Here is a 68351-nt window from a genome sequence, read left to right on the forward strand (position 1 = left end):
GTAGCTCTGTTAGGGATTTTTCGGGTCTTCCGTTGAAGCATTGGATTGACATTGGTGCGGGGTGATTGACGACGATCTCAGGTCTTCTTTCGTAACTTTACCCTCTCCTCTCTCTCTCTCTCTCTCTGAAATCAGATCTTCTATTGCTTACTTCTATTAAGATGTTTCTTTGATCTCCGATCTCAGATCTCAGATCTCAGAAAAAACTGCTCCAATCTCAATTTTTTCTATTTGCCTCTTTGGTTCTTTTAAGCAAAGCTATAAATGAGTAATCTCTGTAGTTGTTTAGCTCTGCTGCCCTTGCTCTGTTCAATGTTTTTTGCATTAACTGAACCCTTGCACTTAGACACATTAGTGTATGCTGTAGTCCTTGTTTCATTTCAGTCTCAGGTCATCAACATCAAACATGTAGTGCAGTTCATTATTTGATTAACATGTCCTTGCACTTAGATTTGATTAACATGTTGTAGTCCTTGTTTCATTTCATTCCTTCTGCTTTTTTTAGGTTGGCTGTCTTGGGCTTCCTTTTGTTTATATTTATTTTTGAACAATTTTAGTGGAATGGCTGCTGTTAGGTCATGGGGATGTTGGTTTTGTTTTGGCCATAAATCAATTACAGAGAAAAATAAAAAATGTATGTGAATTCAACAAATGATGTCGTTACATGTATCATGATTAATTCTCGAACCACCTAAGAATTTTCTATCTGCCTATATCAAAATCTCCTCCTCCTTTTTTAACCATGCTATATATGCTTTATTGAATAAACTTCCATTAGTTTTTGTTTCGAATGCGACCGAAAGAAAGTGAAGAGGTTTCAAAGAGTATTTGCGGTCCAATCACCTTGAATGTAGAAAATTAGTTGACTCAGCTCAAAACAGATTAGTTAGAATGAAATTGATTATGTATGGTCGTGGTTTATATGTAAAAGTAGATTTTTTCTTTGGGAAAAATTCACCACTTTTTTGTTATTTTGATGTGTGTATTGGACACTGGTTGAGCTATTTCTTTGATTTTGGACTTGCTTCTTAGGCACTTGGAATCATTTTGTTTTGCAGTTTGGGAACTAGTTTATAAGGCAATAACTGAACTATGTTTGCTTTGTTTTGCTTACTTTTATTTGGTTCTCTTTATTTCTCAAGCAAAAGGAAGTAACTCAAGTAGTGTAAAGGTGTTATTCAAATTATGTGTATTTTTTCTTCTGAAGTTGATATATTTTGCTACTCAATTTTGTCATGAGTTGTTGAAATATGAGTGATTATGTTGCAGTTTGTGTAGTATGTTCTGATGGTGAGTTGGTCATGATAGGTTTTGGCATGCCTTCGCTCGCTTATCCGAAAATGCACTTATCAAAACTTTGCCAGATGGTGATGGTGTATGTGGTATATGGCAATTTTAAGATAAGATATAATTTGGAAGGTAGCTACATAGATATTTATTTGACAAAACAGAGAGAGATCGATGGATGAAATAGAGTTAAATTAGTGTGAGTTTCCTTTTCCTAATTCCCAGAAAATAGAGGATTTATTGTGCAAATAGTTAGTGTATGTGAGTTTTCTGTTTTGATGGAATAATTTCATATTAATAGTTTCAGATTCAGTTTTATATCCTTTTTTTGTGCTCATAATTATATTTTTTTTGTAGGGATTGGATCAAGAGAGTGAGATTCTATCACCAAGAGAGTTAGGAAGTAGGTCTTCTGGAGCGAGCAACAAAGAAGCATGATCTTGTATGATAAAGATTTTATGTATTAAGTATTATAGATATATGTTAAGACAAATTATTGAAAAATATTATCTTTGATACTTTGTTTTTGGATTATGATTTTTTATTTTTGGAGACTGTGTATGAATTAAAAATCTTGTTATGATGTTTGATTTAAGGTCATGCTTTTTGGTTATTATGAGATTTTAAAGTTTGAGTTCTAAAAATGTCACTTTAAATACATAGTTTCAATCTTATTTTAAAAAGTATAAAATTGCAATTAGGTAAAAATGACGGCTAAAAATGCCATTTTAGACAAAAATGGTGCCATTATATCCTAGTAAAAACGGTAGTTAAAAAAATGCCATTTTAAACGAAAAGGATGCCATTAAACCCTGGTAAAAACGGCATTTAGAAATACCATTTTAAACGAAAAGGATGCCATTAAATACAGGTAAAAACGGCGGTTAGAAATGCCATTTTAAACGACAAGGATGCCATTAAACCCAGGTAAAAACAGCAGTTAGAAATGCCATTTTAAACGAGAAGGATGCCATTAAACACAGGTAAAAATGGCGGTTACAAACCGTCATTTTAAACAACAACAAACCGCCGCTTTATTTGGTTAAAATGGCGGTTAAAACCGCCATTATTACCGTAAAAAAACCGTCGTATTATCCACTGGTTATTACGGTGGTTTTCAGAAAACTGCCGTAATAACCAGAATGGCGCTCAAAATACCAGCGTTTCTTGGAAGCGACGTGTTTGGTCATAATGGCGGTTATAAACGCCGTAATTCCCATAAAAACTGCCATTTTAACCTTTTTTTGTAGTAATGTTTTGTAAATGCAACTAAATAATAATATATAATGATAATATAGTAATAATAATAATAATAACAATAATAATAATAATGATGATGATAATAATATAATAATAATAATACAATAATAATAATAACAATAATAATGATAAATTGATAACTAGTGATTTATAAGTAATTTTTTGTTTCAAATTATTTTAAGGTTAAATATATGAGTTACTAATATAAATGAAATTAGTAACTTAAGGATGAAAGATATACGATGAAGTATTAGCAAAATTAAGCTCACCGAAGAGTACTGATATTTGCTCATATCGGTGGATATCGAACTCGATAATAATATTATTAACTAAATGCTATCTTTAAATTAAAAATATCAATTACTCAAGTTAAAATATACATATAATTTTTATTACTTATAAATTACTAGAATTATAGTTTTAATTATGTAAAATATTTCATCATAAAAAAATATATAAGAATATGAATTTGATTAAATTCAAATAGTTATAAAATTAATTTAATTACTGATAATAAATTAATTTCTAAAGATAAAAGACTCCAATATATAAAAATAAATTTTAACTTATTAATATTTATATTTTTAAAATTGTGGGTAGTTATACTTGTAGTATTTTTTTGTTGTTTAGATTTGTAACATGGTTTATTACTTTTTAAGAGAAATTTTTGTATCAATATTTTGAGTTTAATAAAATATCTCATTTTGTAGTAATTAATTTAAATATATTTATATTATGCATAATAATTATTGTTGGCTAAAATATATATTGGATTCTAGAAAAAAGATAGTTCGTTACCTTTAAGAAAATGAGTATAATATAACTAAAAAAAGTCTTAAGATTTTAGCGGCAATAGTAAAGGCAACTAAAAGTGAATAATATTATAATTTTAGAATTATTTATTGTGGCCATATAAATTGCCGGTAAAATAGGTTTTGCGGTAATAATAATGGCCATTAAAAGTGAATAACATTGTAATCTTAGAATTACTTTTGGTGACCATATAAATTGCCAAGAAAATGACCGCTAAAAGTTATATACTTTTTGTGGATGATGAGCGGATAATTTATACGCTTTTTGGCATTGTTTTTAGGTAGTTTTTAGTAGGATCTAGCTACTTTTAGGGATGTTTTCATTAGTTTTTATGCTAAATTCACATTTCTGGACTTTACTATGAGTTTGTGTGTTTTTCTATAATTTCTGGTATTTTCTGGCTGAAATTGAGGGACCAGAGCAAAACTCTGATAAGAAGGCTGACAAAGGATTGCTGATCCTGTTGGATTCTGACCTCCCTGCACTCGAAATGGATTTTCTGGAGCTACAGAACTCCAAATTGTGTGCTCTCAACGGCGTTGGAAATTCGACATCCAGAGCTTTCCAGCAATATATAATAGTCCATACTTTATTCGAGATTAGACGACATAAACTGGCGCTCAACGCCAGTTCCATGCTGCATTCTGGAGTGAAATGCCAGAAACACGTCACGAACCAGAGTTGAACGCCAAAAACATGTTACAACTTGGCGTTCAACTCCAAAATAAGCCTCTGCACGTGTAAAGCTCAAGCTCAGCCTAAGCACACACCAAGTGGGCCCCGGAAGTGGATTTCTGTATCAATTACTTACTTTTGATCACGTTCGGGGGCTGGCCATTCGGCCATGACTGGACCTTCATCACTTATGTATTTTTAACGGTGGAGTTTCTACATACCATAGATTAAGGGTGTGGAGCTCTGCTGTACCTCAAATTTCAATGCAATTACTACTATTTTCTATTCAATTCCGCTTGTTCTTATTCTAAGATATTCGTTGCACTTCAACATGTTGAATGTGATGATCCGTGACACTCATCATCATTCTCACCTATGAACGTGTGACTGACAACCATTTCCGTTCTACTTTAGACCGGGCGCATATCTCTTGGATTCCTTAATCAGAATCTTCGTGGTATAAGCTAGATTGATGGCGGCATTCATGAGAATCCGAAAAGTCTAAACCTTGTCTGTGGTATTCCGAGTAGGATTCAGGGATTGAATGACTGTGACGAGCTTCAAACTCGTGATTGTTGGGCGTGATGACAAACGCAAAAGAATCAAGGGATTCTATTCCAACATGATCGAGAACTGACAGATGATTAGCCGTGCCGTGACAGAGCATTTGGACCTTTTCCACTGAGAGGATGCGATGTTGCCATTGACAACGGTGATGCCCTACATACAGCTTGCCATGCAAAGGAATAAGAATGATTGAAGGAAGACAGTAGGAAAGCAGAGATCCAACAGGGACAAGCACCTCCACACACTTATCTGAAATTCCCACCATTGAATTACATGAGTAACTCTATCTTTATTTTCTGTTTTATTTATTATTCGAAAACTCCATAACATTTACTATCCATCTAACTGAGATTTACAAGATGACCATAGCTTGCTTCATACCAACAATCTCCGTGGGATCGATCCTTACTCACGTAAGGTATTACTTGGACGACCCAGTGCACTTGCTGGTTAGTTGTGCGGAGTTGTAACTAAGTGTGATTCACGTTTAAGAGCGCTACCAAGTTTTTGGTGCCATTGTTGATGATCACAATTTCGTGCACCAAGTTTTTGGCGCCGTTGCCGGGGATTGTTCGAGTTTGGATAACTGACGGTTCATCTTGTTGCTCAGATTAGGTAATTTTCTTTTCAAAAAGTTTTCAAAAATATTTTTCAAAATTTTTCCCTTTGTTTTTGAAAATTATTCCAAAATTTTTAAGAATGAATTCTAGAGTTTCATGGTAACATGTTGAAGCCTGACTGGCTGTAAAGCCATATCCAAATCCTTTTGGATTGAGGCTTCCACTTGTCAACATAACGGGTATGTATATGGAGTTGGATGAAATATCAGCTGTTGCATGCCTGATTTATATCTTCTAAAGCTGGCTGGCTATTAAGCCATGCCCAACCCTTGGATTGGAGCTTTAGACTAACATTGAATGATTCTTGGAATTCTTATTAAAAATTTTGAATCTCTTAATTTCTTTTCCTATATGTTTTTCAAAAATAATAAAATAAAATACAAATAAATAAATAAATAAATAAAATTATGAAAAAAAAATATTTTTGTGTTTCTTGTTTGAGTCTTGTATCATGTTTTAAGTTTGGTGTCAATTGCATATTCATATTATTCTTGCATTTTTCGAAAAAATTCATGCATTCATAGTGTTCTTCATGATCTTCAAGTGATTCTTGGTAAGTCTACTTGTTTGATCTTGATGTTTCCTTGTTTTGTGTTCTTTGTTGTTTTTCATATGCATTTATGCATTCATATTGTCTAAGCATTAAAGATTTCTAAGTTTGGTGTCTTGCATGTTTTCTTTGCATAAAAAATTTTTCAAAAATATGTTCTTGATGTTCATCATGATCTTCATAGTGTTCTTGGTGTTCATCTTGACATTCATAGTGTTCTTGCATGCATTCTTTGTTTTGATCCATAAAGAAAAGAGAAAACCATAAAAATGACGTTTTTATTTTTTCTCTCTCATCATTAAAATTCAAAAATAAAAAAATATCTTTTCCTTTTCTCTCTCAACATTTCGAAAATTTGGGTTGACTTAGTCAAAAAATTTTAAAATTAGTTGTTTCTTGTAAGTCAAGTCAAATTTTCAAATTCTAAAAATCTTATCTTATTAAAACTTTTTCAAAAATCAAATCTTTTTCATTTTTTATTTAATTTTTTAAAATTTAATGTTTTAAAATATTTTTCAAAAATATTTTTCTTAGTTTTATCTTTATTTTTGAAAATTATGCTAACAATTAATATGATTGATTCAAAAATTTGAAGTTTGTTACTTTCTTGTTAAGAAAGGCTCAATCTTTAAATTCTAGAATCATATCTTTTAGTTTCTTGTTAGTTAAGTAATTAATTTTAATTTTAAAAATTAAATCTTTTCTAACCATATCTTTTTAATCATATCTTTTCATTTTATCTTTTATATCATATTTTTTTCAAAATTTTATCTTTTCTCAAAAATTTGATTTTAAAATATCTTTTCTAACTTCTTATCTTCTTATCTTCTTATCTTTTCAAATTTGATTTTCAAATCTTTTTCAACTAACTAATTAACTTTTTGTTTGTTTCTTATCTTTTTCAAAACCACCTAACAACTTTTCTCTCTCTAATTTTCAAAAATACCTCCCTCTTTTTCAAAAATTCTTTCTTTAATTAATTAATTGTTTTAAATTTTAATTTTAATTTTATTTCTTATCTTTATTTTTCGAAAATCATTTAACTCCTTTTTAAAATTTATTTTCGAAAATTTCTCCCTCTCTCATATTATTCTATTTATTCATTTATTTGCTAACACTTCTCTTCATCTCAAATCACTGCCCTTATCCTCACCCTTCTGTTTGGATTCTCCTTTCTTTATCTCATTTCTTCTTCTACTAATAATAATGAACCTCTTTACTGTGACATAGAGGATCCCTCTTCTTTTTCTGTTCTCTTCTCTTTCATATGAGCAGGAACAAGGAAAAAGGCATTCTTATTGAAGCTGATCCAGAACCTGAAAGGACTCTGAAGTGGAAACTAAGAGAAGCTAAATTACAACAATCCAGAGACAACCTTGCTGAAATTTTTGAACAAGAAAAGGAGATGGCAGCCGAACCCAACAACAATAATGCAAGAAGGATGCTTGGTGATTATACTACACCTACTTCCAAGTTTGATGGAAGAAGCATCTCAATTCCTGCCATCGGAGCAAACAATTTTGAGCTGAAACCTCAACTAGTTGCTCTAATGCAACATAACTGCAAGTTTCATGGACTTCCATCAGAAGATCCATACCAGTTTTTAACTGAGTTCTTGCAGATCTGTGAGACTGTTAAGACTAATGGAGTAGATCCTGAAGTCTACAGGCTCATGCTTTTCCCTTTTGCTATAAGAGACAGAGCTAGAGCATGGTTGGACTCTCAATCTAAAGATAGTCTGGACTCCTGGGATAAGCTGGTCATGACCTTCTTGGCTAAGTTCTTTCCTCCTCAAAAGCTGAGCAAGCTTAGAGTAGATGTTCAGACCTTCAAACAAAAAGATGGTGAATCCCTCTATGAAGCTTGGAAAAGATACAAACAGATGACCAAAAGATGTCCTTCTGACATGTTTTCAGAATGGACCATGATAGATATATTCTATTATGGTCTATCTGAGTTCTCTAAGATGTCATTGAACCATTCTGCAGGTGGATCCATTCACCTAAAGAAAATGCCTGCAGAAGCTCAAGAACTTATTGACATGGTTGCAAATAACCAGTTCATGTACACTTCTAAGAGGAATTCCGTGAATAATGGGACGCCTCAAAGGAAGGGAGTTCTTGAAATTGATGCTCTGAATGCCATTTTGGCTCAGAACAAAATGTTGACTCAGCAAGTCAACATGATTTCTCAAAGTCTGAATGGATGGAAAAATGCATCCAACAGTACTAAAGAGGCATCTTCTGAAGAAGAAGCTTATGATCCTGAGAACCCTGCAATAGCAGAAGTAAATTATATGGGTGAACCTTATGGAAACACCTATAATTCATCATGGAGAAATCATCCAAATTTCTCATGGAAAGATCAACAAAATCCTCAACAAGACATTAATAATGGTGGAAGAAATAGGCTCAGCAATGTGAAGCCTTATCCATCATCTTCTCAGCAACAGACAGAGAATTATGAACAGAGTACCTCTAACTTAGCAAATTTAGTCTCTGATCTGTCTAAGGCCACTTTAAGTTTCATGAGTGAAACAAGGTCCTCCATAAGAAATCTGGAGGCACAAGTGGGCCAGCTGAGTAAGAAAATCACTAAAACCTCCTAGTACTCTCCTAAGCAATACTGAAGAAAATTCAAAAAGAGAGTGCAAGGCCATTGATATAATCAATATGGCCGAACCTAGAGAGGAAGGAGAGGACGTGAATCCCAATGAGGAAGACCTCATGGGACGTCTCTCAAGCAAGAAGGAGTTTCCTATTGAGGACCTAAAGGAATCTGAGGCTCATATAGAGACCATAGAGATCCCATTAAACCTCCTTCTGCCATTCATGAGCTCTGAAGACTATTCTTCCTCTGAAGAGGATGAAGATGTAACTGGAGAGCAAGTTGCTCAATATCTAGGAGCCATCATGAAGCTGAATGCCAAGTTGTTTGGTAATGAGACTTGGGAAGGTGAACCCCCCTTGCTCATTAGTGAACTAGATACATGGGTTCAGCAAACTTTACCTCAAAAGAGACAAGATCCTGGAAAATTCTTAATACCCTGTACCATAGGCACCATGACCTTTGACAAGGCTCTGTGTGACCTAGGGTCAGGCATAAATCTTATGCTACTCTCTGTAATGGAGAAACTGGGGATCATTGAGGTACAGCCTGCCATATTCTCATTACAAATGGCAGACAAGTCAGTAAGACAAGCTTATGGATTGGTAGAGGACGTGTTGGTAAAGGTTGAAGGATTTTACATCCCTGCTGATTTCATAATCTTAGACACTAGGAAGGAGGATGATGAATGCATCATCCTTGGAAGACCTTTCCTAGCCACAGCAGGAGCTGTGATAGATGCTAACAGAGGAGAATTAGTCCTTCAATTGAATGGGGACTACCTTGTGTTTAAGGCTCAAGGATCTTCTTCTTTAACAATGGAGAGGAAGCATGAAAAGCTTCTCTCAGTACAGAGTCAAACAAAGCCCCCACAATCATACTCTAAGTTTGGTGTTGAGAGGCCACAGCCGAACTCTAAGTTTGGTGTTGAATCCCCACATTCAAACTCTAAGTTTGGTGTTGGGAGTCTACAACATTGACCTGATCACCTGTGAGGCTCCATGAGAGCCCACTGTCAAGCTATTGACATTAAAGAAGCACTTATTGGGAGGCAACCCAATTTTTATTTATCTAATTTTATTTTATTTTCATTGTTCTTTTATGTTTTATTAGGTTCATGATCATGTGGAGTCACAAAAAAAATATTAAAATTAAAAACAGAATCAAAAACAGCAGAAGAAAAATCACACCTTGGAGGAAGGACTTACTGGCGTTTAAATGCCAGTAAGGAGCATCTGGCTGGCGTTCAACGCCAGAACAGAGCATGGATCTGGCGTTGAACGCCAGAAACAAGCGACATCTTGGCGTTCAAACGCCAGGAATATACCCTGAGGAGAGCTGGCGCTGAACGCCAGAAACAAGCATGGATCTGGCGTTCAACGCCAGAAACATGCTGCAATTGGGCGTTGAACGCCCAAAATAAGCATCACTTTGGCGTTTAAACGCCAGAATTGTATGCAAAGGCATTCTACATGCCTAATTGGTGCAGGGATGTAAATCCTTGACATCTCAGGATCTGTGGACCCCACAGGATCATCTTAGGATCTGTGGACCCCATAGGATCCCACCTACCTCAACTCACCTTCTCTCTTCTTCACCAATCACCTCAATCTCTCTTCCCCATCACCTCTTCACCACTCACATCCATCCATCTCTTTCCCACCCAATCCCACCCATATGGCCGAAACATACACATCTCTCCCTCTCCTCCATATCTTCTTCTCCTTCCATTCTTTCTTCTTTGTTCGAGGGCGAGCAACATTCTGAGTTTGGTGTGGTAAAAACATAGCTTTCTTTTGTTTTTCCATAACCATTGATAGCACCTAAGGCCAGAGAAACCTCAAAAAAAAAAAAAAGAGAAAAGGGAAGACAAAAAATTTTCTACCTCCGAGTCATGGGAGATGGAGAGATTCATCTCAAGGGTCCATAGCTCAGTAGAAGAGCATTTGACTGCACATCAAGAGAGCATGAGAAATTTTCTCATCAAGAAATCCCTGAGATACCTCAGAGGATACATTTTCCTCCACATAATTATTGGGAGCAACTAAGGATAGGAGCACCAAAATCACTAGGGATCAAGCAACAAAGGCAAGGAAGAGACATAGAGGAGCTCAAAAACATAGAGGACCTCAGACGCTCCATTGATCTTCAAGAGGGAGACACCACCCACACTAAAGTGGACTCATTCCTTAATCTTCTTGTATATTTATTTGCTGTTTTCATTTTTATGCTATATATTTGTGTGTCTTTACTACATGATCATTAGTGTCTAGTGTCTATGTCTTAAGCTATGAATAATTCCATGAATCCTTCACCTTTTTTAAATGAAAAATATTTTTAATTCAAAAGAACAAGAAGTATATAAGTTTCGAATTCATCCTTGAATTTAGTTTAATTATATTGATGTGGTGACAATACTTTTTGTTCTCTGAATGAATGCTTGAACAGTGCATATTTTTGAACTTGTTGTTTATGAATGTTAAAATTGTTGGCTCTTGAAAGAATGATGAACAAAGAGAAATGCTATTGATAATCTGAAAAATCATGAAATTGATTCTTGAAGCAAGAAAAAGTAGTGAAAAAGCAAAAGCTTGTGAAAAAAAAGAAAAAAAATTTGGCGAGAAAAAATAGAAAGAAAAAGAAGCAAGCAGAAAAAGCCAATAGCCTTTAAAACCAAAAGGCAAGGGTAAAAAGGATTCAAGGCTTTGAGCATCAATGGATAGGATGGCCCAAGAAAATAAAATCCAGGCCTAAGCGGCTAAATCAAGCTGTCCCTAACCATGTGCTTGTGGCATGCAGGTCCAAGTGAAAAGCTTAAGACTGAGTGGTTAAAGTCGTGATCCAAAGAAAAAAGAGTGTGCTTAAGAGCTCTGGACACCTCTAACTGGGGACTTTAGCAAAGCTGAGTCACAATCTGAAAAGGTTCACCCAGTCATGTGTCTGTGGCATTTATGTATCCGGTGGTAATACTGGAAAACAAAGTGCTTAGGACCACGGCCAAGACTCATAAAAGTAGCTGTGTTCAAGAATCAACAAACTTAAGTAGGAGAATCAATAACACTATCTAAAATTCTAAGTTCCTATAGATGCCAATCATTCTAAACTTCAAAGGAGAAAGTGAGATGCCAAAACTGTTCAGAAGCAAAAAGCTACAAGTCCCGCTCATCTAATTAGAATTAATATTCATTGATATTTTGGGATTTATAGTATATTCTCTTCTTTTTATCCTAATTTATTTTCAGTTGCTTGGGGACAAGCAACAATTTAAGTTTGGTGTTGTGATGAGCGGATAATTTATACGCTTTTTGGCATTGTTTTTAGGTAGTTTTTAGTAGGATCTAGCTACTTTTAGGGATGTTTTCATTAGTTTTATGCTAAATTCACATTTCTGGACTTTACTATGCGTTTGTGTGTTTTTCTATAATCTCAGGTATTTTCTGGCTGAAATTGAGGGACCTGAGCAAAACTATGATAAGAAGGCTGACAAAGGACTGCTAATGCTGTTGGATTCTGACCTCCCTGCACTCGAAATGAATTTTCTGGAGCTTCAGTACTCCAAATGGTGCGCTCTCAACGGTTTTGGAAATTAGACATCCAGAGCTTTCCAGCAATATATAATAGTTCATACTTTATTCGAGATTAGATGATGTAAACTGGCGCTCAACACCAGTTCCATGCTGCATTCTGGAGTCAAACGCCAGAAACACGTCACTAACCAGAGTTGAACGCCAAAAACACGTTACAACTTGGCGTTCAACTCCAAAAGAAGCCTCTGCATGTGTAAAGCTCAAGCTTAGCCCAAGCACACACCAAGTAGGCCCCAGAAGTGGATTTCTGCATCAATTACTTACTTCTGTAAACCCTAGTAGCTAGTCTAGTATAAATAGGACTTTTTACTATTGTATTCAGTGTCTTTGATTGTCTTTTTTGATCTTTTGATCACGTTTGGGGGCTGGCCATTCGGCCATGCCTGGACCTTCATCACTTATGTATTTTTAACGGTGGAGTTTCTACACACCATATATTAAGGGTGTGGAGCTCTGCTGTACCTCAAGTTTCAATGCAATTACTACTATTTTCTATTGAATTCCGCTTGTTCTTATTCTAAGATATTCGTTGCACTTCAACATGATGAATGTGATGATCCGTGACACTCATCATCATTCTCACCTATGAACGCGTGACTGACAACCACTTCCGTTCTACCTTAGACCGGGCGCATATCTCTTGGATTCCTTAATCAGAATCTTCGTGGTATAAGCTAGATTGATGGCGGCATTCATGAGAATCCAGAAAGTCTAAACCTTGTCTGTGGTATTCCGAGTAGGATTCAAGGATTGAATGATTGTGACAAGCTTCAAACTCGCGATTTTTGGGCGTGATGACAAACGCAAAAGAATCAAGGGATTTTATTCCAACATGATCGAGAACCGACAGATGATTAGTCGTGCTGTGACAGAGCATTTGGACTTTTTTCACTGAGAGGATGGGATGTAGCCATGGAAAGGAATAAGAAGTATTGAAGGAAGACAGTAGAAAAGCAGAGATCCAATAGGGATAAGCACCTCCACACACTTATCTGAAATTCCCACCATTGAATTACATGAGTAACTCTATCTTTATTTTCTGTTTTATTTATTATTCGAAAACTCCATAACATTTACTATCTGCCTAACTGAGATTTACAAGATGACCATAGCTTGCTTCATACCAACAATCTCCGTGGGATCGACCCTTACTCACGTAAGGTATTACTTGGACGACCCAGTGCACTTGCTGGTTAGTTGTGCGGAGTTGTGACTAAGTGTGATTCATGTTTGAGAGCACTACCAAGTTTTTGGCGCCATTGTTGATGATCATAATTTCGTGCACCAGTAGACATTAAAACGGTCCGCTAAAACGTTTTAGCGACAAAGTATAAGACCGCTAATGTCTAATTGCCGATAAATGTATTAGTGACTATTTTTATTACTGCTAAAAAGAAAAATAAATAGCCGCTAAAAGTAATTTTCTTGTAGTGCAAGTGATACAGCATACAAGTAACGGTTGCCTCAATGTCACATTCGTACACTAGTATGAAGCAATATTTCATTAATCATGAATATGGCATTGAATAAGGAATTTATAAATGTTACCTACTGAATAAGCATAGGAAAAATTCAATGTTAATGATGCACTTAACTACCTAAGGACCTTAATGATCAAATTTTGAAATTACGAACTATTGAATAAACATTATTCATTATCTTGTAGAGAAGCATGAGCGGATGGTACCAATCAGTGCGATAGGGTAATATGTTAGCTTCAGATTTTCAGATTTAGGTTGTGATAGTTCTTTTCTTAAGGTCTGCAAATACTTGAGCAAATGAATCCGTAAAAGAACTAAGGGGAGAAAAATAAAAAAAGGGTAAAAAACTAAACTTAATGCAGTGGCGAGTGGCAAGTGCCAATTGAGACATGATTGAAGAGCAAGTAACCAACCAAGTTAAGATTAAAGTTAATGGAAATGAATGAAGAATAGGAGTGTTGAAAGAAAGGTAATCTGTTGAGCCCTAATTCTCCCTTGCCTTTTAGAGGCATATTTATCTAAGGAAGATGATAAACCACTATTTTTTGGTTTATATTGTATTTAATTGAGTGGTTTTATCAAGCTTTTCACCCACTTATTCATAAGATTTGCATGATTTTACCATTCGATGCCTTGATCTGTGTGTTAAGTGTTTCAGGCTTCATAGGGTAGGAATGGCTTAGAGAATGAAGAGGAAGCGTGCAAAAATGGAAGGAACACAAGGAATTGAGGAGATGACCAGTGAGAAGTCACGCGGTCGCATGGCTCACGCGACCACGCGAAATGGAAGAAATCAGAGTGACGCGTTCGCGTGCCTGACGTGATTGCACGGATTGGAAGCTGCACGAACGACGCGAATGCGTGAACGACGCGCACGCGTGGTACGAGAAATGCTAAGTGACGCGAACGCGTGGACGATGCGGACGCGTGATGTGCGCGATCTGCAGAAATACAAAAGTCGCTGGCAAAGATTCTGGGCCGCATTTCAACCCAGTTTTCGGCCCAGAAACATAGATTAAAGTCAGGGAACTTGCAGAGACTCAACAGGCTTTCATAACTCACAATTTTAGTTTTAGATGTAGTTTTTAGAGAGAGAGGTTCTCTCCTCTCTCTTAGGATTAGGATTAGGATTAGGATTTACATTAGGATTAGGATTTCATCTTCTGAGTTCCAGGTTTATTATTCCTTTTATTTATTTTTCCAATTTAATTTATGAACTCTTTCATGCTAAATTTGAATTTATGTTTAAACATAGTTTGATTGCCTTCTTCTATTTATGTTATTGATGCTTTTAATTTGATTTAGATTTTATTCCCTTTTGGCTTTGGTTGATTAATTGGTAACTCTTGAGTTGTCAAACTCATTGTTGACTGAAAATTGGAATTCTTCAAGAATTAATTCGAGATCCAATAATTCTAACTTTTCCCAAGGAAAGACTGGAATTTGAGGATTTGAATCAATTCATCCACTTAACTTACCTTCATAGTTAGAGGTTAACACAGTGGGAGAAAAATCCAATTCTCACCACAATTGATAAGGATAACAGGGATAGGACCTCCAGTTTTCATACATTGCTAAGAGTTTTATTAGTTATTAATCTATTAATTCCCTGCAATCCCTTTCTCTTGTTCAAAACCTTTTCAACCCCCCAAAACACTGTTTTGCATAACCAATAATAATTCATACTTCCCTGCAATTCCTTGAGAAGACGACCCGAGGTTTAAATACTTCAGTTATCAATTTATTTAGGGGTTTGTTACTTGTGACAACCAAAACGTTTGTAAGTAAGGAATTTTGTTGGTTTAGAAACTATACTTGCAACGGAAATTTATTCTGAATTCTAGACCACGCAAAAGTTCTCTCTTCAAAATGGCGCCGTTGCCAGGGAATTGCAAACGTGTGCCTTATTATTGGTTATTGTAAATATTTTTCAAAATTTTTTTTTCTTTTACTTGTTTTCTCTCTCTTCCCTCTTATTTCTGATAGCTATTATGAATTCTCACTCCTTTCGCTTTGAGTTTAGTTCTAATTTTGTTGCAAGGAATGGAAGCTATAATAGGAATATGCATAAAGGTCAAAGCAATCAAAGATGGACGGAGCCAAGAGGATCTGATCAACCCTTTAGGCAACAACACCCTCCTAGATATCACGGACAAAGACCATCCTACAATGCATACCAAGCTGATAGATATGGTGGACCACCTAGTAGCTACCAACAAGCCCCACCGTATACTCAGAGACCATCCTCACAACATAACTTTGAACCACCACACTCACAAGTCCCTTTCCACCATTCACCTTCATATGACCCCAATCCTTATTCACCACACCAACCACCATATGAACCATTCCCAAAACCACCACCTCAATATACACCATCTCCATATCCTTATCAAGAGGAACCACTTTCATGTTATGAACCTTTTTTCCCAACAAATGAACCCTCCTATCCACCCCAAACCTCCATAGAAAGCAAACTTGCCTCTATCACTAGTCTCGCCTCTACTCTTCAAGAACTTATATCCCACTTGGGCCAACCCTCTACACCCGATATTCAACTCTCAAGCTCCACTGCACTTCTATCTCAACCACATAATGATCCACCCATCCCATCACCACCATTCATGGAAGAGCACCCACATCCATCAATCCAAGAGCAACATGATCCCACTGATACAATTGACATGGAACAAGAGAGAGAGGATCATCTTCACGAATCCATACTTCATAAGGAGTGGTGCACGAAATTGTGATCACTACAACTTCGCACAACTAACCAGCAAGTGCACTGAGTCGTCCAAGTAATACCTTACGTGAGTAAGGATCGATCCCACGGAGATTGTTGGTATGAAGCAAGCTATGGTCACCTTGTAAATCTCAGTCAGGCAGACTCAAATGGGTATAGTGATAAACGAATAAAGCATAAAGATAAAGATAAAGATACTTATGTATATCATTGGTGAGAGCTTCAGATAAGCGTATGAAGATGCCTTCCCTTCCGTCTCTCTGCTTTCCTACTGTCTTCATCCAATCCTTCTTACTCCTTTCCATGGCAAGCTTATGCAAGGGTTTCACCGTTGTCAGTGGCTACCTCCCATCCTCTCAGTGAAAATGTTCCTATGCTCTGTCACAGCATATGGCTAATCAGCTGTCGGTTCTCGGTCAGGCCGGAATAGAATCCAGTGATTCTTTTGCGTCTGTCACTAACGCCCCGCCTGCTAGGAGTTTGAAGCACGTCACAGTCATTCAATCATTGAATCCTACTCAGAATACCACAGACAAGGTTAGACCTTCCGGATTCTCTTGAATGCCGCCATCAGTTCTCGCCTATACCACGAAGATTCCGGTTAAAGAATCCAAGAGATAAACACTAGAGCCTCGTATGCTTGTAGAACAAGAGTGGTTGTCAGTCACTTTATTCATGAGTGAGAATGATGATGAGTGTCACGGATCATCACATTCATCAAGTTGAAGAACAAGTGATATCTTGGACAAAGAACAAGCGGAATTGAATAGAAGAACAATAGTAATTGCATTAATACTCGAGGTACAGCAGAGCTCCACACCTTAATCTATGGTGTGTAGAAACTCCACCGTTGAAAATACATAAGTGATAGTGTGATCATTGGTTTCGGCCCCAGAGAGGGAACCAGAAGAACCAAGATGAAAATACAATAGTAAAAGGTCCTACTTATAGGGAACTAGTAGCTTAAGAATTACAAAGATGAGTAAATGACATAAAAATCCACTTCTGGACCCACTTGGTGTGTGCTTGGGCTGAGCAATAAAGCATTTTTCGTGTAGAGACTCTTCTTGGAGTTAAACGCCAGCTTTTATGCCAGTTTGGGCATTTAACTCCCATTTAGGTGCCAGTTCCGGCGTTTAACGCTGGAATTTCTGAGGGTGACTTTGAACGCCGGTTTGGGCCATCAAATCTTGGGCAAAGTATGGACTATCAAATATTGCTGGAAAGCCCAGGATGTCTACTTTCCAAAGCCGTTGAGAGCGCGCCAATTGGGCTTCTGTAGCTCCAGAAAATCCACTTCGAGTGCAGGGAGGTCAGAATCCAACAGCATCTGCAGTCCTTTTCAGTCTCTGAATCAGATTTTTGCTCAGGTCCCTCAATTTCAGCCAGAAAATACTTGAAATCACAGAAAAACACACAAACTCATAGTAAAGTCCAGAAAAGTGAATTTTAACTAAGAACTAATAAAAATATACTAAGAACTCAACTAAAACTACTAAAAACATACTAAAAACAATGCCAAAAAGGGTATAAATTATCCGCTCATCACAACACCAAACTTAAATTGTTGCTTGTCCCCAAGCAACTGAAAAAAAATAAGATAAAAAGAAGAGAATATACTATAGACTCCAAATTATCAATGAAACTTAGCTCCAAATTAGATGAGCGGGACTAGTAGCTTTTTTGCCTCCGAACAGTTTTGGCATCTCACTTTATCCTTTGAAATTCAGAATGATTGGCTTCTTTAGGAACTCAGAATCCATATAGTGTTATTGATTCTCTTAGTTAAGTATGATGATTCTTGAACACAGCTACTTATTGAGTCTTGGCCGTGGCCTAAAGCACTCTGTCTTCCAGTATTACCACCGGATACATACATGCCACAGACACATAATTGGGTGAACCTTCTCAGATTGTGACTCAGCTTTGCTAAAGTCCCCAATTAGAGGTGTCCAGGGTTCTTAAGCACACTCTTTTTGCCTTGGATCACACTTTATTTCTTTCTTTCCCTTTAATTTCTTTTCTTTTTTTTTCTTTTTCGTTTTTTTTTCGCTTGCTTCTCTCTTTTTTTTGTATTCACTGCTTTTTCTTGCTTCAAGAATCATTTTTATGATTTTTCAGATCCTCAGTAACATGTCTCCTTTTTCATCATTCTTTCAAGAGCCAACAATTTTAACATTCATGAACAACGAATTCAAAAGACATATGCACTGTTCAAGCATACATTCAGAAAACAAAAAGTATTGTCACCACATCAAACTAATTAAGCTAGTTTTAAAGATGAATTCGAAATCCTGTACTTCTTGTTCTTTTGTAATAAAAACAGTTTTCTTTTAAGAAAGGTGATGGATTCATAGGACATTCATAACTTTAAGGCATAGACACTAAGACACTAATGATCATAAGACACAAACATGGATAAACATAAAGCATAATTTTCGAAAAACAAGAAAATGAAGAACAAGGAGATTAAAGAACGGGTCCACCTTAATGATGGCGGCTTGTTCTTCCTCTTGAAGGTCTTATGGAGTGCTTGAGCTCCTCAATGTCTCTTCCTTGTCTTTGTTGCTCCTCTCTCATGATTCTTTGATCTTCTCTAATTTCATGGAGGAGGATGGAATGCTCTTGGTGCTCCACCCTTAGTTGTCCCATGTTGGAACTCAATTCTCCTAGGGAGGTGTTTAGTTGCTCCCAATAGTCTTGTGGAGGAAAGTGCATCCCTTGAGGTATCTCAGGGATCTCATGATGAGAGGGGTCTCTTGTTTGCTCCATCCTTTTCTTAGTGATGGGCTTGAGATCATGCCTTCTCAGTTGAACCGGCTTTCCTCTTGAATCTCTCTTCCATTGAGCGCCCTCTTCACAAATGTTTGTGAGGACTTGGTCCAACCTTTGATCAAAGTTGACCCTTTTTGAGTTTGAAAGGGACCTCATGGATCACCTTCTTCATGGCCACAACTTCATAGAAGTGGTCTTGATGCACCCTTGAGATGAATCTCTCCATCTCCCATGACTCGGAGGTGAAAGCTTTTGCCTTCCCTTTCCTCTTTCTAGAGGTTTCTCCGGCCTTGGATGCCATAAATGGTTATGGAAAAACGAAAAAGCAACGCTTTTACCACACCAAACTTAAAAGGTTTGCTCGTCCTCGAGCAAAAGAAGAAAGAAGAGAGTAGAAGAAGAAGAAATGAGGAAGAAGGGAATGGCTTTGTGTTTCGGTCATTATGGGTGGGTATGGGTGGGAAAGTGGTTTGAATTTGAAGGGTGAGGTAGGTGAGGTTTTATGAAGGATGGATGTGAGTGGTGAAGAGTTTTTGGGAAGAGGTGTTGAGGTGATTGGTGAATGGGTGAAGAAGAGAGAGAGTGGTGGGGTTGGTGGGGATCCTGTGGGGTCCACAGATCCTGTGGTGTCAAGGAAAAGTCATCCCTGCACCAAATGGCATTCAAAATCACGTTTTGAGCCATTTCTGGCGTTAAACGCCGGGCTGGTGCCCATTCCTGGCATTTAACGCCAGGTTCTTGCCCTTTTCTGGCATTTAACGCCAGTCTGGTGCCCCTTTCTGGCGTTAAACGCCCAGAATGGTGCCAGACTGGGCGTTAAACGCCCAACTGCTAGCCTCACTGGCGTTTAAACGCCAGTGGGTTCTTCCTCCAGGGTATGCTATTTTTCTTCCTGTTTTTCATTCTGTTTTTGCTTTTTCAATTGATTTTGTGTCTTCTTATGGTCATCAACCTTCAAAAAAAAAAACATAAAATAACAAAAGAAAATAGATAAAATGTAACATTGGGTTGCCTCCCAACAAGCGCTTCTTTAATGTCAGTAGCTTGACAGAGGGCTCTCATGGAGCCTCACAGATGCTCAGAGCAATGTTGGAACCTCCCAACACCAAACTTAGAATTTGAATGTGGGGGTTCAACACCAAACTTAGAGTTTGGTTGTGGCCTCCCAACACCAAACTTAGAGTTTGACTGTGGGGGCTCTGTTTGACTCTGAATTGAGAGAAGCTCTTCATGCTTCTTTTCCATGGTGACAGAGGGATATCCTTGAGTCTTAAACACAAAGGATTCTTCATTCACTTGAATGATCAGTTCACCTCCATCAACATCAATCACAGCCTTTGCTGTGGCTAGGAAGGGTCTGCCAAGGATGATGGTTTCATCCATGCACTTCCCAGTCTCTAGGACTATAAAATCAGTAGGGATGTAATGGTCTTCAATCTTCACCAAAACATCCTCTACAAGTCCATGAGCTTGTTTTCTTGAGTTGTCTGCCATCTCTAATGAGATTCTTGCAGCTTGCACCTCAAAGATCCCTAGCTTCTCCATTATAGAGAGAGGCATGAGGTTTACACTTGACCCTAAGTCACACAAAGCCTTCTTGAAGGTCATGGTGCCTATGGTACAAGGTATGGAAAACTTCCCAGGATCTTGTCTCTTTTGAGGTAATTTCTGCCTAGACAAGTCATCCAGTTCTTTGGTGAGCAAAGGAGGTTCATTCTCCCAAGTCTCATTTCCAAATAACTTGTCATTTAGCTTCATGATTGCTCCAAGGTATTTAGCAACTTGCTCTTCAGTGACATACTCATCCTCTTCAGAGGAAGAATACTCATCAGAGCTCATGAAAGGCAGAAGTAAGTCCAATGGAATCTCTATGGTCTCATTTTGAGCCTTAGATTCCCATGGTTCCTCATTAGGGAACTCTGTGGAGGTCAGTGCACGCCCATTGAGGCCTTCCTCAGTGGCGTTCACTTCCTCTCTTTCCTCTCCAGATTCGGCCATGGTTATGGCTTTGCACTCTCCTTTTGGATTTTCTTCTGTATTACTTGGGAGAGTACTAGGAGGGAGTTCAGTAACTTTCTTGCTCAGCTGTCCCACTTGTGCCTCCAAATTTCTAATGGAGGACCTTGTTTTAGTCATGAAACTTTGAGTGGTTTTGATTAGATCAGAGACCATGGTTGCTAAGTCAGAGGGGTTCTGCTTAGAATTCTCTGTCTGTTGCTGAGAAGATGATGGAAAAGGCTTGCCATTGCTAAACCTGTTTCTTCCACCATTATTGTTGTTGAAACCTTGTTGATGTCTCTCTTGATTCTTCCATGAGAAATTTGGGTGATTTCTCCATGAAGAATTATAGGTGTTTCCATAGGGTTCTCCTAAGTAATTCACCTCTTCCATTGAAGGGTTCTCAGGATCATAAGCTTCTTCTTCAGATGAAGCATCCTTAGTACTGCTTGGTGCATTTTGCATTCCAGACAGACTTTGAGAAATCAAATTGACTTGTTGAGTCAATATCTTGTTCTGAGCCAGTATGGCATTCAGAGCATCAATCTCAAGAACTCCTTTCTTCTGACTTGTCCCATTGTTCACAGGATTCCTTTCAGAAGTGTACATGAATTGGTTATTTGCAACCATTTCAATGAGCTCTTGAGCTTCTGTAGGCGTCTTCTTCAGATGAAGAGATCCTCCAGCAGAGCTATCCAAGGACATCTTGGATAGTTCAGAGAGACCATCATAGAAAATACCTATGATGCTCCATTCAGAAAGCATGTCAGAAGGACATTTTCTGATTAATTGTTTGTATCTTTCCCAAGCTTCATAGAGGGATTCTCCATCCTTCTGTCTGAAGGTTTGGACTTCCACTCTAAGCTTACTCAATTTTTGAGGTGGAAAGAACTTTGCCAAGAAGGCATTGACTAGCTTTTCCCAAGAGTCCAGGCTTTCTTTAGGTTGAGAGTCCAACCATATTCTAGCTCTGTCTCTTACAGCAAAAGGGAATAGCATCAGTCTGTAGACCTCAGGGTCAACCCCATTAGTCTTGACTGTGTCACAGATTTGTAAGAACTCAGCTAAAAACTGATGAGGATCTTCCAATGGAAGTCCATGGAACTTGCAATTCTGTTGCATTAGAGAAACTAATTGAGGCTTAAGCTCAAAGTTGTTTGCTCCAATGGCAGGAATAGAGATGCTTCTCCCATAGAAGTCGGGAGTAGGTGCAGTAAAGTCACCCAGCACCTTCCTTGCATTGTTGGCATTGTTGTTGTTTTCGGCTGCCATAGGTTCTTCTTCTTTGAAGAATTCGGTCAGGTCCTCAACAGAGAGTTGTGCCTTAGCTTCTCTTAGCTTTCGCTTCAAGGTCCTTTCAGGTTCAGGGTCAGCTTCAACAAGAATGCCTTTGTCTCTGCTCCTGCTCATATGAAAGAGAAGAGAACAAGAAAATGTGGAATCCTCTATGTCACAGTATAGAGATTCCTTGAGGTGTCAGAGGAAAAGAAAAATAGAAGAAAGAAGAAGGAGAATTCGAACTTGATCAGATAGAGTTCGAATTGTGCATTAAGAAGGAGTGATACTCCATAAATAGAAGGATGTGAGAAGAGGGGAAGGAAATTTTCGAAAATTAAGTGAAAAAGTTTGAAAATATTTTGAAAAACTTTAATTGATTTTCGAAAACCAAGAGTGAAGGAGAAAATCAAGTAATTTTTGAAAAGATTTTGAAATTAGAAATTAAAAATATTTGATTGAAAACTTATTTTGAAAAAGATGTGGTTAAGAAGATATGATTGGTTTTTGAAAAGATGTGATTGAGAAGATATGATTTGAAAAACATTTTAAAAAGATTTGATTTTAAAAATTAATGACTTGCCTAACAAGAAAAGATATGATTCAAACATTAAACCTTTCTCAACAGAAAAGGTAACAAACTTGAGATGTTCAATCAAATCTTTAATTGTTAGTAAGTATCTTTGAAAAAAGAAAGAAATTGATTTTGAAAACATTTGATTGAAAAGATATAATTTGAAAAAGATTTGATTTTGAAAAACTTTGAAAACTTGAAAAAAAATTGATTTGAAAAACAAAATCTTCCCTCTTGTGCCATCCTGGCGTTAAACGCCCAGAATGGTGCACATTCTGGCGTTTAACGCCCAAAGCACTACCCTTTTGGGCGTTAAACGCCCAGCCAGGCACCCTGGCTGGCGTTTAAACGCCAGTTTGCCTTCTTCACTGGGCGTTTTGAACGCCCAGCTTTTTCTGTATAATTCCTCTGCTGTATGTTCTGAATCTTCAAATCTCTGTATTATTGACTTGAAAAGACACAAATTAAAAATATTTTTGGATTTTTAATAATGAGGAATAATCAAAATGCAACTAAAATCAAACAACAATGCATGCAAGACACCAAACTTAGCTGTTTGTATATTACTGACACTAACAAAATGAGAATGCACATGAGACACATTAACACTCAAGTCAAGAGAATTAAAAATCAGAGTAATAAAATCATCAAGAACAACTTGAAGATTAATGAAGACACATGCATGAATGCAAAAAGAATAGAAACATGCAATTGACACCAAACTTAACATGAGACTCTAGACTCAAACAAGAAACATAAAATATTTTTGGTTTTTATGATTTTGTAATTTTTTTGTGCTTTTTCGAAAATTATATGAAAATAGAAAATGAAGGTTTCAGAAGTCTTAATTTGAATTCCAGGAATCATTGCAATGTTAGTCTAAGACTCCGGTCCAGGAATTAGACATGGCTTCACAGCCAGCCAAGCTTTCAAAGAAAGCTTCAGTCCAAAACACTAGACATGGCCAATGGCCAGCCAAGCCTTAGCAGATCATTGCTCCAATAGCAAGATTGATAGAAATCATCAAGCTCTTGTGATGATCAGTTGAAACCTCGGTCCAATAAGATTAGACATGGCTTCACAGCCAGCCAGACTTCAACAGATCATCATGAAACTCTAGAATTCATTCTTAAAAACTCTGAAAAAAATACCTAATCTAAGCAACAAGATGAACCGTCAGTTGTCCATACACAAAACAATCCCCGACAACGGCGCCAAAAACTTGGTGCACGAAATTGTGATCACTACAACTTCGCACAACTAACCAGCAAGTGCACTGGGTCGTCCAAGTAATACCTTACGTGAGTAAGGGTCGATCCCACGGAGATTGTTGGTATGAAGCAAGCTATGGTCACCTTGTAAATCTCAGTCAGGCAGACTCAAATGGGTATAGTGATAAACGAATAAAGCATAAAGATAAAGATAAAGATACTTATGTATATCATTGGTGAGAGCTTCAGATAAGCGTATGAAGATGCCTTCCCTTCCGTCTCTCTGCTTTCCTACTGTCTTCATCCAATCCTTCTTACTCCTTTCCATGGCAAGCTTATGCAAGGGTTTCACCGTTGTCAGTGGCTACCTCCCATCCTCTCAGTGAAAATGTTCCTATGCTCTGTCACAGCATATGGCTAATCAGCTGTCGGTTCTCGGTCAGGCCGGAATAGAATCCAGTGATTCTTTTGCGTCTGTCACTAACGCCCCGCCTGCTAGGAGTTTGAAGCACGTCACAGTCATTCAATCATTGAATCCTACTCAGAATACCACAGACAAGGTTAGACCTTCCGGATTCTCTTGAATGCCGCCATCAGTTCTCGCCTATACCACGAAGATTCCGGTTAAAGAATCCAAGAGATAAACACTAGAGCCTCGTATGCTTGTAGAACAAGAGTGGTTGTCAGTCACTTTGTTCATGAGTGAGAATGATGATGAGTGTCACGGATCATCACATTCATCAAGTTGAAGAACAAGTGATATCTTGGACAAAGAACAAGCGGAATTGAATAGAAGAACAATAGTAATTACATTAATACTCGAGGTACAGCAGAGCTCCACACCTTAATCTATGGTGTGTAGAAACTCCACCGTTGAAAATACATAAGTGATAGTGTGATCATTGGTTTCGGCCCCAGAGAGGGAACCAGAAGAACCAAGATGAAAATACAATAGTAAAAGGTCCTACTTATAGGGAACTAGTAGCTTAAGAATTACAAAGATGAGTAAATGACATAAAAATCCACTTCTGGGCCCACTTGGTGTGTGCTTGGGCTGAGCAATGAAGCATTTTTCGTGTAGAGACTCTTCTTGGAGTTAAACGCCAGCTTTTATGCCAGTTTGGGCATTTAACTCCCATTTAGGTGCCAGTTCCGGCGTTTAACGCTGGAATTTCTGAGGGTGATTTTGAACGCCGGTTTGGGCCATCAAATCTTGGGCAAAGTATGAACTATCATATATTGCCGGAAAGCCCAGGATGTCTACTTTCCAACGCCGTTGAGAGCGCGCCAATTGGGCTTCTGTAGCTCCAGAAAATCCACTTCGAGTGCAGGGAGGTCAGAATCCAACAGCATCTGCAGTCCTTTTCAGTCTCTGAATCAGATTTTTGCTCAGGTCCCTCAATTTCAGCCAGAAAATACCTGAAATCACAGAAAAACACACAAACTCATAGTAAAGTCCAGAAAAGTGAATTTTAACTAAAAACTAATAAAAATATACTAAGAACTCAACTAAAACTACTAAAAACATACTAAAAACAATGCCAAAAAGGGTATAAATTATCCGTTCATCAAGGAGCTAGAGGAGGCACTAAAGGTGAAGGTAATAGAGACCCTTGAAGTTGACAGCGCGATTGAAGAACTAGTGAAAAAAGACGACAAGGAGGATTTTGTGCTTGAAGGTGAAGAAATAGTTGAAAAGAAAATCATCAAGGATGAATACGATTTCATACTTAAATACCTGGATAAAGCAAGAAATCAATTACCTTTCCGACGTTCGGACATTCAAAGAACCCCCATGGCTGCATGTGGGAAATCTACTGAAGAACATAGCAAGAAGGAGAAATTGGGCACTCCGGTGGATAGTGAGCAGCACGATTTGATATTGGAACAAGTGGAAGAATCTGAAATTATTGAAGAAGAAGAGGAGGCAGTGGTTGAAGACTTAGGAGATACTGAACCTCCATGGGAAAGTCAAGTTGTAGAGCATCCTTCAAAGACGTTTAAAGCTGATGTTGAGGAGGGTGTACAACCTCCAAAGCATATCATAGTTGAAGACTTTGAAGGAGACAATCAAGAGATGGATTCAATCATTGATGAATTCTTATCTACATTTGAATCCTCTTCCATTGGACTTGATATGGAGTTTAAAGAAGATGAAACACAACATCCCATGCCCTTGGTGAACAATGAAGAAGAGATTAAATTGGAAGAAATTCACCAAAAGGAAGAGGTTGATATTGAAGTTTACAAAGAGGTGGAAGACGTCGAAGAAGAGCACAAGGGAGTGGAGCTTGCACGTTCATTAGAAACACCTCCCCCTAAGTTGCCATCATCCTTCATAACATTCAAGTGGGTAAAATTCATATCCCTTAGCTTTCTAATTCCACTTGAATACGGGCTACTGGAGACGGATGGCCAACTTAGAACTCTTTGTGGCATTAAGAGTAAGAGGAAGATGGACCGTGGAAGAGGTTATCAAGCAAGGTTCAACATGGTTGTGTGCTCAACATTTAAACGCAAAGGTTGGTGTAGAGCTCAACTGAATGGATCTAGGAAGTTGTCTGGCTGCTTCAATGAGAATTCAGACTGTTTGCCACCCGGATGGAACAATATTGCTCAACAAGAAGACGGGTGCAAAAGCAAGGTTTGGGACTCCGGAATTCAGTCTAGCTATCAATACTCTTGGGGCCTTGTCACTTGCTTTAGCTTGCTTGAAGGCTTTCTGCACCTAGTTTGGGATCCCGGAGGATGTGGGAATTCCAAACATTGGTGGAGATTTTTGGATGAATACAAGCACAAGCCACCATAACAGGAAGCTCATCCAATGTCCAACTTAAGGACTTTAACCAAAAGTGCTAGGTGGGAGACAACCCACCATGGTATAATCGTTCCTTCTCTATTTTACTCTGTTTTTGAATTTTATTTGAACCTGGAATTTTTGCATGGCTAATAAACCACTATTTTATGGTTTATCTTATGCTCAATTGAGTGGTTTTTATCAACTCTTTACCCACTTATTCATACTATTTGCATGAGTTTACGTTTTTCTTCCGGATTTTGTGCTATGATTGAAAACATGCTTCTTTGGTTTTATATTTGTTAATATTAATTCTCTTTTATTACCATTAGATGCCGTGATATGTGTGTTAAGTGATTTCAGGGATTACAGGGCATGAATGGCTCAGAGGATGGAAAGGAAGCATGCAAAAGTGGAAGGAATACAAGAAGTTGAAGAAATTGCTAAGCTGTCCAGCCTGACCTCTTCGCACTCAAATGGCCATAACTTGAGCTACAGAGGTCCAAATGAGATGGTTCCAGTTGCGTTGGAAAGCTAACATCCGGGGCTTCGTAACAATATATAATTTATCATAGCTGCCTTGACGCCAGGCGACGCGAACGCGTGAATCACGCGGCCGCGTGACCTCGCAGGAACACAACCCACGCTAACGCGTGGACGACGCCTCCGCGTCACTCTTCCGCGACCTGTACGGACTAGAAAGCGCTGGGAGTGATTTCTGGGCTGTTTTTGACTCAGTTTTTAGCCCAGAACACATAGATTAGAGGCTATAAAGTGAGGGAATGCATCCATTCATAAGCATGCTCTCATAATTCACGATTTTAGGATTAGATGTAGTTTTTAGAGAGAGAGGTTCACTCCTCTCTCTTAGGATTAGGATTAGGATTAGGATTCCTCTTAAAGGATTTAGGATTTATTATTATTCCAACTTACAATTTTCTTCTTCATTCCAGGTTTAATGTTCCTTTCTATTTAATTTCGTTCCTATTTTTATTCACCTCAGTACTTTAATTGATATTTATCTTTTGAATTTGGCTTATGACTTTCATGTTAGGATTTTCTTAATTAATGTGATTTGAGGTATTTCAGTTTAATATTGCTTTCTTTTGTTTATGCTATTGATTATTCCCAATCTGAAGACATTTTTTATTCCAGCAGATTTAATTTCTTTTCCTTTTGGTCTTGGTTAAGAGATCAGTAACTCAGGAGTTATTTTAGCTCAACATAATTGATAACTGTTATCTTTGCTAATTGAACTGAACTTCAATAATCCCACCCTTTTCTTAGGAAATAAATAGGATTCGAAGGTCAACTAATTAGTCCCTTGACTTTCCTTTGCTTTAACAAAGGTTAACTAAGTGGAATTAAGATTCAACTTTCATTATTATTGATAAGAATTACTAAGTCTGGACTTCCAATTTCTCATACCTTGCCAAAGGATTTGCTTTACAGTATTTATTTATTTTAATTGCCATTTAATTTACTCGTCATTAAATTACTTGCTCCTCATTCTTGAAACCCTAAATTTACAATCTCCATAACCAATAATAAGAACACCTCCCTGCAATTCCTTGAGAAGACGACCCGAGGTTTAATACTTGGTTATCAATTTTAAAGGGGTTTGTTACTTGTGACAACCAAAACGTTTGCACGAAGGGATTTCTGTTGGTTTAGAATCTATATCTACAACGCGACTATTTTTATAAAATTCTTTACTAGCAAAAATCCTAACTTCAATGACATTCATTGCATTATGCATTCTGCATACTGCAAAAAAAAAAAAATTCACACGCGACGCGTCTGCGTCGCAGGTGCATTAGGGAGAAAAGAAAAGTGAACAGAGAGTAACGCGAAAGCGTGGTTGGAGGCGCGCCTTTAGCATAATTTGACACCACGCGACCGCATCGCTCACACGACCGCATCATGTGGGAACTTTGGCCTCCCACGCGACCGCGTCACCCACGCGGCCGCGTGCCATGAAAATCGACGTGAAAAGGGTGCATAGCCGGAAGTTATGCTGGAGTGGTGCTGGAGTGGTGCTGAAAGCACAACCTTACCACGCGGACGCATGGCTCACGCGTCCGTGTCATATCCCCATATTGGCCACTCACGCGATCGCGACAACCACGCGATCGCGTCACCCAAAAATTTGGCAAAATAAGATTCTGAACAGAGAGTTGTGCGAGCATGAGGCTGCCCTCGCACCAGTAGCACCAAATGCGTCACGCGTCCGCGTGACTGACGCGATCGCGTCAATTAATTTAAGCACAAGTCGCGCAGTCGCGTCCCCCACGCATCCGCGTCGCTTGCGCTGCACAACTTATTCAGCACAGCCAAATATCTTATCTTTTCTTCCCTATATCTAATTCTTTTCTTCCTTTCTTATTTCTTTTCTTCTTTCTTCTTCCTTACTTCTTTCTTCCCTTCTTTCACTTCTCATTTTTCTTATCTTTCATTTTATTTATTTGCATATTTCATTCATTGTATCTTAATTTTGTGCACATTTTTATTTTCTTTTTTTTTTAAATCATTATTTTTCCTTTGGTGTTGAAATTTTCTTATTTAACTGTTGCATCTTCTCTTGATTTATTCTGGGTACTTAGTGACTTGTTTTATTCTGGTCAGGTAATATTATTTAAATCAATGCCAATCTCTTATACCTGTATTACTTTTGCATTGACATAAATTTATATTATCTCTCCCTACCCACACTCTCTTCCCCATTGTTGCAAATTTTTGCACTCTTGCTTTGCCATGTACTTCTACTATTTTCTCACTTACATGTTGTAGCTGCCATGTCATTGAGACCTTCATTATTTGGCATTAACCCAACCATGTTTTATTTGCTTTCTTATCTTTATTTCTGGGTTACTGTTCTTCTTTTTCTCTTCTTTCAGGCTGGCCACCAAAGACGAAAAAACGGAAGAAATTTCTAAAAGGGGAGACAAACAAGTCTATCTACACAATCCTTGAAGAAAAGCATCAGTTGGAACAACCCGTCTACTTATACATCTCAATATACACCGAGGACAGTGCAATCTTTAAGTGTGGGGAGGTCGATACCGATCTCCACGGGTTAGTTATTCTCTTCTCAACACCAATGTCTTATTTTCTTTATTAGTTCATTGTTGCATTGCATAATAGATTGCATGTGTAGTTGATTGTTTGCATTTAGTTACTACTTGGTTGAAGTAATATTTTTTTTTCAAGAAATATTTATAGTATTTCACTAATTTAAATTGAAAAATTTGTGTTAAATTTGTTTGAAGTTGTATTTGGAACATGGTTTTTGAGCCAAAGAACACACAACCTGTGAGGTTTGAGCTTATTTATATGGTTACATTATTTAACTATAAATTTTTATTTTTGTGTGTTTTCTTCTCTATGATTGTAATCTTTATTTTGTTCCAATCTATCTGTCCAATATTTAGTGTATTTACATGCTTGCATATGATTGAGGCCATTACTTGTTTTAGCTCACTTATCCCAATAAGCCTACCCTTTTATGTCACCCTTGTTAGCCACTTTGAGCTTTTTAATCCCCTTCTGTTTTATAACCACATCACTAGCCTTAAGCAGAAAAACAAATTAAATATCCCAATTGAATCTTTGGTTAGCTTAAGACAGAGGTTGTGCATCAACTAAGTGTGGGGAAACTGTGGAAACATGGGTTAATAAGGGAATGTATCATGTTTCTAATTTTGAATATTGGAAAATTTGGGTATCTACTCATGTAAAACAGAAAATTAAAAATTCCATATGCATTGATATGTTATTTTAGTTTTTATGTATCTACAAAAAAAAAAGAAAAAAAGAAAAAAATTATAATATAAATAAATAAATAAGGGGACAAAATTATCCCAATGTTAAGTTAACAAAAGATCAATGCATATGTGACACAAATTAAAAGAAAAGTTGATACATGAGTATGTGATACAAAAGTGGAAAAAATTGGGTAGCTAGGCATGATTTTAGAAGTTATATAGAATGTATGTATGTTTGGTGATAGCCCAGGTTACTCAAAGATTCAATTTATAGCTTACTTAGCCATACATATATCCTCACCCTTGCCTTGGCCCCATTACAACCTTAAAAAGACCTCATGATGTTTGTATGTATACATTAAATATTTGTTGATTGGTTAGATGAAGAGCAAAATTTAGAAAGCATGATTAGAGAAGAATAGAGTGATTACCCTAGACACTTGAGAGTTAGAGTGATATACACTACCAGTAAGGGTTCAGTGCTTGATTCTATGTTCCCTGCTTTTATGAGCTATTTTCTTACAAGTTTACTTATTTTCACTGTATGATTTGAATTAGTGAAATCCAGTTCATATTTATTCTTGAAGGATTTATTTACTTTTTTTACCATGAAGGTAGAACATTTTGCATGTAGTTGCATTCACATTCATAGGCTGCATTGCATGAGTCTTGCCTTTCCCTATTCATTTATTTGGTCTCCTTGAGTTTAACATGAGGACATGCTAATTTTTAAGTGTGGGGAAGTTGATAAACCACTATTTTATGGTTTATATTGTATTTAATTGAGTGGTTTTATGAAGCTTTTCACCCACTTATTCATAAGATTTGCATGATTTTACCATTCGATGCCTTGATCTGTGTGTTAAGTGTTTCAGGCTTCATAGGAAGGTATGGCTTAGAGAATGAAGAGGAAGCGTGCAAAAATGGAAGGAACACAAGGAATTGAGGAGATGACCAGCGAGAAGTCACGCGGTCGCATGGCTCACGTGACCGCGCGAAATGGAAGAAATCAGAGTAACGCGTTCGCGTGCCTGACGTGACTGCACGGATTGGAAGCTACACGAACGACGCGAATGCGTGAACGACGCGCACGCGTGGTACGAAAAATGCTAAGTGACGCGAACACGTGGACGACGCAGACGCGTGATGTGCGCGATCTGAATAATTACAAAAGTCGCTGGCAGAGATTCTGGGCCGCATTTCAACCCAGTTTTCGGCCCAGAAACACAGATTAAAGTCAGGGAACTTGCAGAGACTCAACAGGCTTTCATAACTCACAATTTTAGTTTTAGATGTAGTTTTTAGAGAGAGGTTCTCTGCTCTCTCTTAGGATTAGGATTAGGATTAGGATTTACATTAGGATTAGGATTTCATCTTCTGAGTTCCAGGTTTATTATTCCTTTTATTTATTTTTCCAATTTAATTTATGAACTCTTTCATGATAAATTTGAATTTATGTTTAAACGTAGTTTGATTGCCTTCTTCTATTTATGTTATTGATGCTTTTAATTTGATTTAGATTTTATTCCCTTTTGGCTTTGGTTGATTAATTGGTAACTCTTGAGTTGTCAAACTCATTGTTGACTAAAAATTGGAATTCTTCAAGAATTAATTCGAGATCCAATAATTCTAACTTTTCCCAAGGAAAGACTGGAATTTGAGGATTTGAATCAATTCATCCACTTAACTTACCTTCATAGTTAGAGGTTAACATAGTGGGAGAAAAATACAATTCTCATCACAATTGATAAGGATAACAGGGATAAGACCTCCAGTTTTCATACCTTGCCAAGAGTTTTATTAGTTATTAATCTATTAATTCCCTGCAATCCCTTTCTCTTGTTCAAAACCTTTTCAACCCCCAAAAACACTGTTTTGCATAACCAATAATAATTCATACTTCCCTACAATTCCTTGAGAAGACGACCCGAGCTTTAAATACTTCAGTTATCAATTTATTTAGGGGTTTGTTACTTGTGACAACCAAAACGTTTGCAAGAAAGGACTTTTGTTGGTTTAGAAACTATACTTGCAACGGAAATTTATTTTGAATTCTAGACCACGCAAAAGTTCTCTCTTCAGAAGACTTGAGAGATGCTAACAAAACACGGACAGGTACAAAGCTTTGAACTTTTAGTAAATACTCATAAAAAATAAATAAATAAACAATCAAAGAGAACATGAGAAAAGTAGTTCTGTGTGTAACATACTAGAGATTGAAGTGGAGAAGGAAATAATAGCGAATGTTATTGTTAAGGTTATGCTTAATCTCTTTCCAACCATTTTTAGCTTTTGAAATGGTACCTCCTCCCAAGTTCCAATCCTGTTATGCAGTTACAATCATCAGTTTCTGTTCTTTACTACCTGACCAGGCCAAGACAGCGAAGCTTGGTTTGGTTTGGTTCACCAAATTTGCTATTTGGGTCAGACTTGGCTCTTTCTAATCCAGTGACCCATTTGTTTCATGGATCCCTCATACCATTTGTTTCATGGATCCCTCATATTTGCTTGAAAAAATATAAATAAAAAATTATCAATAAACAGAGAGAGAGAGAGAGAGAGAGAGAGAGAGAGAGAGAGAGAGAGAGAGAGAGAGAGAGAGAGAGAGAGAGAGAGAACTGGTGTACTTGAGTTTACTGTGATTAATATCTTGATGAGAAAGGAGAGCTTCAAAGTGCAATGGTATCTGAACTCTGAAGTTGATGCATTCTGTTTTGCTACACTGTGTAACACGTTGCACCTATAACAAAATCATTCTTTTTATGAACATTCTATTTCATAAATTATGAACTAGTTTCATAAAATTTCATTCAAATTTCATAAATTCTTTTATTTATGAACATTCCTCCTCTTCATAAACATGACTCCAATCACATAGAAACTGCAGATCACATAATCTTCAAAATTTAATTGGGGAGATGATTGAAAGTGCTAGCACTCAATCATAGCTTTTATCAACTTTGAGACATAACTTTATTACGCCTTCAATTGAATGAGTTCCTTGAAATGAAGCCTTGTTGTCTGATTTTATTCAACTGAATTCCAAAAGTTACATTATTGAGCAAGCTTGATCTTATAATGTAAGTAAGAAGACTCATGAAAATTGTTACTGTTTGTTTTTCATTTTTCATTTAAGAAATCTGATTTTGTTCTATTTTAACTAGAAATAGAAATGACTCACTTTCATTCTCTCCCAATACCACAAATCAACTATCATATTGACACTACATTAGAGATTATTTTCTTCTCTGGCTTGCTGAGATTCAATCGAAAGAAGACAGAGTATTAAAGGAAAGTTTAAAACATGCCTATAAATAACGAATTTTCTTAGAAAAATATTTGATTGACTATATATGCATATAGTCAAAATTTTGCAATTCATAGTATTTACTCACTGATTATCTTTTTAAAAGAAATGATAAGAAGCCATATTCATGTGAATTTGTGGTGAGACAATTATCCCATTATCGAAGATAGCGTCTCCTGTGAATAAAGCTCCATCACAATATCTCAGCTTAACACGGTTCCAATTGTAGAAGTCTGGTACACCAATCCACAACATAATTAATATTAATTAAGAAAAAAGATAAGAAAATCATATTTTATATTTTATCCACTTAAATAGTTAAGAATAGAAGCATGTCATTTCTAGTGTCTACCGACAACTGAGGTGAAGCAAATGACTGAAGAATCGTGACTGGTAAGAGAAGGAAACACAAAATGAAAAGGAGACAACTGAACCCTCCTCCGATTTTGGAACTAACAGAAACAAGAGGAGGGTTCAGTTGGAGCTGTGGGCAGAGGAAACAAAATAGAGGAACCATGTGTTCACTTGAAATTGAAAGTTCTTTGATATCTTCTGAAAGCTCAATGGATCAAAGGCCTAATAGTACAAACACTACTAATACTGCTTCACTTGAATTGTTGCCACTCTTTAAAGAATCTAAGGAACAAGAACATGAATCTATTATTGGGAAAAAGAGGAGTTCAAGCTATTGTGTTGATCAGCCAGCAAAGATGAGTAGATTTGAATTAGTGTCAGATATCATTGACTTTAATTTAGAACAAATAAATTTAAATTGCAGTTCAAACTTCTAGGAACAGTGAGCATCACATATAAAAGAAGAAAATATTTGTTTATAAACTTATGTATATTTTATAAATAAAAAGTAAGAAAAAAATTGATTGTATATCTATCTGGTCATGAAAAAGTTATAATATACATATATGGTCATATATTGTGTGACACATCTCTTTCACTATTCCTTTTCTTGTGTTGCTGATATTGGGCCATAGTGTAACAAATTTCTACTGTGACAACATGGTACCTTTCTTCTTTAAAATAAATTATATTATATTATTATGCTTTTGAGGTTTCCCAAGACCCTACCGGAATATCTATCAGTTGGTGACATCAAACTAAGACCTTAATTAGAATAGAAGAAGCTAACAATACCAAGTTTGACAATCATAACTTAAAAAGAACAAAAACATCTATGATGAAATATTTATGAGAGATGCTAATCATGTTAAATACTTCTATAAGACATAAGAAAGTATGTTGCAGAGTTACGTGGAGTATGATACAAGAAAAACAAAAATCATAGCATAAAACAAAGCTTTCCTTACCCAATTCTGTAAAACAGGCTCTATTTTGGCATACTTTAGTAGTGTGTTCATTACTTTTTTTTGGCTCATATATATATTTGTAAGCAGCATTCAATAAAATTCTGAACCTACAATGAGGTAAATAAATCCCAAATCATGAGTAGCAAAATACCTCAAATTTATAATTTGAACTTAACACTTAAGAGAATAGTGAAAGATTTGGAAGAGAGAAAAGAGAACAGATTGGAAGAGAGGTCCAAACCATGTGTTAATCCTAAGCAAAACTTACTATTCAACAGGATAATGAGTTAATCAAAATCTAAAATATTAAGACCTCATTCAATAGAAATCTCAAATTACATAAATCCACAGACAACCAACCCTTATAATATGCTATTACTCTAAATTTCCCTACTAGCATGACATTATGGCGTTCCTTAACTAGGAAATAGCTTTCCATATAAACCACAACTCATAATCAATATGTCAAAAGTAAAGTAGAATGCAAAGGAATAATGAAATCAAATCAAGTCAAAAATCACAATACTATATTATATGGTAAATAACTTGAAAGTGAAACAAATCATGACCAAAATGACAAGGAAATTAAAATTGAAAATTACCTTCAATCCTGCTAACAGAATGGAATCTAAGTGACCACCAGAAGCACCTATAACATATTCATAACAAAGAATGAATAAGCTCTGTTGCTTGTAATATACAGAAAATAAGAAGTTCATCACAGCAACAAAATGAGAACATGGGATGCGATTGTCACCAACTACATTCTCACGAAACAAATGAAGATGCGAATGCTATTCATAGAATATACAACCTAAAACTATTTAGTGTTACAATTAGATCAATGTGAAACTGTGAAAACTGTAATGAATACCAAAAAGTGAATCATAGATCATAGAAGTAACATTGGTAGAACTCAAAACTGTACAATTTGTTACTTTATCTCTTCGGATTGAAGATCCATGAATTCAATGCTAAAACTATCTTTCCTCTTATATTCTAACTCCAATGTTTCCTAAGTCACTAGCAACTATAAATTTCAAATCCTATGACATTTGCAAAATTAACACAAGTATTCACAAAATTAAAAGCAAAACAGCAGTAGTAACATCTTCAAATTTGAAAGCAACAACACTTGAAATTGCTGATAAATAAAATTGAGCTAGAAAGAGAGAGGGGGAAATTAGCGAACCTTGTTGCAAACAACAGCGGAGTTTAAGGAGAGTGAAGATATGCAGAGAGGGAGAAGATTGCAGAGTAAAGGCTCAAGCTTGGAATCGTCGTAGAGAGCCAAACGAGTGAGCATCTGATCAAGAACCTCCTTAACCTCTGCGTTGGACTTTCCTGCCACTATTAATGATGCTTTTAAGATAAGAACTGAACCTAGCAATGGAGATCTGAGACACGAACAAACAAGAATAGCAATGCAGATCTAAGGGTGGAGGGTGGAAACATTAAGAGCGATCAATTTGAATGAGTGAGAATAAGTGAAGGATGATGGATGGTTGTCAGCGATGGTAAGGCCCTGTGGCGGTGGTCTACTGCGGTGGTCAACACCGGTGGGAAAAGCTTGAGGAGTTTTTCTTTAGGTTACTTGATTTAGGGAATAGAGTTAATGGTCATCTGAATTAAGAAGATGAGATAAAAAAAAAAATAAAAAATTAGTCGCAATATTGATAATTGCCACTATTGATTTAGAAAAACTAGGATTAAAAATATAAAAAGATAATAATTTAGTGATAATAGTAATAATTGCCATTATAACATATAGCAATAACGGTAAAAATATAATTACCACAAAATACCTTAAATAAAAGAAATAGCGACTATTGTATTATGCCCGTTAAAAGTTTGTCGCTAAAACTAATTTTTCTTGTAGTGAGGAGGAGGAGGAGAACAGGGAGGAAATAAAGTTTTGAATTGTGAAGAATTTATCAAAAAATAATACCAAAATTATTGTTTCTTCTTATCCTCTTCTTTCTCATGTGTTATTGCAGTTATTTATTCTTTTTTATTTGATTTTTTTCTCTTTGTCTTGGTTTTATTCCTCTTAAGAAGAAGAAGAAGACGAAGAGAAAAATTTTGAATTATACAGAATCTATTAGAAAAATATGACAAAATTTTTTTAATAAAAACACATAAATTTCTTAGTTTTGACATTGAAATTTTGCTACAAAAACACAAAAATGTCTTCTTTAATACTGCATTTTTTTCATTCTTTCTGTTCTTCTTTCGTTCTTTGTTTCTTTTTTCTGTTACTCTTAGTTCTTTGTTTAGGAACATTGCTTCTTATACAAGAATTATTTTCAGTGTTGTGTATTGATAGGCAAAATTGTGACTCATACTTTTCACAACTCGAACAATTCCTAGCAATGGCTCCAAGAACATGGTGCGCAATACTATGGTTCACACACATTCTTCACAACTTCGCACAACTAACCAGCAAGTGCACTGGGTCATCCAAGTACTAAACCTTACGTGAGTAAGGGTCGATCCCACGGAGATTGTTGGTATGAAGCAAGCTATGGTCATCTTGTAAATCTCAGTCAGGCGGATTCAAATGGTTATAATGGTTTTCGAATATAAAGATAAATAAAGCATAAAAAAAGATAGAGATACTTATGTAATTAATTGGTGGATATTTCAGATAAGCGCATGAAGATACTGTGTTCCTTCTGAATCTCTGCTTTTCTACTGCTTTCATCCAATCATTCTTACTCCTTTCCATGGCAAGATGTATGTTTGGGATCACCGTTGTCAATGGCTACCGTCCATCCTGTCACTGAAAATGGTCCAGGTGCGCTGTCACCGCACGGCTAATCATCTGTCAGTTCTTGATCATGTTGGAATAGAATCCAGTGATTCTTTTGCGTCTGTCACTACGCCCAACACTTGCGAGTTTGAAGATCATCACAGTCATCCCATCTCAGATCCTACTCGAAATACCACAGACAAGGTTTAGACTTTTCGGATCTTAGGAATGGCTGCCAATAATTCTGGCTTATACCATGAAGTCTCTGATCTTTCGGAATGGAGGCTAAGAGATACGCGCTCAATCTAAGGTAGAACGGAAGTGGTTGTCAAGCACGCGTTCATAGGTAAGAACGATGATGAGTGTCACGGATCATCACATTCATCATGTTGAAGTGCAGCGAATATCTTATAATAAGAATAAGCATGAATTGAATAGAAGAACAATATTACTTTGCATTAATACTTGAGGAACAGCAGAGCTCCACACCTTAATTTATGGTGTGTAGAAACTCCACCGTTGAAAATACATAAGAACAAGGTCTAGGCATGGCCAAATGGCCAGCCTCCACAAAAGTCTAAAATAGCATAAAACTGATCAAAGATCTGGTCAAAGACGCTTAGTACAATAGTAAAAAGTTTTATTTATACTAAATTAGCTACTAGGGTTTATAAAAATAAGTCTAAGTGCAGAAATCCACTTCCGGGACCCACTTTGGTGTGTGCTTGGGCTGAGCTTGAGCTTTACACGTGCAGAGGCTTCTCTTAGGGTTAAACACCAAGTTGTACGTATTTTTGGCGTTTAACTCTAGTTTGTGACGTGTTTCTGGCGTTTTACTCCAGAATGCAGCATGGAACTGGCGTTGAACGCCAGTTTGCGTCATCTAAACTCGAATAAAGTATGAACTATTATATATTGCTGGAAAGCCCTGGATGTCTACTTTCCAAAGCAATTGAGAGCGCGCCATTTGAAGTTTTGTAGCTCTAGAAAATTCATTTCGAGTGCAGGGAGGTTAGAATCCAACAGCATCAGCAGTCCTTTGTCAGCCTCCTATCAGATGTTTGCTCAGGTCCCTCAATTTTAGCCAGAAAATATCTGAAATCACAGAAAAATACACAAACTCATAGTAAAGTCTAGAAATGTAAATTTTTCATAAAACTAGTAAAAATATCCCTAAAAGTAGCTAGATCCTACTAAAAACTACCTAAAAACAATGCCAAAAAGCATATAAATTATCCGCTCATCACAACACCAAACTTAAATTGTTGCTTGTCCCCAAGCAACCGAAAATCAAATAGGATAAAAAGAAGAGAATATACTATAAATCCCAAAATATCAATGAATATTCGTTCTAACTAGATGAGCGGGACTTGTAGCTTTTTGCTTCTGAACAGTTTTGGCATCTCACTTTATCCTTTGAAGTTTAGAATGATTGGCATCCATAAGAACTCAGAGTTCAGATAGTGTTATTGATTCTCCTAGTTAAGTATGTTGATTCTTGAACACAGCTACTTTTATGAGTCTTGGTCGTGGCCCTAAGCACTTTGTTTTCCAGTATTACCACCGGATACATAAATGCCACAGACACATGACTGGGTGAACCTTTTCAGATTGTGACTCAACTTTGCTAAAGTCCCCAGTTAGAGGTGTCTAGAGCTCTTAAGCACACTCTTTTTGCTTTGGATAACGACTTTAACCACTCAGTCTCAAGCTTTTCACTTGGACCTGCATGCCACAAGCACATGGTTAGGGACAGCTTGATTTAGCCGCTTAGGCCTGCATTTTATTTCCTTTGGCCCTCCTATCCATTGATGCTCAAAGCCTTGGATCCTTTTTACCCTTGCCTTTTAGTTTTAAGGGCTATTGGCTTTTTCTGCTGCTTTTCTTTTTCTTTCTTTAAAAATTTTTTTCGCCACTTCTTTTTTTTCGCAAGGTTTGTTATTCACTGCTTTTTCTTGCTTCAAGAATCAATTTTATGATTTTTCAGATCATCAATAACATTTCTCTTGTTGATCATTCTTTCAAGAGCCAACAATTTTAATATTCATAAACAAAAAGATAAAAAATATGCACTATTCAAGCATTCATTCAGGAAACAAAAAGTATTGTCACCACATCAGTATAATTAAACTAATTTCATGGATGAATTCGAAACTCATGTACTTCTTGTTCTTTTGTATTAAAAACATTTTTCATTTAAGAAAGATGAAGGATTCATGGAATTATTCATAGCCTTAAGACATAGTTACTAAATACTAATGATCATGTAGTAAAGACTCAAAACATAGACAAACATAAAGCATAAAATAAAATAAAAAACAGAGAGATAAGAACAAGGAAGTTAAGGAATGAGTCCACCTTAGTGATGGTGGCGCCTTCTTCTTGAAGGACCAATGGTGTTTTTGAGCTCCTCTATGTCTCTTCCTTGCCTTTGTTGCTCCTCCCTCATAGCTCTTTGATCTTCTCTAATCTCATTGAGAATGATGGAGTGTTCTTGGTGTTCCACCCTTAATTGGTTCATGTCATGACTCAATCATTTTAGAGAAGTGTTGAGTTGTTCCCAATAGTTGTTTAGAAGAAAATGCATCCCTTGAGGCATCTCAGGGATTTCTTGATGATGAGCTTTCTCATGCGTCTCTTGAGATCCTTGAATGGGCTCTCTTGTTTGCTCCATCCTCTTCTTAGTGATGGGCTTGTCCTCTTCAATGAGGATGTCTCCTTCTATAACAACTCCAGATAAGTTGTATAGATAGCAAATGAGATGAGGAAAAGCTAGCCTTGCCAAGGTAGAGGGCTTTTCAGCTACTTTGTAGAGTTCTAGAGAGATGACTTCATGAACTTCTACTTCCTCTCCAATCATGATGCTATGGATCATGATGGCCCGATCCACAGTTACTTCGGATCGGTTGCTAGTGGGGATGATGGAGCGTTGGATGAACTCCAACCATCCTCTAGCCACAGGCTTAAGGTCCAGTCTTCTCAATTGAACCGGCTTGCCTTTTTAGTCTCTTTTCCATTGAGCTCCTTCCACACATATGTCCATGAGGACTTGGTCCAACCTTTGATCAAAGTTGACCCTTCTAGTGTAGGGGCGTGCGTCTTCTTGCATCATAGGCAAGTTGAACGCCAACCTTACGTTCTCCGGACTGAAATCTAAGCATTTCTCCCGAACCATTATAAGCCAATTCCTTAGGTTTGGGTTCATGTTTTGATCATGGTTCCTAGTGATCCATGGGTTTACATAGAACTCTTGAACCGTTAAGATTCTAACTTGTTGAATGGGATTGGAGAGATCTTCCCATCCTCTTCTTCTAATCTCTTGTTGGATCTCCGGATATTCACCCTTTTTAAGCTTAAAAGGGACCTCAGGGATCACCTTTTTCTTGGCCACAACTTCATAGAAGTGGTCTTGATGGGCTTTTGACATGAATCTCTCCATCTCCCATGACTCAGAGGTGGAAGAAATTGCCTTCCCTTTCCTCTTTCTTGAGGTTTCTCTGGCCTTAGGTGCCATCAATGGTTATGGAAAAACAAAAAAGCTATGCTTTTACCATACCAAACTTAGAATGTTGCTCGCTATCGAGCAAAAGGAGAAAGAATAGAAGAAGAAGAAGAAGATATGGAGGAGAGGGAGAGAGGTGTGGGTTCGGCCAAGGGGGAGAAGAGAGGGTAGTGTTGTGTGAAAATGAAGAAGGATGGAGGGGTTTATATAGTGGAGGGAGAGGGGTTTGGTTTCGGTCATTTAGGGTAGGTTTGGGTGGGAAAGAGATTTTGAATTTGAAGGTAGGTGGGGTTTATCGGGAAGAGTGGATGGATGTGATTGGTGAAGGGATAATGGGGAAGAGAGATTGAGGTGATTGGTGAAGGGTATAGTATTATTGGCTTGTGTGAAGAAGAGAGAAGTGGGGTAGGTGGGGATCCTGTGGGGTCCACAGATCCTGAGGTAATCCTGTGGGATCGACAGATCTTGAGGTGTTAAGGATTTCTCATCCCTGCACCTTTTAGGCGTGTAAAATGCCCTCTGTATGCAATCCTGGCGTTTAACGCCAGACTGATGCTTGTTTTTGGCGTTAAACGCCCAAATGTAGCCTATTTCTGGCGTTTAACGCCAGCCTGATGCTTGTTTCTGGCGTTAAACGCCAGTCAGATGCTTGTTTCTGGCGTTTAAACGCCAGACAGCTCTTCCTCCAGGGTGTGCTTTTTCTTCTGTATTTTTTTATTCTGTTTTTAATTTTTACAATTGTTTTGTGACTCCACATTATCATAAACCTAATAAAACATAAAAGAACAATAAAAATATAGATAAATAAAAATTGGGTTGCCTCCCAATAAGCGTTTCTTTAATGTCAATAGCTTGACAGTGAGCTCTCACGGAGCTTCACAGATGTTCAGAGCATTGTTGGGACCTCCCAACACCAAACTTAGAGTTTGAATGTGGGGGTTCAACACCAAACTTAGAGTTTGGTTGTGGCCTCCCAACACCAAACTTAGAGTTTAATTGTGGGGGCTTTGTTTGACTCTGTATTGAGAGAAGCTTTTCATGCTCCCTCTCCATGGTTACAGAGGAAGATCCTTGAGCTTTAAACACAAGGTAGTCCCCATTCAATTGAAGAACTAGCTCTCCTCTGTCAACATCAATCATAGCTCCTGCTGTGGCTAGGAAGGGTCTTCCAAGGATGATGCATTCATCCTCATCCTTCCCAGTGTCTAGGATTATGAAATCAGCAGGGATGTAAAGGCTTTTAACCTTCACTAACACGTCCTCTACCAATCCATAAGCTTGTTTTATTGACTTGTCTGCCATCTCTAATGAGATTCTTGCAGCTTGTACCTCAAAGATCCCTAGTTTTTCCATTACAGAGAGTGGCATAAGATTTATACCTGACCCCAGGTCACACAGAGCCTTCTTAAAGGTCATGGTGCCTATGGTACAGGGTATTAAGAATTTACCAGGGTCTTATTTCTTTTGAGGTAGAGTTTGCTGAACCTATGTATTTAGTTCAATAATGAGCAAGAGAGGTTCATCTTCCCAAGTTTCATTACCAAACAACTTGGCATTCAGCTTCATGATGGCTCCTAGATATTAAGTAACTTGCTCTTCAGTTACATCTTCATCTTCTTCAGAGGAAGAATAGTTCTCAGAGCTCATGAATGGCAGAAGGAAGTTTAATGGAATCTCTATGGTCTCTATATGAGCCTCAGATTCCTTTAGGTCCTCAATAGGGAACTCTTTTCTGTCTGGAGGATGCCCCATGAGGTCTTCCTCATTGGGATTCACGTCCTCCCGTTCTTCTTTGGATTCGTCCATTTTGATAATATCAATGGCCTTGCACTCTCTTTTTGGATTCTTTTCTGTATTGCTTGGGAGAGTACTAGGAGGAGTTTCAGTGATTTTCTTACTCAACTGACCCACTTGTGCCTCCAAATTTCTAATGGAGGACCTTGTTTCATTCATGAAACTTAGAGTGGCCTTAGATAGATCAGAGACTATGTTTGCTAAGCTAGAGGGACTCTGCTCAGAATTCTCTGTCTGTTGCTGAGAAGATGATAGAAAAGGCTTGCTATTGCTAAACCTGTTTCTTCCACCATTATTAAAGCCTTGTTGAGGCTTTTGTTGATCCTTCCATGAGAAATTTGGATGATTTCTCCATGAGGGATTATAGGTGTTTCCATAGGCTTCACCCGTGTAATTCACCTCTGCCATTACAGGGTTCTCAGGATCATAAGCTTCTTCTTCAGAAGATGCTTCTTTAGTACTGTTGGATGCATTTTACAATCCATTCAGACTCTGAGATATCATATTGACTTATTGGATCAATATTTTGTTCTGAGCCAGTATGGCATTCAGAGCATCAATTTCAAGAACTTCCTTTTTCTGAGGCGTCTTATTACTCACAGGATTCCTCTCAGAGATGTACATGAATTGGTTATTTGCAACCATGTCAATGAGTTCTTGAGCTTCTGTAGGCATTTTCTTTAGGTGAATGGATCTACCTGCAGAATGGTCCAGTGACATCTTAGAGAACTCAGATAGACCATCATAGAATATATCCAAAATGGTCCACTCTGAAAGCATGTCAGAAGGACACTTTTTGGTCAACTGCTTGTATCTTTCCCAAGCTTCATAGAGGGATTCACCATCTTTTTGCCTGAAGGTCTGAACATCCACTCTAAGCTTGCTCAGCTTTTGAGGAGGAAAGAACTTGGCCAATAAGGCCGTGACCAGCTTATCCCAAGAGTCCAGGCTATCTTTAGGTTGTGAGTCCAACCATGTTCTAGCTCTGTCTCTTATAGCAAAAGGAAAAAGCATGAGCCTGTAGACTTCAGGATCTACTCCATTAGTCTTAACAGTATCACATATCTGCAAGAACTCAGTTAAAAACTGATAGGGATCTTCTAATGGAAGTCCATGAAATTTGCAGTTCTATTGCATTAGAGCAACTAGTTGAGACTTCAGCTCAAAATTATTTGCTCCAATGGCAAGGATTGAGATGCTTCTTCCATAAAAATTGGAAGTAGGTGTAGTATAATCACCAAGCATCCTCCTTGCATTATTATTGGGTTCGGCCATGTCTCTTTCTTTTTCGAGATTCTCTTTTAAGGTTTTCTCTGGATCGTTGTGCTTTAGCTTCTCTTAGCTTCTTCTTCAGAGTCCTTTCAGGTTCAGGATCTGCTTCAACAAGAATGTCCTTGTCCTTGCTCCTGCTCATATGAAAAAGAAGAGAACAGAAAAGAAGAGGAATCCTCTATGTCACAGTATAGAGATTCCTTTATGTGAGTAGAAGAAGAAAATAATAGAAGAAGGAGGAGAAAAATTCGAACACAGAGAAGAAAGGGTTCGAATTTTTAGATGAAGAGAAGTGTTAGTAAATAAATAAATAAATAAAAGGAGATAAGAGGGAGAGAATTTCAAAAATTAATTTTAAGAAAAGGAAATTATTTTTGTTTTTATTTTAATTTTAAGTTAGAATTCAAAAATTAAGAGAAGAAATAAAATTAAAATTAAAATTTAAAACAATTAGTTAATTAAAAGAATTTTGAAAAAAAAAAGAGGGAGGTGATTTTCGAAAATTAGAGAGAGGAAAGTAGTTAGGTGGTTTTGAAAAAGATAAGAAATAGTAAAACAAACAAAAAGTCAATTAGTTAGATGAAAAAGATTTGAAAATCAATTTTGAAAAGATAAGGAGTTAGAAAAGATTTTTGAAATTGATTTTGAAAAAAGATATGATTGAGATTTAATTTGAAAAAGATTTGAAAAGGAAATTAAAAGATTTGATTTTAAAATTAAAATGGATTACTTGACTAACAAGAAACTAAAAGATATGATTCTAGAATTTAAAGATTGAACCTTTCTTAACAAGAAAGTAACAAACTTCAAATTTTTGAATCAATCACATTAATTGTTAGTAAAGTTTTCGAAAATTATGAAATAAAATTAAGAAAAAGATTTTAAAAATTAATTTTTAAAATTTTCGAAAATACAAAAAGAAAAATGAAAAAGATTTTATTTTTGAAAAAGTTTTGAAAAGATAAGATTTTTAAAATTGAAATCTTGACTTGATTAACAAGAAACAACTTATTTTAAAAATTTTTTACTAAGTAAACCCAAAGATTTCGAAATTTATGAGTAAAATGAGGAAAAGATATTTTTTTATTTTTTTTTTGAATTTAATGTGAAAAGAGAAAAACAACAAAATGACTCAAGACATAAAAATTATGAATCAAAACACATGATGCATGCAAGAACTCAATGAATGTCAAGATGAACACCAAGAACACTTTGAAGATCAAGATGAACATCAAGATTTATTTTTGAAAAATTTTCAAGAAAAGAAAAACATGCAAGACACCAAACTTAGAAATTTTCAATGCTTAGACACTATGAATGCAAAAATACATATAAAAAACAACAAAAAACACAAAACAAGAAAATATGAAGATCAAACAAGAAGACTTACCAATAACAACTTGAAGATCATGAAGAACACCATGCATGAGTTTTTGAAAAATGCACAAATTTTTAAAGACATACAATTGAAACCAAACTTAAAACTTGACACTAGACTCAAACAAGAAACACAAAACTTTTTGGTTTTTATGATTTTATTAATTTTTTTGGGTTTTTCAAAAATTTCTTTTTGGAAAAACGAAAATAAAAAATAAATTTTGAAAGATTTTTGAAAACTTTTTGAAAAGAAAATTACCTAATCTGAGCAACAAGATGAACCGTCAGTTGTCCAAACTCAAACAATCCTCGGCAACGGCGCCAAAAACTTGATAGGAAAAATTGTGACTCATACTTTTCACAACTCGAACAATTCCTAGCAATGGCTTCAAGAACTTGGTGAGCAATACTATGGTTCACACACATTCTTCACAACTTCGCACAACTAACCAGCAAGTGCACTGGGTCGTCCAAGTAATAAACCTTAAGTAAGTAAAGGTCGATCCTACGGAGATTGTTGGTATGAAGCAAGCTATGGTCATCTTGTAAATCTCAGTTAGGCGGATTCAAATGGTTATAATGGTTTTCGAATATAAAGATAAATAAAGCATAAAATAAAGATAGAGATACTTATGTAATTCATTGGTGGGAATTTCAGATAAGCGCATGAAGATACTGTGTTCCTTCTGAATCTTTGCATTCCTACTGCTTTCATCCAATCATTCTTACTCCTTTCCATGGCAAGCTGTATGTTGGGGGATCACCGTTGTCAATGGCTACCGTTCGTTCTCTCAGTGAAAATGGTCCAGGTGCGCTGTCACCGCACGGCTAATCATCTGTCGGTTCTCGATCATGTTGGAATAGAATCTAGTGATTCTTTTACGTCTGTCACTACGCCCAACACTCGCGAGTTTAAAGCTTGACATAGTCATCCCATCTCAGATCCTACTCGGAATACCACAGACAAGGTTTAGACTTTCCGAATCTTAGGAATGGCTGCCAATAATTCTAGCTTAAACCATGAAGACTCTGATCTTTCGGAATAGAGGCTAAGAGATATACGCTCAATCTAATGTATAACGGAAGTGGTTGTCAGGCACGCGTTCATAGGTGAGAATGATGATGAGTGTCACGAATCATCACATTCATCATGTTGAAGTGCAGCGAATATCTTAGAATAAGAATAAGCATGAATTGAATAGAAGAACAATAGTACTTTGCATTAATACTTGAGGAACAGCAGAGCTCCACACCTTAATCTATGGTGTGTAGAAACTCCACCGTTGAAAATACATAAGAACAAGGTCTAGGCATGGCCGAATGGCCAGCCTCCACAAAAGTCTAAGATAGCATAAAACTGATCAAAGATCTGGTCAAAGACGCTTAGTACAATAGTAAAAGTTCTATTTATACTAAACTAGCTACTAGGGTTTACAGAAATAAGTCTAAGTGCAGAAATCCACTTCCGGGGCGCACTTTGGTGTGTGCTTGGGTTGAGCTTGAGCTTTACACGTGCAGAGGCTTCTCTTGGGGTTAAACGCCAAGTTGTAACGTGTTTTTGGCGTTTAACTCTGGTTTGTGACGTGTTTCTGGCGTTTTACTCCAGAATGCAGCATGGAACTGGTGTTGAACGCCAGTTTGCATCATCTAAACTCGAATAAAGTATGAGCTATTATATATTTCTGGAAAGCCCTGGATGTCTACTTTCCAACGCAATTGAGAGCACACCATTTGGAGTTCTGTAACTCCAGAAAATCTATTTCGAGTACAGAGAGGTCAGAATCCAACAGCATCAACAGTCCTTTGTCAGCCTCCTATAAGATTTTTGCTCAGGTCCTTCAATTTCAGCCAGCAAATACCTGAAATCACAGAAAAATACACAAAATCATAGTAAAGTCTAGAAATGTGAATTTTGCATAAAAATAATAAAAACATCCCTAAAAGTAGCTAGATCCTATTAAAAACTACCTAAAAATAATGCCAAAAAGCGTATAAATTATCCACTTATCATGTATTTTGTTGTGGTTACTTTAATATATGATTTTGTGGTTGATGTTGTTGGTTCTTATGCTATACAAACAATACAAACAAGAATAAATTATGAACAAAAGCACATCCAAATCAATTTTTGGATTAGCCAATGTCATCAATATGGCTTAAATGACACCAGAACCACTACAATTACATTTGAAGACCCAATTATACAAAATCTAAGTGAATGAGACCAAATACACCTTAATTAATTCAGAAATGTACCAAAATTATTTAATGATTATGAAACACAAATTCAGTTTGAAAACAAGTAAACAAACAAGACTGAACCATGAACAAAAACACATCTAAATCAATTTTGGTTCAGACAACATCATCAATATGGTAAAAACTCAACGATAACGATAACAATAACGACGATAATGATAACGATAACGACGATACGTATAAGAAGAAGAAGAAGAAGAAGAAGAAGAAGAAGAAGAAGAAGAAGAAGAAGAAGAAGAAGAAGAAGAAGAAGAAGAAGAAGAAGAAGAAGAAGAAGAAGAAGATGATGATGATGATGATGATGATGATGATGATAATGATAATGATGGAGGAGGAGGATGAAGAGAAAAAGAAAGGAGAAAAAGAAATTCAAATAAGAAAAAAAAAGAGGAGGAGGAGGAGAAGGTGGTGGTGGTGTTGACTGATGCGATCCAAACATCAGTTTATAATTTTTCTCAATAAAAGAATTGATTCGTTGCAAGTATAGTTCCAAACCAATGAATGACTCATATCAAAGTTTAATTTTGTTTGTCACAATACAAATTAATAAAACCGAGAGTATTTAAACCTCGGATTGTCTCTCAAAGGAATTGTAGTGAGGTATGCATGTTATCAGTTATGAGTTGGTGCATGGAATTGTGATCACACTTTTCACAACTCCGGTACAACTAACCATCAAGTGCATTGGGTCGTCCATGTAATAAAACCTTACGCGAGTAAGGGTCGATCCCACGGAGATTGCCGGCTTGAAGCAAGCTATGGTCATCCTGTAAATCTTAGTCAGGCGGATTCAATTGGTTATGAGATTTGATAATTGAGAGACAAATAAAACGTAAATTAAAATAAAGATACTTGTGTAATTCATTGGTAGGAATTTCAGATAAGCGTTTGGAGATGCTTTGTTGCTTCTGAATCTCTGCTTTCCTATTGTCTTCATCCAATCATGCGTGCTCCCTTCCATGGCAAGCTGTATGTTGGTGGATTACCGTTGTCAATGGATACCATCCATCTTCTCAGTAAAAATGGTCCAGGTACAGTTTCTGTATGGCTAATCAACTGTCAGATCTCTCGTCTCGAATGAAAAATACCAAGCACAGCTACCGCACGGCTAATCATCTGTCGATTCTTACTTGTGTCAAAATAGGATCTCTCTATCCTTTTGCACACTGTCACTGTGCCCAACATTCGTGTGTTTAAAGCTCGTCACAATCATCCCGTCCCAGATCCTACACGGAATACCACAGACAAGGTTTAGACTTTCCGGATCTCGGAAATGCTGCCAATTAGTTCTAGCCTCTACCACGAAGGTTCTAGTCTCACGGATTCGAATGCTCTATTGTCAGGAGAGACAAGCCAAATTCGGGGATCAGATACCCAAGAGACTATACTCTGGCTGTCGTCCAATGACTACGTTGAACATCATGTAGACCGCTTGTGGTTGTCAGGCACGCGGATATTGGCTAAGCGAGTAACGAAGATAGTGGGTGATTGTCATGGATCACCCCTTCATTCTGACTTAACTGAATTAAGTACGAGAGTATATCTTGGAGAAGAAGTAAGCGTGAATTGAAAGAAAAACAATAGTACTTGCATTAATTCATGAAGAACAGCAGAGCTCCGTACCTTAATCTATGAGGTGTAGAAACTCCACCGTTGGAAAATACATAAGAGAAAAAGGTCTAGGCATGGCCGAATGGCCATCATCCCAAATGTGAAAAATGGCATAAGATCCGAATATAATATTAAAAAGTGCTATTTATACTAAATTAGTTACTAAGGTATACAGAAAATAAGTAACTAAGTGCAGATAGTGCAGAAATTCACTTTCGAGGCCCACTTGGTGTGTTCTTGGGCTGAGCATTGAGCTTTACACGTGTATAGGCCTTTTCTAGAGTTAAACGTCAGCTTGGATGCCAGATTGGGCGTTTAACTCCAGTTCTGGTGCCAGTTTCGACGTTTTACGCCAGGAAAGGGTCTCTGGATGGCATTGAACGCCAGTTTGGGCCATCAAATCTCAAGCAAAGTATGAACTATTAAACATTGCTGGAAAGCCCAAGATGATAGCTTTCCAACCCAATTGAAAACGTGCCAATTGGATTTTTGTAGATCCAGAAAAACGCGTTTGAGTGCAGGGAGGTCAGAATCCAACAACATCTGCAGTCCTTTCTCAACCTCTGAATCAGATTTTTGCTCAGGTCCCTCAACTTCAGCCAGAAAATACCTGAATTTACAGAAAAACACACATACTCATAGTAAAGTCTAAAAATGTGATTTTTGCATAAAAACTAATAAAAATATAATAAAAAGTAACTAAAACATACTAAAAACTACCTAAAAACAATTCCAAAAAGCGTATAAATTATCCGCTCATCATGAGTATAAGAGGGGGGTTTGCGGATAAAGAGGCAAAAAAGTAATTAATAAGAAAGTAAAACCAACAACTAAAGAAGTATAAATGCTAAAAGACATTCCTGGCTAGGATTGAGAATCAAGGACTTTCTATCCGAGTCATTGATCACGAACATGGTGATTATCTAGAGTTAATCCCATTTAGTCATCTCCAACATCGGGAGAAAGTCAAATAGACATAGTCAGTCTTAATCCATAGGTCTTGCTCGTCAATGAAAACAAGAACAACTAACAACTCTCAATCACCAATCAATATCGGATATCAAAGACATCAAGGTCACCTTCATTACTCAATTCCAAGCCAAGAGTGTAGAAATCTACTCTAAAACTAAAAGAGACATTTCTACAAACACTTGGAAGGCATAAAATGAAAGCATGGTAAAATTGCAATAATAATAAAATCTAAAGCTACCAAATGCAAGATAACAATAAAAACAACTCAATTAAACATTAGTAAACATAAAAACGTCAAATGGCATAAATAGAAATCAAAATTAACAAGAGTAATGAAACTAAAAGTGGCACTGATAAACCACTATTTTATGGTTTATATTATGCTAAATTGAGTGATTTTTCATCCATTATTCTCACGCTTATTCATAGAAATTGCATATTTTACGTTTTCCTTCCTGATTTTGTGCTATGATTGAAAACATACTTCTTTGGCCTTATATTTGCTAATATTAATCCCCTCTTATTACCATTCGATGCCGTGATATGTGTGTTAAGTGATTTCAGAGATTACAGGGCAGGAATGGCTCAGAGGATGGAAAGGAAGCATGCAAAAGTGGAAGGAATACAAGAAACTGAAGGAATTGCCAAAGTTGTCAGCCTGACCTCTTCGCACTCAAATGGTCATAACTTAAGCTACAGAGGTCCAAATGAGGCGGTTCTAGTTGCGTTGAAAAGCTAACATCCGGGGCTTCATAACGATATATAATTTGCCATAGCTGTATCGAAGATAGGCGATGCACACGCATGAATCATGCGAATGCATGACCTGGAAAAAATGCAATCTGCGCAAACGGGTGGACGACGCTTCCGCGTGACTTTGCAGCGACCTGTACGAACCAGAAATCACTGGGGGCAATTTCTGGGCTGTTTTTGACCCATTTTGGCCTAGAAAACATTGATTAGAGGCTATAAAGTGGGAGAATGCATTCATTCATCAAATAAGCTGATAATTTATAATTTTAGGATTAGATGTAGTTTCTAGAGAGAGAGGTTCTCTCCTCTCTCTTAAGTTTTAGGATTAGAATTTCTTTTAGTCATTAGGATTGTTTCTTCATACCAGGTTCAATATTTCTTTATTTTGATTTCTCTTCTACTTTTAGATACTATAATGCTTTTATTTATTAATGACTTATGTTGCCAACTTGGCTTATGAACTTTTCCATGTTAGATTTGATTTCTTTTATTAATGCAATTTGAGGTATTTTAGATATATAATTTTTATTCAGCTTTCTATATTCTTGGCTTTGGTTGAGTAATTAGAGACTCTTAAGTTATCAAACTCTTTTGTTGATTGATAATTGGAAGTTGCTAATTGACTAGAATTCCACTAACTCTAGTCTTTCTTTGGGAATTGACTAGGACTTGAGGATTCATATTGATTTATCCACTTGACTTACCTTCATAGTTAGAGGTTGACTAAGTGGGAGCAATGAGCAATTCTCATCACAATTGATAAGGATAACTAGGATAGGACTTCTAATTTTCATACCTTGCCAAGAGTTTTCTTAGCTATTGATTTATTAATTCCTGCAATTTATTTCTCTTGTTCAAACCTTTCAAAAACCCAAAAATACTATTTTCCATAACCAATAATAAAACACACCTACCTGCCATTCCTTGAGAAGACGACCCGAGGTTTGAATACTTCGATTTATAAATTTTACTGGGTTTGTTACTTGTAACAACCAATACTTTTGCACGAAAGGATTCTCCGTTGGTTTAGAAACTATACTTACAATGCGAACTTACTTGTGAATTCTTTACCGGCAGAAATTCTCTCGTCAAAAAATGGCGCCGTTGCTGGGGAATTGCAAACATGTGCCTTATTATTGGTTATCGTAAATATTTTTCTTGTTTGTTTTCTTTGCTTTGATTTAAAAATTCTAAGTTTGGTGTCATTTTGCTGTTTTTCTCTTCACTCATTAAATTCAAAAATATATTTTTTCTTTATTTTAATTGATTTTTTTGAAAATTACAAAAAAAAATTTCAGATTTTTATTTTAAAATTTTTATCTTATCTTATCTTAGTTTTAAATTTCAAAATTCAAATATTTTTCAAAAATCATATCTTTTTCAAAATCTTATTTTATCTTATTTCAAAATCAAAATTTCAAATCTCAATATTTAAAATTCCAAAATTCAAAATTCAAATTTCAATTTAAATTTAAAATTTTAAAAATCAAACCTTTTCAAAATTTAAACCTTTTTCAAATCTTTATCTTATATTGTTGTCAGTGTTTCTAAGTTTTAGGAGTTTATTTTCATTAATTTTTTTTATTAGTTTTTGTTTTTTATTTTCTTTAGCTACTATGAATTCTCACCCTTCTGGTTTCAAGTTTGGTTCCAATGTATTTGTAGGGAATGGAAGCTATAACAGGAACATGCATCAAGGTCAAAACAATCAGAGATGGATGGAGTCATGAGGATCTGATCAACCCTTTAGGCAACACCACCTTCCAAAATACAATGGACGACGACCATTCTACAATGCATGCCAAGACAACAGTTATGGTGGACTGGTGCACGAAATTACAATCACACTTTTGCAATATCGCACAACTAACCAGCAAGTGCACTGGGTCGTCCAAGTAATACCTTACGTGAGTAAGGGTCGATCCCACGGAGATTGTCGGCTTGAAGCAAGCTATGGTTACCTTGTAACTCTTAGTCAGGAGATCAGTAATTCTCAGGTTTAATTGTGAAAAGTAGAAGAACATAAAATAAGTACTTGTTTTGCAGTAATGGAGAACATGTTGAGGTTTTGGAGATGCTCTATCTTCTGAATCTCTGCTTTCCTACTGTCTTCTTCTTCATACACGCAAGGCTCTTTCCATGGCAAGCTGTATGTAGGGTTTCATCGTTGTCAATGGCTACCTCCCATCCTCTCAGTGAAAATGTTCAACGCGCTCTGTCACAGCACGGCTATTCATCTGTCGGTTCTCGATCATGTCAGAATAGAATCCAATGATTCTTTTGCGTCTATCACTAACGCCCCACAATCGCGAGTTTGAAGCTTGTCACAGTCATTCAATCCCTGAATCCTACTCAGAATACCACAGACAAGGTTTAGACCTTCCGGATTCTCTTGAATGCCGCCATCAATTCTAGCTTATACCACGAAGATTCTGGTTAAGGAATCCAAGAGATATCCACTCAATCTAAGGTAGAACGGAGGTGGTTGTCAGGCACACGTTCATAGGTGAGAATGATGATGAGTGTCACGGATCATCACATTCATCAAGTTTAGGAACAAGTGATATCTTAGAATAGAAGCAAGCGTGATTGAATGAAAAACAGTAGTATTAATGCAATTACTACTGTTTTTAATCCATCAAGACACAGCAGAGCTCCTCACCCCCAACCATGTGGTTTAGAGACTCATGCCGTAGAGAGTACAATGTGAAACGTGTAAAGTATCATGAGGTAAAGATACAATGTCAAAAGGTCCTATTAATAGTGCACTAGTAACCTAGGATATACAGAAATGAGTAAATGACGTAAAAATCCACTTCCGGGGTCCACTTGGTGTGTGCTTGGGCTGAGCATTGAAGCTTTCATGTGTAGAGACTTTTCCTGGAGTTAAACGCCAGCTTTTGTGCCAGTTTGGGCGTTTAACTCCAATTTTTGTGCCAGTTTCGGCGTTAAACGCCGGGAATTCTGAAGCTGATTTGCAACGCCGGTTTGGGCCATCAAATCTCGGGCAAAGTATGGACTATTACACATTGATGGAAAGCCCAGGATGTCTACTTTTCATTGCAATTGTGAGCGCGCCAATTGGGCTTCTGCAGCTCCAGAAAATTCACTTCGAGTTCAGGGAGGTCAGAATCCAACAGCATCTGCAGTCCTTTTTCAGCCTCTGAATCAGATTTTTGCTCAGGTCCCTCAATTTCAGCCAGAAATTACCTGAAATCACAGAAAAACACACAAACTCATAGTAGAGCCCAGAAAAGTGAATTTTAAATAAAAACTAATAAAAACATACTAAAAACTAACTAAAATGTACTAAAAACATACTAAAAATAGTGCCAAAAAGCGTATAAATTATCCGCTCATCACAACACCAAACTTAAATAGTTGCTTGTCCCCAAGCAACTAAAAATCAGATAGGATAAAAAGAAGAGAACATACTATAGACTCCAAAATATCAATGAAACTTAGCTCCAATTAGATGAGCGGGACTAGTAGCTTTTTGCTTCTGAACAGTTTTGGCATCTCACTTTATCATTTGAAGTTTAGAATGATTGGCATCTATAGGAACTCAGAATTCAGATAGTGTTATTGATTCTCCTAGTTAAGTATGATGATTCTTGAACATAGCTACTTTATGAGTCTTGGCTGTGGCCCAAAGCACTCTGTCTTCCAGTATTACCACCGGATGCATACATGCCACAGACACATAACTGGGTGAACCTTTTTAGATTGTGACTCAGCTTTGCTAGAGTCCCCAATTAGAGGTGTCCAGGGTTCTTAAGCACACTCTTTTTGCATTGGATCACTTTTTATATTTATAATAAATTTTTTTCTTTTTTTTTTGAATTCACTGCTTTTTCTTGCTTCAAGAATCAATTTGATGATTTTTCAGATCCTCAATAACATTTCTCCTTTTTCATCATTCTTTCAAGAGCCAACAAGTTTAACATTCTTTAATCAACAAATTCAAAAGACATATGCACTGTTCAAGCATTCATTCAGAAAACAAAAAGTATTGTCACCACATCAAACTAATTCAACTAGTTTCAGAGATAAATTCAAAATCCTGTACTTCTTGTTCTTTTGTGATTCAAGCATTTTTCATTTAAGAGAGGTGATGGATTCATAGGACATTCATAGCTTTAAGACATGAACCTTAAATTTTATTAATCATGAATTAAGGACAAGACTCAAAAATAAATATAAGATAAGACTAATAGTAATAGAAAACAAAAATTTAAATGACTCTAAAACAGACTCCTAATGATAGAGGTTATCACAGAGTTAGGACTCAACAACCTTGATTTTGAGAAGTGGATGCTCCCTCAACTTGTGGGGTATTTGACCCTTCAAGGGAGAGCTTCTAGCGCTTCAGCTCTTATAGCTCACGCCCCTGCTTCTCTTGCTCCTTCAGCAATTTGCAGACCATGCAGTTTTGATTCTGCTGTTCTTCCTTAATTTGTTCCATAGTTTCTTGCAGCTTGGCAATAGATGCTTCTAGGCTGGCCCAGTAGTCAATTTCGGGAAGTTCAGGGAGGAATTCCTGCGCCCTCCTTTTGATAGAGTTATCTTGCATTTGTCCTTCCATTGACTTCTTGGTGATTGGATGTTCAATTGGGATGAATTCATCTACTCCTATCCTTACCCCAGCATATTTACATAGCAAAGAGATTAAGCTTGGGTAAGCCAGTTTGGCTTCAGTGGAGTTCTTGTTTGCAATTGTGTAAATCTCACAAGCAATCAGATGATGAATCTCCACTTCTTTTCCCAGCATAATGCAATGAATCATCACTGCTCTCTTGACCGTGACCTCAGAACGGTTGCTAGTGGGCAATATAGAACGCCCAATGAAGTCTAGCCAACCTCTTGCAATTGGTTTGAGATCTCCCCTCTTGAGTTGGTTTGGGACACCTTTTGAATTGGTTGTCCACTTGGTTCCAAAGAGGCATATGTTCTCTAGAACTTGATCCAACCCCTTATCTACTCTCACCATTCTCCTATTAAAGGATTCAGGATCATCTTGTAGTTGAGGCAATTTGAAGAACTCTCTTATTTTGTCCAGATGGAAGTAAATAATTCTCCCTCTGACCATGGTTCTGTAGGTATGAAAAGCAGTTCCAGTCATTCTCTGCTTATCTGTCAGCCACAGATTTGAGTAGAATTCCTGAACCATGTTTCTTCCAACCTTTGTCTTAGGGTTGGTTAGAACTTCCCATCCTCTGTTTCGAATTCGCTCTTGGATCTCTGGATATTCTTCTTCTTTCAGATCGAATCTCACTTCCGGGATCACTGACCTCAGACCCATTATTTTGTGGTAATGGTCTGCATGTTCTTTGGTTAAGAACTTCTCTTGACTCCAAAGATTCTTTGGAGCATTCTCTTTCTTACCTCTTGAATTGGTTTGTTTTTCCTTAGGAGCCATGATCTTGATAAATCTTGGCTTAGTGATCACGGAAAAGCACACCAAATTTAGAGGTTTGCTTGCCCTCAAGCAAAAGAAAGGAAAAAGGAGAGAGAGGAGGAGAGCAAATTCGAATGGTGGGGAGAGGGGGATGGCCGAACGTGTTTTTATAAGGGAGGGGGAGAGATTTCAAAAAAATTGAAGGAGATTTGAGAAGATATGGAAAGAATTTGAGAAGATATTTGAGTTTTCGAAGAAGATTTGGAAAGGATTTGAAACTGATTTAGAAAATTATTTAATTTTTGAAATTTAAAGGTGAATGATGAAAGTTTGTAATGTGTTTATGCAGAAAATTATGGATCAAAATAAGAAGGTTTGAAAAATTTGAAGTGGAAAACAAAATCTCTGTCCCCTATCTTTCTGGCGTTAAACGCCCAGAATGGTATCCATTCTGGCGTTTAACGCCCAAATGTTGGCTATTATGGGCGTTTAATGCCCAGCCAGGTACCCTGGCTGGCGTTAAATGCCAGAAACCCTTTTATCACTGAGCGTTTTGCTGAACGCCCAGGATGCTGCAATTCTGGCGTTAAACGCCCAGAATGGTACCCATTCTGGCGTTTAACGCCCAAAATGGTACCTTTACTGGCATTAAACGCCCAGAATGGTATCCATTCTGCCGTTTAACACCCAGAGTACCCTTTACTGGCGTTTTCTTGCTAGTAAACTCCTTTTCTCTGCTTTTTGCACTGAATCCTTCTATAACTCTGTGAATTCCTTCAATTTCAATGATCAACCTTGAAGAATATGTATCAAACTTTTATAGAACAAATAACCTGCTAATGACTGGGTTGCCTCCCAGCAAGCGCTTCTTTATTGTCTTTAGCTGGACCCTTACTGAGACTCATTCAAGCCTCAGTTTTGAGCATTCCTGCTCAAAATTACTTTCAAGATAATGTTTGATCCTCTGTCCATTAACAATAAACTTTTTATCAGAATCAATATCTTGAAGCTCAACATATCTATATGGTGACACTCCTGTAATCACATACGGACCCCTCCACTGGGATTTAAGTTTTCCTGGGAATAGTCTGAGCCTAGAGTTGAAGAGCAGAACTTTTTGTCCTAGCTCAAAGACTCTGGATGACAACTTCTTGTCATGCCACTGCTTTGCCTTTTCCTTATAAATTTTTGCATTTTCAAAGGCACTGAGTCTGAACTCCTCTAGCTCATTTAGCTGGAGTAATCTTTTTTCACCAGCTAACTTAACATCCATGTTTAGGAATCTGGTTGCCCAGTAGGCTTTATGTTCCAGTTCCACGGGCAGATGACAGGACTTCCCATACACAAGTTGGTATGGAGAGGTTCCTATAGGAGTCTTGAATGCTGTTCTGTATGCCCACAGAGCATCATCCAAGCTCTTTGCCTAATCCTTTCTACGGGCAATAACAGTCCGTTCTAGGATTCTCTGTAGCTCTCTATTAGAGACTTCAGCTTGCCCATTTGTCTGTGGATGATATGGAGTTGCTACTTTGTGGCTAATTCCATATCGGACCATAGCAGAGTACAACTGTTTATTGAAGAAATGAGTGCCCCCATCACTGATTAGTACTCTGGGAACACAAAACCTGCTGAAGATGTGTTTCTGGAGGAATTTCAACACGGTCTTAGTATCATTATTGGGAGTGGCAATTGCTTCTACCCATTTAGATACATAATCTACTGCCACCAGAATATAAGTGTTTGAGTATGATGGTGGGAAGGGACCCATGAAGTCAATACCCCATACATCAAACAATTCAATCTCTAAGATCCCTTGTTGAGGCATGGCGTAACCATGAGGCAAGTTACCAGCTCTTTGGCAACTGTCACAGTTACGCACAAACTCTCGGGCATCCATATAGAGAGTAGGCCAGTAGAAGCCGCATTGGAGGACTTTAGTGGTTGTTCGCTCACTTCTGAAATGTCCCCCATACTGTGATCCATAGCAATGCCATAGGATCCTTTGTGCTTCCTCTCTAGGTACACATCTGCGGATCATTCCGTCTGCACATCTCTTAAAGAGATATGGCTCATCCCATAGGTAGTACTTGGCGTCTGAAATTAATTTTTTTCTTTGCACTCTGCTGTACTCCTGGGGTATGAACCTCACAGCTTTATAGTTTGCAATGTCTGCAAACCATGGAGCTTCCTGAATGGCAAAGAGTTGCTCATCTGGAAAGGTCTCAGAGATCTCAATAGAGGGGAGGGACGCCCCAGCTACTGGTTCTATCCGGGACAGATGATTTGCTACTTGGTTCTCTGTCCCTTTTCTGTCTCTTATTTCTATATCAAACTCTTGCAGAAGCAACACCCACCTTATGAGCCTGGGTTTTGAATCCTGCTTGGTGAGTAAGTATTTAAGAGCAGCATGGTCAGTGTACACAATCACTTTTGACCCTACTAAGTAGGACCTAAACTTGTCAATGGCATAAACCACTGCAAGTAACTCTTTTTCTGTGGTTGTGTAATTATTTTGTGCATCATTTAAAACACGGCTAGCAGAATAAATAACGTGCAGAAGCTTGTTGTGCCTTTGTCCCAACACTGCACCAATGGCATGGTCACTGGCATCACACATTAGTTCAAATGGTAATGTCCAATTTGGTGCAGAGATGACTGGTGCTGTGACCAGCTTGGCTTTCAGGGTCTCAAACGCCTACAGACACTCTGTGTCAAACACAAATGGCGTGGCAGCAGCTAGCAGGTTGCTTAGAGGTTTTGCAATTTTTGAAAAGTCCTTTATGAACGTTCTGTAAAATCCTGCATGCCCCAGAAAGCTTTTGATTGCCTTAACATTGGTAGGTGGTGGTAATTTTTCAATTACTTCAACTTTAGCTTGATCCACCTCTATTCCCTTGTTTGAAATTTTATGCCCAAGGACAATCCCTTCAGTCACCATAAAGTGACATTTTTCCCAGTTTAAAACTAGGTTGGTCTCTTGGCATCTTTTTAGAACAAGTGCTAGATGGTTAAGGCAGGAGCTGAATGAGTCTCCAAATACTGAAAAGTCATCCATGAAGACTTCCAGAAATTTCTCTACCATATCTGAAAAGATAGAGAGCATGCACCTCTGAAAAGTTGCAGGTGCATTACACAGACCAAAAGGCATTCTTCTGTAGGCAAACACGCCAGAAGGGCAAGTAAATGCTGTTTTCTCTTGGTCCTGAGGATCTACTGCAATTTGGTTGTAACCTGAATAGCCATCCAAAAAGCAATAATAATCATGACCTGCTAGTCTTTCTAGCATTTGGTCTATGAATGGTAAAGGAAAATGATCCTTTCTGGTGGCTGTATTGAGCCTTCTGTAGTCAATACACATACGCCACCCTGTAACTGTTCTTGTGGGAACCAGTTCATTCTTTTCATTATGAACCACTGTCATGCCTCCCTTCTTGGGGATAACTTGGACAGGGCTCACCCAGGGGCTATCAGAAATAGGATAAATAATCCCAGCCTCAAGTAACTTAGTGACCTCTTTCTGCACTACCTCCTTCATGGCTGGATTTAGCCGCCTCTGTGGTTGAACCACTGGCTTGGCATTATCTTCCAATAGGATCTTGTGCATGCATCTTGCTGTGCTAATGCCCTTAAGATCACTTATGGACCACCCGAGAGCTGTCTTATATGTCCTTAGCACTTGAATTAGTGCTTCCTCTTCCTGTGAGTTTAAAGCAGAGCTTATGATCACTGGAAAAGTGTCACCTTCTCCCAGAAATGCATACTTCAGGGATGGTGGTAGTGGTTTGAGCTCAGGTTTGGGGGGCTTATCCTCTTCCTGAGGAATTTTCAGAGGTTCTTTTATTTCCTCTGGTTCCTCCTGATCAGGCTGAACATCCTTGAAGATGTCCTCTAGCTCTGATTCAAGACTCTCAGTCATATTGATCTCTTCCACCAAAGAGTCAATAATATCAGCGCTCATGCAGTAATTTGATGTGTCTGGATGCTGCATAGCTTTGACAGCATTCAACTTGAACTCATCCTCATTGACTCTCAGGGTCACTTCCCCTTTCTGTACATCAATAAGAGTTCGTCCAGTTGCTAGGAAAGGTCTTCCTAGGATGAGAGTTGCACTCTTGTGCTCCTCCATTTCCAGCACTACAAAGTCAGTGGGAAAGGCAAATAGCCCAACCTTGACAATCATGTCCTCAATTATGCCTGATGGATTTTTAATGGAGCCATCAGCAAGTTGGAGACATATCCGGGTTGGTTTGACTTCTTCAGTCAAACCAACCTTTCTTATAGTGGATGCAGGTATTAGGTTGATACTTGCTCCAAGGTCACATAGGGCTGTCTTGGTGCAAGCACCTTCTAATATGCATGGTATCATAAAGCTTCCTGGATCTTGAAGCTTCTCTGGTAAGCTTTTCAGGATGACTGCACTGCATTCTTCAGTGAGAAACACCTTTTCAGTTTCTCTCCAATCCTTCTTATGACTTAAGATCTCTTTCATGAACTTAGCATAAGAAGGTATTTGCTCAAGTGCCTCTGCAAACGGAATCTTTATTTCAAGAGTCCTTAGATAGTCTGCAAAGCGGGCAAATTGTTTATCCTGTTCCACTTGGCAGAGTTTCTGAGGATAAGGCATCTTGGCTTTATATTCTTCAACCTTAGTTGCTGTAGGTTTACTCCCTACAGAGGTGGTTGGAGAAGCCTTTTTAGAGGGGTTACTATCAGCACTCTCAGGTGTCTGATTCCTCATTGGCGTTTGAACGCCAGGACTGGGTGTAGGATGGGCATTTAACGCCAGCTTTCCACCTTTTTCTGGCATTTGAACGCCAGAACTGGGCAAGGATTGGGCGTTTAACGCCAACTTTTCCCCCCTTTCTGGCGTTTGAACGCTAGGAGTATTCCTCTCTGGGCTCTTACTGTCCTCAAAGGGATTTTGGGCAGTGGTTTGGTTGTCCTCTGTCAGTTGTTCCTTTCTTGGCTTTTTGCTACTTTGAGCAATGTTATTTAATGTCTTCCCACTCCTTAGTTGAACTGCTTGGCATTCTTCTGTTATCTATTTAGATAACTGCTGTTTTGTCTGATTCAACTTTGATTCTATATTCTTGTTAGCAATTTTAGTTTCTTGGAGCATCTCTTTAAATTCTGCTAACTGTTTTGTCATCAGGAGTAATTGCTGATTAAGCTCAACAACTTGTTCTTGAGGATTAGGATCAGTAGTTACTGCCATGGCTTCTTCTTTTGTAGAGGGCTCACTGCTAGAGTACAAATGTTGATTTCTAGCAACAGTATCTATGAGTTCTTGAGCCTCTTCAATCGTCTTCCTCATGTGTATAGATCCACCAGCTGAGTGGTCTAAAGACATATGAGCTTTGGTGCGCGAAATTGTGAACAATACTTTTTCACAACTCAAATAATCCCCGGTAATGGCTCCAAGAACTTGGTGGCTCAATACCGTGGCATTACACAACTTCGCACAACTAACCAGCAAGTGCACTGGGTCGTCCAAGTAATAAACCTTACGTGAGTAAGGGTCGATCCCACGGAGATTGTTAGCATTGAAGCAAGCTATGGTCATCTTGTAAATCTTAGTCAGGCAAACTCAGATGTATATGGTGATGAACGAAAATAACATAGAAGATAAAGAAAGTGATACTTATGTATATCATTGGTGTAAGAGCTTCAGACAAGTGTATGAAGATGCCTTCCCTTCCGTCTCTCTGCTTTCCCACTGTCTTCATCCAATCCTTTCTTACTCCTTTCCATGGCAAGCTCGTGTAAGGTTTCACTGTTGTCAGCAGCTACCTCCCATCCGCGCAGTGAAAGCTAATGCACACACTCTGTCACAGTGCTGCCAATCACCGGTTTGGTTCCCTCCCCTACCGGAATAGAATAACTCTTTTGCGTCTGTCACTAACGCCCAGTAGGTTACAGGTTTGAAGCACGTCACAGTCATTCAATCATTGAATCCTACTCAGAATACCACAGACAAGGTTAGACCTTCCGGATTCTCTTGAATGCTGCCATCAGTTCTTGCCTATACCACGAAGACTCTGATCTCACGGAATGGCTGGCTCGTTTGTCAGGCGAGCACTCGGTTGTCAGGCGATCAACCATGCATCATGCAATCAGAAATCCAAGAGATATTCACCAAGCCTCGAATGCTTGTAGAACAAGAGTGGTTGTCAGTCACCTTGTTTATAGGTGAGAATGGTGATGGGCGTCAATCATCACCTTCATCATGTTGAAGAACAAGTGATATCTTGGTAAAAGAACAAGCGGAATTGAATGGAAGAACAATAGTAATTGCATTAATACTCGAGGTACAACAGAGCTCCACACCTTAATCTATGGTGTGTAGAAACTCCACCGTTGAAAATACATAAGAACAAGGTCTAGGCATGGCCGAATGGCCAGCCTCCCAAATGATCTAAGAACTAGATGTCCAAAGATGATCAAAGGATCAAAAACAATCCAAAGATGATCAAAGGATCAAAAACAATCCAAAGATTTCTAATACAATAGTAAAAGGTCCTACTTATAAGAAACTAGTAGCCTAAGGTGTACAGAAATGAGTAAATGACATAAAAATCCTCTTCCGGGCCCACTTGGTGTGTGCTTGGGCTGAGCAATGAAGCAAATTTCGTGTAGAGACTCTTCTTGGAGTTAAACGCCAGCCTTGGTGCCAGTTTGGGCGTTAACTCCCATTTGGGTGCCAGTTCCAGCGTTTAACGCTGGGATTTCTTGAGGTGACTTTGAACGCCGGTTTGGGCCATCAAATCTTGGGCAAAGTATGGACTATCATATATTGCTGGAAAGCCCAGGATGTCTACTTTCCAACGCCGTTGAGAGCGCGCCAATTGGGCTTCTGTAGCTCCAGAAAATCCGCTTCGAGTGCAGGGAGGTCAGAATCCAACAGCATCTGCAGTCCTTTTTGGTCTCTGGATCAGATTTTTGCTCAGGTCCTCAATTTCAGCCAGAAAATACCTGAAATCACAGAAAAACACACAAACTCATAGTAAAGTCCAGAAAAGTGAATTTTAACTTAAAACTAATAAAAATATACTAAAAACTAACTAGATCATATCAAAAACATACTAAAAACAATGCCAAAAGTATACAAATCATCCGCTCATCACAACACCAAACTTAAATTGTTGCTTGTCCCCAAGCAACTGAAAATCAAATAAGATAAAAGGAGAATATGCAATGAATTCCAAAAACATCTGTGAAGATCAGTATTAATTAGATGAGCGGGGCTTTTAACTTTTTGCCTCTGAACAGTTTTGGCATCTCAATCTATCCCTTGAAATTCAGAATGGTTGGCTTCTTTAGGAACTTAGAATCCCGATAGTGTTAATGATTCTCCTAGTAAAGTATGATGATTCTTGAACATAGCTATTTATTGAGTCTTGGCTGTGGCCCAAAGCACTCTGTCTTTCCAGTATTACCCCGGATACATACATGCCAGACACATAATTGGGTGAACCTTTTCAGATTGTGACTTAGCTTTGCTAAAGTCCCCAATTAGAGGTGTCCAGGGTTCTTAAGCACACTCTTATTTGCCTTGGATCACAACTCTTATTATTATTTTTTTTCGTTTTCTCTTTTTTTTTTCGGTTTTTTTTTTTTTTTTGAATAGCAATGCTTTTTCTTGCTTCAAGAATCATTTATTGATTTTTCAGATCCTCAATAACATGTCTCCTTTTTCATCATTCTTTCAAGAGCCAACATTCATGAACCACAAATTCAAGATACATATGCACTGTTTAAGCATACATTCAGAGAACAAAAATATTGCCACCACATCAAAATAATTAAACTATTATAAAATTCAAAATTCATGCAATTCTCCCTTTTTCAATTAAGCACGTTTTTATTCAAGAAAGGTGATGGATTCATAGGACATTCATAACTTTAAGGCATAGACACTAAGACACTAATGATCATAAGACACAAGCATGGATAACATAAAGCACTAAAATTCGAAAAACAAAGGAATAAAGAACAAGGAAATCAAGGAATGGGTCCACCTCAGTGATGGCGGCTCTTCCTTGCTTTTGAAGGTCCTATGGAGTGCTTGAGCTCCTCAATGTCTCTTCCTTGCCTTTGTTGCTCCTCTCTCATGATTCTTTGTTCTTCTCTAATTTCATGGAGGAGAATGGAGTGTTCTTGGTGCTCCACCCTTAGTTGTCCCATATTGGAACTCAACTCTCCTAGGGAGGTGTTTAGTTGCCCCCAATAGTCTTGTGGAGGAAAATTCATCCCTTGAGGAATCTCAGGGATCTCATGATGAGTGGGATCTCTTGTGTACTTCATCCTTTTCGTAGTGATGGGCTTGTCCTCATCAATGGTGATGTCTCCCTCTATGTCAACTCCCACTGAATAACAGAGGTGACAAATGAGGTGAGAAAAGGCTAACCTTGCCAAGGTAGAGGTCTTGTCCGCCACCTTATAGAGTTCTTGGGCTATAACCTCATGAACCTCTATTTCTTCTCCAATCATGATGCTATGGATCATGATAGCCCGGTCTATGGTAAATTCGGACCGGTTGCTAGTGGGAATGATTGAGCGTTGTATGAACTCTAACCATCCTCTAGCCACGGGTTTGAGGTCATGCCTTCTCAATTGAACCGGCTTTCCTCTTGAATCTTGCTTCCATTGTGCGCCCTCTTCACATATGGTTGTGAGGACTTGGTCCAACCTTTGATCAAAGTTGACCCTTCTAGTGTAAGGGTGCTCATCTCCTTGCATCATAGGCAAGTTGAACGCCACCCTCACACTTTTCGGACTAAAATCCAAGTACTTCCCCCGAACCATAGTAAGATAATTCTTTGGATCCGGGTTCACACTTTGGTCATGGTTCTTGGTGATCCATGCATTGGCATAGAACTCTTGAACCATCAAGATTCCGACTTGTTGAATGGGGTTGGTAAGTACTTCCCAACCTCTTCTTCGGATCTCATGGTGGATCTCCGGATATTCACCCTTTTTAAGTGAAAAGGGGACCTCGGGGATCACCTTCTTCAAGGCCACAACTTCATAGAAGTGGTCTTGATGGACCCTTGAGAGGAATCTATCCATCTCCCATGACTCGGAGGTGGAAGCCTTTGCCTTCCCTTTCCTCTTTCTAGAGGTTTCTCCGGCCTTGGATGCCATAAATGGTTATGGAAAAAAACGAAAAAGCAACGCTTTCACCACACCAAACTTAAAATGTTTGCTCGTCCTCGAGCAAAAGAAGAAAGAAGGGAGTAGAAGAAGAAGAAATGAGGAAGAGGGAGATGGTGGTGGATTCGGCCAAGGAGGGTGAGAAGTAGTGTTTAGGTAGTGGGAAAATGAAGGGGTAAAGAGGGGTTTATATAGGAAAGAGGGGGATGAGGGTTCGGCCATTTGAGGGTGGGTTTGGGAGGGAAAGTGGTTTGAATTGAAGGGTGAGGTTGGTGGGGTTTTATGAAGGATGGATGTGAGTGGTGAAGAGAAAGATGGGATTTGATAGGTGAGGGGTTTTTGGGGAAGAGGTGTTGAGGTGATTGGTGAATGGGGGAAGAAGAGAAGAGTGATGGTAGGGTCCTGGGGTCCACAGATCCTGTAGTGTCAGGAAAAGGCATCCTTGCACCAAATGGCATCAAAATCCACTTTTGAGCCTTTTTGGCGTTAAACGCGGGCTGGTGCCCATTCCTGGCGTTTAACGCCAGGTTTGTTGCCCTTTACTGGCGTTTAACGCCAGTCTGGTGCCCCTTTCTGGCGTTAAACGCCCAGAATGGTGCCAGACTGGGCGTTAACGCCCAACAGCTAGTATTACTGGCGTTTGAACGCCAGTTTCTTCTTCTCCAGGGTGTGCTGTTTTTCTGTTTTTCATTTTGTTTTGCTTTTTTCATTATTTTTGTGACTTCTTATGATCATCAACCTACAAAAAAGATAAAATAACAAAAGAAAATAATTAATTATTAAAACATTGGGTTGCCTCCCAACAAGCGCTTCTTTACTGTCATTAGCTTGACAGAGGACTCTCATGGAGCCTCAGAGATGCTCAGAACCGTGTTGGAACTTCCCAACACCAAACTTAGATTTGATTGTGGCCTCCCAACACCAAACTTAGAGTCTGACTGGGAGGCTCTGTTTGGCTCTGTTTTGAGAGAAGCTCTTCATGCTTCTTCTCCATGATGACAGAGGGATATCCTTGGGCCTTAAACACCAAGGATTCTTCATTCACTTGAATGATCAACTCTCCTCTATCAACATCAATCAGCCTTTGCTGTGGCTAGGAAGGGTCTGCCAAGGATGATGGATTCATCCATGCGCTTCCAGTCTCTAGGACTATGAAATCAGTAGGAATGTAATGGTCTTCAACCTTAACCAGAACATCCTCTACAAGTCCATAGGCTTGTTTTCTTGAGTTGTCTGCCATCTCTAGTGAGATTTTTGCAGCTTGCACCTCAAAGATCCCTAATTTCTCCATTACAGAGAGGGGCATGAGGTTTACACTTGACCCCAAGTCACACAAGGCCTTCTTGAAGGTCATGGTGCCTATGGTACAATGTATAGAAAACTTCCCAGGATCCTGCCTCTTTTGAGGCAATTGCTGCCTAGACAGTTATCCAGTTCTTGGTGAGCAAAGGGGGTTAATCCTCCCAAGTCTCATTTCCAAATAACCTGTCATTTAGCTTCATGATTGCTCCAAGGTATTTAGCAACTTGCTCTTCAGTGACATACTCATCCTCTTCAGAGGAAGAATACTCCTCAGAGCTCATGAAAGGCAGTAGTAGGTCCAAGGGAATCTCTATGGTCTCAGTTTGAGCCTCAGATTCCCAAGGTTCCTCATTGGGGAACTCATTGGAGGCCAGTGGACGTCCAGTGAGGCCTTCCTCAGTGGCGTTCACTGCCTCTTCTTCCTCCCAGAATTTGGCCATATTTATGGCTTTGCACTCTCCTTTTGGATTTTCTTCAGTGTTACTTGGGAGAGTGCTTGGGGGAAGTTCAGTAATTTTCTTGCTCAGCTGACCCACTTGTCCTTCCAAATTCCTAATGGAGGATCTAGTTTCAGTCATGAAACTTTGAGTGGTTTGATTAGATCAGAGACCATGGTTGCTAAGTCAGAGGTATTCTGCTTAGAGCTCTCTGTCTTGTTGCTGAGAAGATGATGGAAAAGGTTTACCATTGTTAAACCTGTTTCTTCCACCATTATTATTGAAACTGTTGAGGTCTCTCTTGATTCTTCCATGAGAGATTTGAGTGATTTCTCCATGAAGAATTATAGGGTTACCATAGGGTTCTCCCAGGTAATTTACCTCTTCCATTGAAGGGTTCTCAGGATCATAAGCTTCTTCCTCAGATGAAGCATCCTTAGTACTGTTTGGTGCATTTTGCATTCCAGACAGACTTTGAGAAATCAGATTGACTTGTTGAGTCAATATTTTATTCTGAGCCAAAATGGCATTCAGAGTGTCAATTTCAAGAACT

At 37.8% G+C, this 68351-nt stretch overlaps 1 long non-coding RNA gene and 2 other non-coding genes across 4 annotated transcripts; 2 read left to right on the forward strand and 1 right to left on the reverse strand.

The window, feature by feature from the left end:
• The first annotated feature begins 21725 nt into the window (after nt 1-21725).
• LOC130959470 (small nucleolar RNA R71) lies at nt 21726-21833 on the forward strand. The gene has a single exon (XR_009078548.1). It is a non-coding gene; the product is annotated as a small nucleolar RNA R71 (small nucleolar RNA).
• Nucleotides 21834-32061: 10228 nt separating this feature from the next.
• Nucleotides 32062-36828, reverse strand: LOC130954735 (uncharacterized). 2 transcript variants are annotated; one of them, XR_009076393.1, is made up of 6 exons: nt 36409-36828; nt 35819-35865; nt 35217-35323; nt 33983-34127; nt 33215-33327; nt 32062-33094 (listed from the first exon to the last, which is right to left on the reverse strand). It is a non-coding gene; the product is annotated as an uncharacterized LOC130954735 (long non-coding RNA). The 2 variants fall into 2 exon arrangements; XR_009076394.1 differs by lacking the exon at nt 33983-34127.
• Nucleotides 36829-44038: 7210 nt separating this feature from the next.
• Nucleotides 44039-44146, forward strand: LOC130958481 (small nucleolar RNA R71). The gene has a single exon (XR_009077600.1). It is a non-coding gene; the product is annotated as a small nucleolar RNA R71 (small nucleolar RNA).
• The last annotated feature ends 24205 nt before the right edge of the window (nt 44147-68351 follow it).

This window comes from Arachis stenosperma, chromosome 10 (genome assembly GCF_014773155.1).
Source record: "Arachis stenosperma cultivar V10309 chromosome 10, arast.V10309.gnm1.PFL2, whole genome shotgun sequence".
In the NCBI taxonomy this organism is placed as follows: domain Eukaryota; kingdom Viridiplantae; phylum Streptophyta; class Magnoliopsida; order Fabales; family Fabaceae; genus Arachis; species Arachis stenosperma.